Source organism: Eubalaena glacialis, chromosome 7 (genome assembly GCF_028564815.1).
Source record: "Eubalaena glacialis isolate mEubGla1 chromosome 7, mEubGla1.1.hap2.+ XY, whole genome shotgun sequence".
Taxonomy (NCBI): Eukaryota; Metazoa; Chordata; class Mammalia; order Artiodactyla; family Balaenidae; genus Eubalaena; species Eubalaena glacialis.
The window spans coordinates 27,850,685-27,922,773 of NC_083722.1; the positions used below are offsets into that span (position 1 = coordinate 27,850,685).

At 37.4% G+C, this 72,089-nt stretch overlaps 3 protein-coding genes across 5 annotated transcripts; 1 reads left to right on the forward strand and 2 right to left on the reverse strand.

The window, feature by feature from the left end:
• Window positions 1–1,727: 1,727 nt before the first annotated feature.
• GLYATL3 (glycine-N-acyltransferase like 3) lies at window positions 1,728–2,129 on the reverse strand. The gene is given in 3 exon segments (XM_061194989.1): window positions 1,728–1,876; window positions 1,879–2,003; window positions 2,005–2,129. Coding segments are annotated over 3 exon segments (399 nt in total).
• A 5,128-nt stretch (window positions 2,130–7,257) lies between these two features.
• CENPQ (centromere protein Q) lies at window positions 7,258–22,513 on the reverse strand. 2 transcript variants are annotated; one of them, XM_061194990.1, is made up of 9 exons: window positions 22,463–22,513; window positions 18,214–18,356; window positions 17,398–17,452; window positions 16,215–16,335; window positions 15,561–15,629; window positions 14,880–15,009; window positions 9,825–9,944; window positions 9,596–9,670; window positions 7,258–8,074 (listed from the first exon to the last, which is right to left on the reverse strand). In XM_061194990.1, the coding sequence occupies exons 2-9, from the start codon at window positions 18,313–18,315 to the stop codon at window positions 7,943–7,945; spliced, it is 804 nt and encodes a 267-aa protein (XP_061050973.1). In that variant the 5' UTR covers window positions 18,316–18,356; window positions 22,463–22,513; the 3' UTR covers window positions 7,258–7,942. The 2 variants fall into 2 exon arrangements, with proteins under 2 accessions (XP_061050973.1, XP_061050974.1); XM_061194991.1 differs by lacking the exon at window positions 22,463–22,513 and adding an exon at window positions 22,091–22,129.
• Window positions 22,514–22,650: 137 nt separating this feature from the next.
• On the forward strand, window positions 22,651–50,054 carry MMUT (methylmalonyl-CoA mutase). 2 transcript variants are annotated; one of them, XM_061194994.1, is made up of 13 exons: window positions 22,651–22,829; window positions 26,699–27,123; window positions 28,322–28,689; window positions 32,180–32,337; window positions 32,851–33,022; window positions 34,305–34,553; window positions 36,951–37,062; window positions 38,150–38,265; window positions 40,131–40,246; window positions 41,846–41,977; window positions 43,137–43,284; window positions 45,667–45,834; window positions 49,626–50,054. In XM_061194994.1, exons 2-13 carry the CDS (start codon window positions 26,739–26,741, stop codon window positions 49,752–49,754), a joined length of 2,253 nt encoding a protein of 750 aa, XP_061050977.1. In that variant the 5' UTR covers window positions 22,651–22,829; window positions 26,699–26,738; the 3' UTR covers window positions 49,755–50,054. The 2 variants fall into 2 exon arrangements, with proteins under 2 accessions (XP_061050977.1, XP_061050976.1); XM_061194993.1 differs by having other exon boundaries at window positions 22,651–22,805; window positions 49,626–50,053.
• The last annotated feature ends 22,035 nt before the right edge of the window (window positions 50,055–72,089 follow it).

Sequence of the window (72,089 nt, forward strand, 5' to 3'; positions counted from 1 at the left end):
CTAAAGATAATGAGAATCCCTGGGGCAGAAACTAGACCACATTCTCCCAGAGATTTATGGACTCCAGTTACTTAGACCTCTTCCCTCTGGCACCAAGGATAAGTTTCTAGGTAACAACTGGCTCATGGTGACCTAAACATATTGTCACTCCCAAGGAATCATACTTTTTTATTAAAACAAAGCTCTCCTTCAGCCAGTTTGTTTACTTTTCTAAGAATAAACACCTAAAATTTAGATTTCCTCTAATCTTTGTAGTTGGGATTTTTGTGACCTCCATGGGGTAAGAAACCAATATTTTCTATATGGCTAAGTCAACTTTATCCAGACTAGATAAATCCAACCATTGTGTTTGTGTCTGCTTTTATTGCAGATAGAAGAACATAGCTTGTGATGTTTATCTCTTCCTTTATTGTCCTTGAAAGATATGCATACACAATCAATTGGAACCCAAATTAAAACAAAAATTCTGACAAGGATAAAAGACTAATAAGAGTATTGATTTTAATCATTTAATCAATTTAATCATTTAAATTTCCTTTACGAAAAAGATACGTGACTTAGAAAAAAATAGGTTGAAATCAAAATAACACTGTTCTGGCTCGGCCTCTAGCACTGATTATCTATATGATCTCGAAGAAGTCATTTATTTTCTTTGGCCCGCAAATCTTCATATGTAATGAGAGAATTAAAGTTTATCTTATCAAAATTCTCTGAGTATGTACATATGCATACAGAAATATGAAATAAATGTAAATATATGTGTATGTATGTTTACACGTGCATTTGCATATCCAGATTCACACCTACATATGCATCTTAGTTTCCCATGAGAAAGCAGATTATAAACAAGGGGGCTGGAATAGGTGATAGGCAATGTCCAGTCCTATGCCGACATCATCTGTTTCGAGCTTTTTTAAAAAAATTTTTATTGATTTATTTGTTTTTGTTGTTTTTTGTTTGTTTCTAGCTTTTAAAATGCCCATATCTTCATTCCTCCATCCAAGGCAACTGAGAAATGGAAACTTGTTAGCAGTACAAATTCTCAGGCCTGACCTCGGACTTACTGAATCAGGGGCTGTGGGGAGAGGCTCAGCCATCTGTGTTGCAACCTGCCCTCCGGGTGATTCTGAAGGGCACTAAAAGGTGAGAACCACTGCATTCAAACATTCCCAGGGAAGAACTATGGGCTAGAGTCCTAGGCAGAAGTGGAGAGACAGTAATTAAAGGGAAAAAAGCAGGATATTCTACAGAGAACTTGAGTCACAGGTGGTAGGAAGAGAGTTTGGGGAAATAGCAGTGGCAGGCACAGGGGAGCATTATTTTGGGTCGTAGGGAACTGGCGTGGTAGTGGGAAAACCAAGCAGAAGCCCAAGCAGCAATAAGGAAGCAGTAGCCACATGCTCCCGTGTTAAATCACTTGTTCTCATGCAGTCATTTCTGCTCCTTTGCGAAGACCCGCTGACTTTAGAACCTTCTTCCTACAGTGGATCGCAAAGGAGGATAATTATCTTGTTTGTAGCCATAGCTGTCTCTGACCCCTATAGTCATTACTGTAGAAACTTGAGACAGGGAGAGTTAGGCATTCCCAGCCTAACCCTGCTTGTCTTCTGGTCCTTTTCAAAAATTTAAGGTTCTCCTGATTCTAGTTTTAATTTTTCCACTCATTGACAGCTAAGGAGCATGTGTATGTTCAGAAAAAGGAAGAAAATTCCTGGAGTTCTAATGGGCTAGGGGTGAACTTGCCCAGAGAAAGCTGCAGGGGTGAGAATAAGCCTATAGAATCGACAAGGCAAGAACTCGGCTTTGATGCTGTTTAGGAGGCTGATGGAGAACACGTTGTCATCCAGGACATTGCCCTGAGAGGGGAATCCAGCGTGAGGGCCACCAGCCGGCTGTAACCTTTCCTGCGAAGCTCTGGCAGGGTGTAGCCATGGCACATGGTGGCAAACTGGTCTGTGATAGACCAAGACACGGGGTTCCCCTTGTCATCATGGACACACACTCGGGAAGCAGGAGAGGAGGTTGGCAATATACCAATGACACTGTTCATTGCCGCCCCAAGACCAAGTCTGGTTGAGTAGATGAGCATCAGCAACTCTCAGGTAGGTTAGTCGTGGGGAAAAACTCATTCTCGAAGAAAATGACATGAGAAGAAATATGAACTTGGTATCACGGGACCACAAACAACTACTCTTTCTATACCGACTCAAACTGAGAAATCATCCTCGAGATAGTGCCTTGCAAATACCAGAATATTTTCAATGAATTAGAATCAGTCACTCACCACTTATAAACATCTTTTAGGGTTTCATTTCTGATAAGACACAACACTCATTATATTAGATTTAAGTCTTTCCTTCGAATTTTATGCCTCTTTGTTATTGTCCTCAGAATAGATGAAGGTAAGTATTTCATTTTTCTGTAAAACAGATCTCAGACTTGATCTTATTAACTCCTGAAACTGCTGACACCCTCTCTGAGGGCCTTAAACAAGTCCAGATTCTTGGGCCCCTAATCGTTTCCTTGGTAAAAATAAACGTTTTAGGATAGAATTTCTATCTTTATGCATCCGTGACCAGAAAAAGAAATACAAATTTCTTAATATTCTAGGCATACGTAGATGCTCAAGAAATGCTAGCTCTTCCAGACCTTTCCCTAAAAGGTCTGGAAAAAGGTTTAAAAACCCATGACATTAAGATTAAAAAAAAAAAAAAAAAAGAAAAGATAGAAATTGGTGCAATTTCTGAGAACTGAGATGGATTACTTAGTTGCAAGTCTCTGGGGCTGGTTGTGCTTCCGAATTTGCTTTCATTCTTGAAATTATCAGTATCCTAAGACCATCCCCACTTAAAAGACTGGTAATGTCATTCTCACTATGTCCTTCTTTATAAAGAACACGTTTGTGTTTTCTTTTTATTAGCGGTTCTGCAGTGTTAGCTCACATTCCAGGCATTCCGTGGACTCTGGCACTGGGTCACTCATCTAACAACTAAGCAGGGGGAAAGAATAAATAAATACAAGCAATAACGGGCTCAATAGGCTTTCTCGTTTAATTCTTGAAAATAAACTTCAAAACAAAGTCAAAGAAGCCTCAGGCAGAAATGTCACTGCAAATAAAAACACTAACACATGTGTTTCAGGAGTGACAGTGGAGACTATGACCTTGTATGTGAAGGGCAGATATCCAAAATAAGGTGTCCAAATTTGGGTAATGATGTAGGTGTTAAAGACAAACTGTCAGACTTCCCTGGTGGCGCAGTGAATAAGAATCCGCCTGCCAATGCGGGTTCGAGCCCTGGTCCGGGAAGATCCCACATGCCGCGGAGCAACTAAGCCCGTGCGCCACAGCTACTGAGCCTGCACTCTAGAGCCCGCGAGCCACAACTACTGAGCCCACGTGCCACAACTACTGCAGCCCGCGTGCTGCAACTACTGAAGCCCCTGTGCCTAGAGCCCGTGCTCCACAACAAGAGAAGCCACCACAATGAGAAGCCCGCGCACCACAACAAAAAGTAGCCCCCGCTCGCCGCAACTAGAGAAAGCCCGCATGCAGCAACAAAGACCCAACGCAGCCAAAAATAAATAAAAATAAAATAAATTAATTAAAAAATAAACAGACGAACTGTCTAACTTCCTATGTAGTAATAAATCTGATTTTAAAAAGCCTGACTGGGGATTGAGGAAAATTTAAAACAACATCTCAGGGATAGGACAGTAAACAGACTGTGGGAAACTCTAAAACTCTAAAGGACAAATAGCCTGATCTTTTTTACTTCCTAGCTCTATCACCACTTACTATTTGAGTGATCTTAAAACAAAGTTACTTAGCTTCCTTTGTCTCTGATTATGCAGGATGGGAATAACAGTGATTGCTATGAAGTTTAATCCCCATAGGGTTGTTACTAGGATTAAACATTGGTATAAATGCATGTATACATGTAATGGGCTTAGACTAGTGCCTGGCATATAGCACTTATCAATAAATATCAGCCATTTTAACCATTGTTATTTTTGTTATACAGCACTGTCGTTCCATTTGAAAACTTACCTTAATTTTAAGGACCTCCTTGGAGGTGGAAATGGGTAAAACTGGCTAGGGCACATTTGTTTCTATTAGTTAAAAAAGGAAAAACGTCCATGTAAAAAAAGTACTCTATGGTAGTTTTATTGTATTTGGAAAACGTCCCTCCTTCATCTTCCTCTTTGTCCAATTTTAACAAGTATAACCAGTCTTTGGATATGGTTATAAACAGCTGTCACTTTAATGAGGAGACAAACACCCAAGGCAAGAGAAAGTGGTTGTGTGGTGGTTAAGTGGTGAGAAATACATTCAAGGGTAGCAACTCTTAACGAGAAAACTAGTTAGAACAGAAAAATGTATCAGTCACTTTGGACAGAATAAAGCACAAATGGGAAATTTGAATTTCTCTCTGCTTTTGCTTTCCTTCTTTCCTCTCTCTTCCTTAAAGCTGAATATTTCTTGACAATGAATGACACCTGAGAGGATTTAGGATACTTATGTTTGGAACTAAGCCAACCTAAATGATTCAAATATTAATGCTGACAGGTGCACCTACATTTATTTCTGGTAAATAGAGAATGCCAAGAAATTCTGTCCAAATGAAAGAAAGTAAATCCCTTAATTTTAGGTTGCTGGGCAGGTGTCTCATATTTAAGCAAAACCTGTTTGTTAAACATATGCCCAACTGAAAGTTGGAGAATGGTAGAACCCATATAAAATAATGATTTTAAATGACTGACAGTAAACTGTGTTTCTGTAACATCTGTACAGGCTGCCTTCCCCCCTCAAAATTACACCATTTTCCCTCCTTCCTTCAGCAGCATTACTGGGGACCCATTTTCATGTATGTTCAGCGACTTTCCCTTTCAGCCTTTTTCAATCTTTTCCAATCTGATAGGTGAAAAAGTTTTGCTGTTTTAATTTGTATTTACATGATCATTTTAAGGTTGAAAATCTTTCAAGTACTTACTGGCCATTTATGTATTTTCTTCTGAGAATTGCCCATTTTCCTATTGGTATTTAATCTATTTTTTACTGGTATTTTAGAGCTCTTTATGAATAAAGATATTATTTTTGTTTTATATATACTATAGATATTTTTCAGTCTGTGCTGTGTCTTTGGCCTGGTTTTTTAATTTTTATTTTAAAAAGTTCAGTTTTATGTAATGATCTATTAATTTTTTTTCTTTATGGTTTTGTCTCTGTTTATATGAGACAAAACCATGTGTGTCTCTGTTTATATGAATAATACAGGCATACCTCAGAGATACTGCAGGTTCAGTTCCAGACCACCACAATAAAGCAAATCTCGCAACAATTTTTTGGCTTCACAGTGAATATGAAAGTTTAGTATATGACTACTACTACAGTCACACTGTAGTCTACTAAGTGTACAACAGTATTATATCTTAAAAAATGTATATACCTTAATTAAAAAATAATGGTGTTGGAAAAATGGCATCAATAGACTTGCTCAAAACAGGGTGGCCACAAACCTTCAATATGTAAAAAACACAGCATCTGCGAAATGCAATAAAGTGAAGTACTACAAAACAAGTATGTCTGTCGGGCTTTATCTACACTGACATCAGTTATTTATTCATAAATTCTGTTCAGTTTCTATTTTTCTATTTAATTTTATTTATTTTGAATATATTCTATCATAAAGTAGGAATATATACCACCACCCTCCACCAACATCCCCAGTGCGGTTGGTTCGCTAGCTTTCTCAAGACCATTTATTGAATAATTTATTTTCTCTACATTTTATTTGATATTCTATCTTTATCACAAGCTACATTTTTACACCATATAGGCTCCATTCCAAAATATTTATCTTTTAGAATTTAAAGTTTCTGGCATGGGCACTTACCAGTCACTGGAGAGAAGGTGTATGATAGTTGGCATGGCCTGTGTATGTGAGAATTTAGACAGATGAGGATACTACATAAGATGACCATCTGAATTACTAGGACCTTGTGCAGTTGAATTTCAATTTTATTTGGGTCTGTAATTAACTCTTAAATTCTTCACAAAGAGTATACCACAATTCAACCTTTGAAGAAAATATTGTGTATGTTGCCTGCTACCTGCCAGAAGATACTGTACGTCTCTCAAAATTAGATCATGTACTTTTCAAAGCTACAAGAGGGTAGTATGACCAGTTTATGCGTGGTAGAGAACTACCCCTCAGCAACAATGGTAAGTCAAAATTCCTGTTGACTTTCAATCATCTGTTAAACAGATGTTCTGAGGGAAACAGCAGACTTAATGTAACTCCTTCATCCCCACCAAAAGCAATTATAAACATCATGGTTAATGACAAAAGTCATTTGGGGCTCTACTTGCCACTCTAAAAACACAAGGGTTGGGCTTCCCTGGTGGCACAGTGGTTGAGAATCTGCCCGTCAATGCAGGGGACACGGGTTCGAGCCCTGGTCTGGGAAGATCCCACATGCCGCGGAGCGACTAGGCCCGTGAGCCACAACTACTGAGCCTGCGCGTCTGAAGCCTGTGCTCCGCAACAAGAGAGACCGCGATAGTGAGAGGTCCACACACCGCGATGAAGAGTGGCCCCCACTTGCCGCAACTAGAGAAAGCCCTCGCACAGAAACAAAGACCCAACACAGCCATACATAAATAAATAAATAAATAAAATTTAAAAAAAGAAAAAGAAAAACACAAGGGTTTTTAAGTTTTAAGACATTTTGTGAAATCTTTTTCCTTTAGTTGCTTTGCCTGGCATGTAGCAGACAGTCCAAAGTACATACTGTAATGTTCTCTTTAAATGTTGCACTATAGGTTTCCTTTCTCGAAGACTTTCTTTCCCTTAAGATCCATTAATGTCCTTTTTGACCATTATTTCCTGAGACCTTTTTTTTGACCCTTTTGCTGAGCTGCCCAGGGTTCCCCATGACGTGTAGTCTCCCTCACTGCAGTGAGCACTAAACCCAACTTATTTAACCGAAGCTGTCTTCCTGGTGGTCTCAGCCTGGAGGGCATTAACAGAATTATAGCACCCTCTAAATTAACTGACAAAACATTCTAGGTTAGACAGAAAAGTAATTAAATTACAGTTATTTTATTTTATAAACAGATAAAAGCAACCCAGACAATATACTGTGGTTGGTTAAAAATGATTTTTAATATATTTAAGTGATAATTTCTTCACGTGTATATGCTTATTATTGCAATGAGAAGATTTAGAAAGGGAGTTTTTTTGGTTTGGTGTTTATTTTAAGGGAATAAATGAACTTGGGTTCGTTTTTAACAATTTTATGAAATAAAGGTATGCTCTGATGAGAGTAGAAAACAAATATTCAACATCTATTCACTAACCTAACCAAAGAAATAAAATGTTCATGCTACCTCTAAAGTTAAAGACACCTAGCAAATCTTAATTATGCCACAAAAAGTCTAGGGAGTTATGTAAAAGAGCAAAGGCATTTGGGGACTTCTAGAGTTCCACATGACTGGACAGAAAATGCAAGTCATCAGCAAAAAACAATATCGATACCAAACACTTACATTTTTATGTGCTAGGCACTATAAACACTTTACGTATGTTAAGTCACAGTATCATATTTCCTCTGCACTAACCAATAAATGAACTCTATTCAGCCATTATAAACCATCAGATTGTGGCTGTTCTCATTTTACGGTTTTAGGCAAATAACTGGAAATACAGCAACATAAATGGGAGTTCCTAGAGGTGGGAATTGATAAAAACAGTTTTCAAGGCCTACGTTAGATGTATAGAGGTTAATGGTAGATTTATAGAGGTTAATTTTAAAGTGCGTATTAGGAGAATCCTGAAGAAGCCTCAGCCCCGGCAATATCACGTAGAATAACATTTCTACAAATTCATAAACATTAAACTCATATGGAACAATCTACAAACAAAACAAAACAATAAACTCTTTAAGAGGCATCCAGTCTTTTATAGACTTCTTCAATGAAAGTTAACATGTTCTTCATCTGGGGTGAATTATGGAGAACATCTAAGTCTTTCAGAAGAGCGTTCTGGTTTGGAATTAGCATCAAAATTTCTTTCTGTGGGCATGACAATAATTCATTTTTTAAATTTTATTTTTATTTTTTTTGATATATAATTGACATTAACATTATATTAGCTTCAGGCACACGGCATAATGATTTGACATTTGTATACACTGCAAAATGATCACCACAGTAAGTCTAGTTAACATCCATCACCAAACACAGTTACAAACTTTTTCTTCCTTGTGATGAGAACTTTTAGATCTACTCTCTTAGCAACTTCCAAATATACAATACAGTATTAACTCTAGTCACCATTCTGTCCATTACATCCCCATGACTTATTTATAAATAACTGGAAGTGTGTACCTTTTGACCACCTTTATCCATATAATTAGTTTTTAATCTTTCATTATGAAAAATGTTATATGTATGTTATTTAGAGAGAATGGTATAATAAACCTCATATAATCTTCACTCAGTTTCAATTATCATCAACTCACTGCCATTCTGCTTTTAAATCTATGGTATTCTGTTTTCCCTCTGCCCATTCCCATTCCTCTCACCCTAGGTAGATTTAAGACAGGAAAATTTTGTTACTTTCTGGGGAAACGTAAAGGCTTTCTACCACTGTGAACACTTACACTATAATACCTATGGGGGCCCTTTGCAAAGGTAAGTTAGCAGTGTGCTCTGTACGCCCAAATGGGACACAGTACTGTCTTAGGAAAAGTTGCACGCGCCATTATCAGAAGCACAAACAAAAGCAGCTGTCAGGATTTGCTTCCAGAAATCCCTCCTACAGCCATGACTGCACAAATGTGGACACAGCACTGTCTTAGGAAAAGCTGCACACGCCATTATCAGAAGCATAAACAAAAGCAGCTGTCAGGATCTGCTTCCAGAAACCCATCCTACAGCCATGACTGCACAAATGTGGACACAGCACTGTCTTAGGAAAAGTTGCACACGCCATTATCAGAAGCATAAACAAAAGCAGCTGTCAGGATCTGCTTCCAGAAACCCGTCCTACAGCCATGACTGCACAAATGTGGACACAGCACTGTCTTAGGAAAAGCTGCACACGCCATTTTCAGAAGCACAAACAAAAGCAGCCGTCAGGATCTGCTTCCAGAAACCCGTCCTACAGCCATGACTGCACAAATGTGGACACAGCACTGTCTTAGGAAAAGCTGCACACACCAGTATCAGAAGCACAAACAAAAGCAGCCGTCAGGATTTGCTTCCAGAAACCCGCCCTACAGCCATGACTGCACAAATGTGTAAAGATATATGCGCAAGGGTGTTCCTAGCATTACCTGTACTAGCAAAAATTATATGTTTCCATCATTTTCACAAATTATTACATTATGGCACATCCATACAATGGAATGCTATACAGCTATTGACAAGAATGAGATGTTCAAGTTATACTGTCAAATGAGAAAAATAATTTTGCCTTACAGTTTATATCATGGATTTCGTTTAAAAAAAAAAAAGGAATAGCATATAATGTTTTTACATATATACAATTCGTAACTGGTGATGCAGTTAATATGGTAAATTGGTACTTACCTGAAGTATGGGTGCTTTGAGACTCTTCTGAGAAAGTTCGGGAAGAGAGAGTACCTCACTATCTATTTGAAACATCTAAAGTAGAAAAAGAAAGCTACAGATTATTTCATAAAGCTAGATTATTTCAAAAGGCTGACTTCTCTTATTACACTCAAAAGCTGTCTGGGTAGAATCTAATCATGAAAAATTATATCCAGATTCTAGCGATACTTTTTTTAAAAAAAATTACCTGTTTTACCTTCCTTTCCTCTTCTTCTACCTCACTTCTCAGAACATGAACTTTGTTCTTTAAGCTGTGAATATCCCCAGTCATTGACTCTATGGTCTCCACTATTTTATCTGTTTCTTCCTGCATCAGAGAGAGAAAGCTAATGTTTTAAATTAAATATATTATTAAATGAAACCCAAACAGCTATTAATATATACATACATATTTTAAAAACACCTTATATATTGAAACACTTCTGGAAGAAACTGATAATTTTCATTTTTCTTTCAGAAAACAGACTCCCTAGAAATTGATTTACCAACGGAACAAAGATGTATGTGAAGCTTTCCTCAAAAACTTACGAAAACTGCAGGCATCAGATATCCTGGAAGACCTGTGTGAATCTAGCAGAGCCCAAGGACTGATGGCAGCAGGTACAGGAGCATTCCTTAAGCGGTATGTAACAGCAGAGAAACTCTAACTTTAATTTAGGAACATCTGAGTGCTATTTTCATTTGCCAAAAGAAAGAAATGCTGAACATTAGGGCAGAGATAGTAATAGAAAATGAGTGGCAGTTTCCCACCTAAAAAGAAAATATAACTTACGGGGGAAAACAAAGAGAAAATAAGAAATGAATGAAATGAGTAGAATGATATCAGGGGTGTACTGATTGCAGGCCACACACAGAGTTAGCCAGCTTCCAGGTTTCTAAATGGTATTAAGTACTGTACTGCTTTCAAATCTAGTCCTAGCAACAGCCAAGGATAGCACTGCCCCTGGGGATCACAGAACAAGTAAAGAAGCCACACAGAAGTCATACAGAAATAATAACTCTTAAATCCTGAGGAGTGATATGGTTGATACTTACATCTACATCATTCTCCAAATACTGGAAGCTGAATTTTTACCGTCAACTACAGTAATTTTCCTCAACAAATATATTATGGCTTCTAGTAACCATTAAAAAGGGTACCTGCAGAGGTCTGCAACTGCCCATAGGCTGTTTTTGATCAGTCCAAGAGCTATGAATGGTTTTTACATTTCTAAAGGATGGTTAAAAAACAAAACAAGACTATGCAACAAAGACCATACATGGCTCACAAAGAGTAAAATGTTTATCACCTGGCCCTTACAGGAATAGTGTGCTAATCCCTGAGTACCCATGACTTTGGGTCTGTGAGCTACACTTATTAGACCAAATAAGGTCACATTCATGGGTTCCAGGCATTAGGACTTAGACATATCTTTTGGTGGGCCACCATTCAACACACTACAAAAGGGAATGAATAATAGCACTGAATGAAGGAAAGGGTTAATGTAATAAGAACTAAAATTTTTCAGTATAATTTAAAAAATTAATTTTGTTCCATTGCTTTGGTTATCTTCTTTGGGTATTCATACCATATCCATGCTGTATCTTTTTTGCCAAACTTTTATATTTGTCACTTTTCCTCAATACCTTAAAAAAATGTCATTCTTTCTTTTTGAGTCTTAAAATTTTCTCCTTACTTTACCTTTTATTTAAGTATTATTTGTTCTGTTCATTTGCTTATTGCTCCTTCTAACTTAGTCTGCATTACTAAAAGCTTTTTTTCTTTTAGCTCTAATTCTTTCGTGAATTCCATAACTTCATTTTTTAGTATTTCTAATATTTATGACTTTTTTCATACCTTCTATTCTTTTTCTAAATTTCTTTCCGCTCGCTTGGGAAATTAGGTTAGCATTCATCTGTTTTGTGAACACATATTTTTGGCATGCTTTTGTTGTCTGTAGAAATGTTACTTTTTGTCCTTCTTCTAATATTTTCTTATGCTAACTCTGGTTGTAAGGTCCAGAGAGATTAAAAACTATGCCCCAGGGCTTCCCTGGTGGTGCAGTGGTTAAGAATCCGCCTGCCAATGCAGGGGACACGGGTTCCAGCCCTGGTCCGGGAAGATCCCACATGCCGCGGAGCAACTAAGCCCGTGCGCCACAACTACTGAGCCTGTGCTCTAGAGCCTGCGAGCCACAACTACTGAAGCCTGCACGCCTAGAGTCCATGCTCTGCAACAAAAGAAGCCACCACAATGAGAAGCCCGCTCACTGCAACGAAGAGTAGCCCCCGCTCACTGCAACTAGAGAAAGACGGCATGCAGCAACGAAGACCCAACGCAGCCAAAAGTAAAAAATTAATTAATTAATTAAACGAATGAAAAAAAAAAAACAAAAAAAACTATGCCCCAGCAGGTCCTATACCATCTTCTCGGTATCTCTGAAAGACTTTGTTCACCACTGCCTTTCCCTAGCAGCAGCAGCGAGAGTTCAATGAATGTGTCCTTATTGCATGAACACAACTTCTCTTACTGGTAACTGATACAGGTTTTGGAAAGTCATCACCAGCAGTAACTCTAGGCTGCAGTGGGAAAAAGCCATTCTAAGTAAGGCACATTGGAGAAAACTAATAGACACAGATAAAACCTACAAACTCCTAGTTCAAAGACTCTTATGCCAATGAAGAACTCTTATGCCCAAAATGCCAACAGTGCTTCAACTGAGTAACTAACTGACTGTGAAGCAGACATTAGGCTGTTGTGATGTTATTAAATATACATTTGATTTTCATCCCTGATTCCTGGCACAGAGCTTCCAAATCCTTGGCATTTTCTGAATGATTGAAGTGAGAGGAGCACTTTTTGTGATTCATAATCAGCCCCTTTCAACCATACCTGAATTTATGCTAATGAATAACTCATAGAGGATGGAGGCTGGTTGCCAGAGCAACCAAAATCCTGTGATCAGAGGGGTGGAACTTTCAGCCTGGATCCTTGATCTCTGAGAAGGGGAGAGGGCCTGGAGATTTAGTTAATAATAGATATGCCTACATGCTGAGGCTTCCATAAAAGCTCTAAATTACTGGATTCAGACAGCTTCTAGGTTGGTGAACACATGGAGGTGCTTGAACAGGCATGGGAGTTCCGTGCCCCTTCCCATATACCTTGCCCTATGCATCTCTTCCCTCTGGCTGTTCCTGAGTTGTATCCTTGATAATAAACCTGTAATAGTAAATAAAGTGCTTTCCTGAGTTCTGCGAGCTGTTCTAGCAAATTATCAAACCGGAGGAGGAGGTCATGGGAAGCCCCGATTGATACTTGGTTGGTCAGAAGTACAGGAGGCTTGGCCTTGCATTGGCATCTGAAGTGGGGGGCAGTTCTGTGGGACTAAGCCCTTAACCTGTGGGGTCTGTGCTAACTCCACGTAGTTAGTGGTAGAATTGAATTAAATTGTAGGACACCCAGTTGGTTTCCACAGAGAAGTGGAGAATTGCTTGGTATGAAAACCCCACAAATTTGGTGTCAGAAGTGTTGCGAGTATAGAAAAACAGTTTTTTCCATGTAATTCTATTTATGCTTTTGGCACACGGAGATCCAGTTTTAGGTGTAAAAGAGAAATGCCTCCCAGTGTTACAAAAATCACACTATCATTTACTGTCTCTGATCAAAGACTATTTACTATCTCTGATTTAGTACTTTATGCAAATATTAAATGTTAAAATAACATTTACCATTATTATACTTTAAAACCTTTTAAAATAACCTTTAAAAAAAAGTCAAACTCATAGAATCAGAGAGTACAAAAGTGGTTGCCAGGTGCTGGGGCGGGTGGGGGAAATAGGGAGAAGTTGGTAAAGGATACAAACTTGCAGCTAAAATGAATCAGGTTTGTGGATCTAATGTAAAACATGGTAACTATAACTGATATTACATAATTGAAATCTGTATTATATAATTGAAAGAGAGTAGAACTTAAATGGTCAAAAAAAAAAAAGTGAGATGACAAGGGAAATTAACTAGATGGGGGGAATCCTTTCACAATGTATAGTTATATTAAATAACCATGATGTACACTTTAAATATCTTACAATTTTGTCAATTATATCTCAGACAAAGCTGAAATTTAAAAAAAACCTATATTAATGTTATCCAACTGTTCATTAAGTGGGGGAGCTAGTGTCAATACTGAGAATATACTCTTGCAAAGTAGTAACATTGGGATGAAAGTTAAATACAATCTCATACAATGAAGAAAGTGAGGCAACCACTAAAAAATACCACTCTATAAATTTACAATATATGTAGAGCTGTTGCTCACAAATAAATCCTTCCATTGCTATTCTCAATCATATGGAAAATCTGGAATGACCTATTTGTGAATGGTGAGTTATTAGAAATCGTTAGGGATGCATTCCTTGCTTAAACTACCACCACCTTGTATTTACTAACAAAGGTTAACAAACTTATTGATTTACAAAGTTGAATTGCTAACAAAGACCGTATCTACAAACTACTTCAAAATGGCAAACGGATATATGGTCCAATCTGTTTTAGTTTTAATAATTATTTAATAAGCCCCCTGAGGTTGCTTTTCTTAATTGTTCAAGTATCCACTAATTAAAAGCCTGCAGTTTATCATGACAGCTAATATTATCTCCCACTGTCTTCTACAGAATAATGATTAAGAATCACTTGCCCTGAAATCGGACTAATAGGTTTGCATCATAACTGTGAGCAGTTTGTCTAAGGTTCAGCTAGAAATGCCCATATGTCTCTTTTTCACACTTGTAAAATGTGAAATATAGCACAGGTCTCTTTAAATCATTAAGGGCTATAACTGTAAAGTGCTTAGAACAGTGACTAGAACACAGAAGGCCCTCATTACATGTTATCTATAATGATTATAACAACAGTAATGATGATGTGTTCTTCTTGCCAATAAAGTAGCATATACAGGACAGAAAAACTAATAATAATGTGTTTTGAAATGCTACAGCATTTAGTGATGAATTCCTATAATCTGATATTTAAAGTCCGATGAAAAAAATAAGACTGCTACTTAATTACAAATATATTAGAAATAGTCTTAACTTTAGAGGCCCAAAGTTCAGGCAAAGTTTTTGCTTTGTTAAAAAAAAAAGTTAACGAAAAACCTGGTCCAAGATCTAGTATTTGTTATTAGAAGAATATCATGGCAATTTTAAAAACTTTTTGGTCTTTTCCCCCTTCCCCTCTGAAGATGAACTCCCTGTTCAAACTTCATACCTGCAATAATGCCAGACCCTCTTCATTAGCTCTGTGCTGTGCCCTTTCCATTTTCAGTAGACTTGACACATGAGTTAAATCTTGCTGCTTTTTGGGAGGGACTTTCAGGGTTTCACACAGCTGCAGCAATCTTATGGATAGAATAAAAACATAACTTTATTTTTGAGTACCATTAGTATCATTTTTGTTTTTTGTTTTGAAATACTGTCATCCTCTTTTTTCTTCCCTCATACTCCCAAGGGCTGTAATGTTCTTTTTTTTTTTAAAATAAATTTATTTATTTTATTTATTTATTTTTGGCTGCGTTGGGTCTTCGTTGCTGCACGCCAGCTTTCTCTAGTTGTGGTGAGCAGGGGCTTCTTTTGTTGCGGAGCATGGGCTCTAGGCACGCGGGCTTCAGTAGTTGCGGCACGTGGGCTCTAGAGCGCAGGCTCAGTAGTTGTGGTGCACGGGCTTAGTTGCTCCGCAGCATGTGGGATCTTCCCGGACCAGGGATTGAACCCGTGTCCCCTGCATTGGCAGGCGGATTCTTAACCACTGCGCCACCAGGGAAGCCCTGTAATGTTCTTTTATTAACAGTGGCTAATCTTAGCAATAAGTCGCCCCCCCAAATCCCTGACAAATCATCATTTAACCTTTCAATTATATTTCAACCATTTTTTAATTGCATAACTGTATTACCTTTTCTTTAGGAAGTTCAGATGATATTGAATTTTTTCATTTTCTCTAACACTGTTACTCAAAATTGCTCTAGAAGAGAAAAAATAGGGATTGAATAAATATTAGTTTGAAACATAACTAGTATAATCTGTTTACTTTTTCTCTCTGATTTCTTTCAAGTACCCCTTTTTACTAGTCAGGCAGAATCAATCACTTTTTCTTTTATGTTAAATACATTTAAAGCAGAGGAATAATCTAAGTTCCTTTTATCACATTATATTGTTGTAATTAATTTATAGGCCTGACTCCTCTGATAGATTTCAGCTCCTTGATGGCAGAATCCTGTCTCTGTATTCCTTTTAGCATGTTAGCTTCCACATAAAGTGTCAATTTGAGCTAACTTCTTCCTAAAGTATCCCTCACCAGAAAAAGTTGTAGATAGCAGATCAAGCAAAGATTTCAATTTTATTCCACTGATGAAATTCCAAGTTTCTGAAATTAATAAAGACATTTTTGCTGAATGCTAAGGCCATCAAAAGACATTAAATAAATCTTGCAAAAGAGAAAAACACCCTATCACCATAAAGTACATAATAACATTTAAAAGGATACTGTCTACAGGAAACATATAAGCAGAAATAAAAAGAGTGAAATGGAAAAAAATTTCATACTCACATTATTACTGATTCCATCATAGTTTGCAAATGTTCTCTGCTACTCTTCGAAAGAGGTTGCCAGGTTTTTCTCTTGTGGGTTGCGATCTTTACCTGTTTTAGATTAGTATGCTTTGCTTGTCCTGTCACCAGTGAAAGAAGAGGCTCTGGTTTTTCTAGAAGTTTGTATGTTTTTACTTAAAAAGTGATTCAAATATAAATTTATCTAAAAGAGCTAATGGAATTATGAGAACCAATATTATGAAGCTGTATAAACTACTTAACTTCCTTTTTATTGCACAGCCATAACAGGCCAGGTGTTGAATATCAATATGCTATTGTTATATTAACTAAAACACTATTAAGTGATATTGCAGATACAAACTCAAGACAATCTTAAATAAAGAACCAAGCTACAACTCTTAGGATTCAACATAAAAGTCTGGTTCTCAGAAATGACCTGAATTAAAGGGCTTCATTGAGAAGACTAGAAAATGATTTCTGCCAAATGTTGGATGGCAACTGAAACAAAGGAGATTAACCAAACCACAAACAGATAATCAGTGTCTACTAGGCTGTTGATATTATTCTACTTATAAGAAATAAACAAAGGAGATACACTATTGGCTCACATGAAGATTAGTTTTGTAGAGAAGGGAGATTAAATAATTACATTTCAGGTATGCAAAGCATTACAAAAGAAAAAGTACAGTGCACTATGGAAGTATAAAACCGGAGGACCTAACTTGGTCTTGGGTGACAAGAGGCAGAAAATTCTTCCATGCCGAAGTGATGTTTAAGTAAAGATGACTACTCCAAACTAATTTACTCCAGACAAACTTAGTGGTTCCAATCTAATCTAAATAGTGGTGGCGAAACAGAAGCATATTTGTCTCAAAGAGAAATCAGTAGGTGTGTCTGTATATCACAAATCAGTAACAATTCAGACTGTGGTACACTTTGAATTTCTCTTGCTCCTTTCAACTTAGGACCCTACACAGTATTTTGCTACAGGTGGTAAGTAAAATTTCAGTTGACCAAAAGAACTGACCAACCAGTACTACTTATTCTTGCAAAAATAAGAATGTAACTGTTTATTACTGTCTTTTGCTTATGCAGAACTCATAAACAAGATGCTGAGAATTTTTTCATAAATATAGATAGCTTGGGAAAGACAGGTTAAACAAGACATAGAAAGGGAATACCTTCAGAAGACAGATGTTTTGGATGACTTTTATTTTTTTTCGCTGTGTTTCTAACCTAGAGGGAAAAACACATGTGTATGCACAAAGAATTAAACATTAGATAAAAAGATACTGCTATTGCAATAGATTTGTCATGTATGTTGGAGAGAATTCATATACCTTCTGGCAAGACAGAAAAAAAGTATATTGCTACTTCTACAGAAAAAGGATGTGTATTTATCACAAGCAGAGGATATACTAAAGCAACTCCTGAACAATGGTGATAAAGTATAATAGAATTTCATATGATGTCAAAGAATGTTTTAAAGAAATCATACTCATCTTGCCTGTGAAATAGTGTTATATACTTTCCTGAAAAACAAATATAGGCATTGTCTAATACAGGGTAAATAGAGAAAAATTGTTGATTATTTCTTTTATGGTAGGAAGAAGCTAATTCCTCCCAAACTAATTTTTCTCTATGTTAATAAAAATCTCCTCCACCAATTGACAGATTCTCTTGTTTTTTAACATATGAATGCCATAGAATCTGTATACTATATTCCCAGTCTTCCTATTTAAACACCTTAGCAATGCCCCATAGCACTTCTTCCCTAAAGAATTCTCTGATCAATATCTTTAGAAATTGAGGTAAACAATTTTTATGTGAGAACTTTTACAAACCATATTGCAACAGCTCCCATATAACAATATATGTGGAATATGAATTACTATAATTTGTAGTAAAGCTGACCTTTAGTCTTCACATACTCCTTTACATAGAACAGATGATATTTCTAATCAGAGTCCTGAATGATAAACTTGATATTTCATTACCTCTTTCTCTGATAACTCCGCTTCTTCATTATCAATTTTTCTTTTCGGATTTCTTTTTAAATGTTGAGACCTTTTCTTAGAAGGATTTGCTTTGCTAGACATCTTGATGTAAACAGAACAACTATAACAGTGTTTCAAAATGTCTGTAAAGATGAAAAGAACACTAAAGACTTATTTTATTTAAAACATTTTGTTAAAAAGACTGCCTATAAATGTTCCAAATTTGCCTTTAAAAAAAAAATCATAAAGAAAGCTTTGGGATAGTATTGTGTGTTTTTAAAACATTTAAATATATTTTAAAACAAATAACATTGGTTCTCATTAGAGTAAAGATATCGAATTCAATTTCATTCCTAAAAATTTCTTCCATTTGTATGGCATTAAAAAATCTTATATAAAAACACTTTTACACCTCTTACTTTATACTCCCCCAGACAATAACGTTATCTCTATATTTAAATCCAAGAAAATGGAAATATATAGTGCTAAATTGTTTTACTCTAGTCACAGATAATGTCAACTCAAAGAATAACATTCAGGCCTTCTTATTTTAGGCTTAGTGGATTTATCATTCAACTTAACGTCAAAGATGGGAGACGATAATTTTTAGGATTATACCATGAATCTACGTTGTAGATATTCATGTGGTAAATTCACTCATAAGGAATTAAGAATTAAAAAGTTAAAAAGTTAAGCTTTAACTTTTTCTGGGTTATGTGCATTTTAACAAAAGCACAGAAGTATACTGATTACTCTGTCTTCTCACACATTACAAAACAGGCACCGGAGTGGAGATGAGAATGTCAATGACAAAATTTAGAATAATTCCTTTTCCCCATTTAATAGTTCTTTATCACCAAACTCATTTCTGCTAAAAGAAACAGAGGGATACAATATATATTCCTGCATTAGATCATAAAGAGCAGATAGCTAAGAAGTTACGTACACGTTTGGTACAGTACACGTGAACACAAACCCACATATACACACACACACACAAGTATGTGTGGTGTGTACATTATATATACATATTTTTCTAGACATATATAGTTAGATATATAGATAAACCAGTCACCATTCCTTTTCTAAAAATTCAGAGTTTATCACATTACTACAATTTAAACATACACGCAGATTTAGAGACAGACAATAAAGTGGGTACTCTGGATAAATCTATTCTCTCAAATTTTAAAAGGAAAAGTTCAAGCTTTTCTTTTTCCCGTAAGACAAAAATAGTGGGAAAGAAAGAATTAACTGAAAGATCACAAACCATACTTGGAGACTACATGTCAGATCAGTTACAAAAAGCAGTGGAAGCTAAAATACACTTTACCCTGCTTTTGAACAATGTGGCACCTTATTCTACACCCAGTCTCCTCTGTTGCATTCCTGAAATGTCAAATTCTCTCAACTTGACATCCACGCCATATATTTCTCCTACTTAAAAACCAATCCATATGAGAGTTTTGCTTGTGGACCTCTCCTGGAAGGACTGCCATGTACAGTACAGTTGTTCACTGAAGAAGAGCATCCAGGTGAGAGAACAATTGAAGGCTGAGATTTAGTCCTCATTCCATTTAGGAGACTAAAAATGGTGCAAATTCCTTCTCACTCTTGTTATTGAGAGGTGAAGTATATGTCCCCTTGTCTTAAATCTTACAGACTGTGCAGCGGTTTGAGCAGTAGAATATGGTGGAAATGATTCTGTACCAGTTTCCTGGCCCAAATATGAAGAGACTAGCAGCTGCAACTTCCCCTTGCTTGGAATATTTGCTCTTGAAACCCAGCTAGCACTCTATGAGGAAGGCCAACACGGAGAGGAACTGAAGACCCAGGCAAAAGCCCCAGCTGAACTCCCAACCAATAGCTAACACCAACGATTGCCAGCCTCGAGCACGTACCTGAGCCAATACACTGCAGCTGACACTGCGTGGAAAAATTATAAGTCAACCCTACCAAGTTGTTTCCTATCCCAAATTTTGGAACAAGATAGGTAATTTTTTTTCATTAAAAAAGAAAAATCCTTCCGTAATACCTACCTTATAACATCCAAACTCTTTACCATGACATTTATAGTCCTTAACAATCTAGACCTGCCAAGCTTTCCATACTTCTCTCCCACTACTCCTCAACTGCATTTCCCTCTCCAGATAGACTGGATTTCCGGAACACACTTTGAGTAGTGCAAATACTCTACCCGAGCTGCTCTCTCCTGTCTGTGCCCAATCTCCTCTCAGATCATGAGCCGCCTGCTTCTGAAAGCCTTCCTAACCACTCCACCTCAACGCTCTCTAAAAGTCTGTGGGCTCTTACGGTCTCTTTCATTTGGCACTTATTTATAGTTTGGTTTTGTTCATCGTTTTTCTTGATATTCTTTATTCAGTAACATGTAATTCAGTGCTACTCCAAATTTGATTCACAAACTGTTTGTTACAGTCTTTTAAAGTATAGACATTAAAAGTATTCATTTAGAAACTTTTATGGCAATTTGACAACAATTTTATGTATGTTAGATCTGGCCAAAAAATAACTGGCTTTGTTTTTTCTTTTTAAGTTTAATTTTTCTAATAATTCATAAAAAAAGACTTTCTTTTTTAGAGAAGTTTTACATTTACAGAAAAATTCAGCAGAAAGTACAAAATTCGAGCATACCCCCCCTTCCCTACTATCAACATCCCATACCAGAGCAGTGCATTTGCCACAGTCCGTGAACCAACACTGACACATCCTATCACCCAAAGTCTATGGTTTACATTAGGGCTCATTCTTGGTGTTGTATGTTCCATGGGTTTGGCTAGTATTCAGTTTTTTAAAAATTGTATTTTACAAAAGTATCAGTTGTGACTGATTAAAAATTTTTAAAAAACCCAAAATTGGTCCTTTACCACAGACAGTCTGAAAAGCTCTGTTTTCATTGATACCTACTTGAGGCAATTAGCCATAGTGCAGAAAGTTCCTCCACCTCAGCACTATTAACATTTTGCATGGGACAGACCAAAATTGTCTCCAGAGGTTATCAAATGTCCGCTGGTGCAAAACTGCCCGAGGTTGAGAACCACTGCCAAGAGCCAGCCAGGGGTGAGGACAAATTGCCCAGGTTCCAAATCCCAGCTCTGTCATTTAACTAGCTGTATAGCCTTGGGGAACTAAATTTGCTCACTTTCCCCACGGCTAAAAGTATCAACATCAAAGGCTTTTGTAAAGCTAAAATTTTGTACAGAATACATAAAGTGCCTAGAACTTGGGACATAGTAAGAACTCAATAAATAAAATAATCTACTGTTACTGTTGGGCTAGTTGTAGCATATACAAAAAGGAAGAGTAAACTTTGGCCTGTTTTGGATCCGCAGGAAACCACAGGCTAGTGGTAGTAGCTACAGACACGTGAAAACAATTCCTATGTATATTCAGTTATACACAATGCGACAAATATTACGAGACAAATGAGTGAATATCTCAAACTGGTGTGGGTATGGAGGGGGGACATACAGAATTCAGAGAAAAAAGTAATATTTGAATTACATTTTGAAATATTTAGCCAGAAGGAAGGGGAGTAAAGCATTTGAGAGAAAAAAAGCCCGTTGGCAAGACACTTCAAAAGAAACTGGTCTGTTCAGGGGCAGAAAAAATTCAGAGAGGCTTTGACGTGTAAGGGAGGAATGGACAGAAAAAAAGACTGGGACTGTAGTTTGCAGCCAGACTATATACTGCAGTAAAGAATGTATTCTTTACTCTGTAGGAAACAGGGAAGTATTCTAGGTTGTCTTGTTTTCTTTGCCAGCGTGCTGAAACTCGTGGAAGCCACCAAGCTAGACCTCTGTATGGGCACAACAGGTGAGCACGACGTCTGGCAAAACTGCAAATACACAATGTTTACCTCTTGACAAATGAGGCCTAGGTGTAGCGACGCTGCCGACCGCAGCTTCCTTAAGGCTCAAAGGCACTCATCACTAAGGCCGCACTTCGCCCCACGACTGACTGCGGGAGAGGTTAAGGAGGGAGAACAAGGATTACGATGATTCGGGGAAAGGAGGGAGGAGCCATGCGTGGCTTCACTCACTCCTTGCGAATCAAATACCACTTTTTCAATCACTGGCTCCGAAGGGCACACCTGTTCGGATCTCCCTGCTCTTTGAAAACCACCTCAAGCTCCTCAAACACGAGTCGCCGAGTTTGCCACCAACGCGCCGCACACAAAACTCATCCCCAAACTGGAGCCAGCGTCAGGGAAAGCGCTTTCACTACTCACCAAAGACGCCTCTTGAATCCTTCCAGGTGCCGCGCTCAGAGCAATTCGCGCCCAAACCTTCCAAAGCCGCGGAGACCCGGAAGTGAACCAGTAGAAACCGGAAACACTTGTGGAGAGAGGCGGGAATCTAGCCACGCCCCCAACGTCATCGGGAGCGCTCCCGCGAGAGCGCAATGAGATTGGCTGGAAAGAGGGTGGTGTCGGCCTACGCCCCCGTCCCGTCCCGCTGGCCTTTGCGTTGCTTGGTCGCAGGCCCAGCTTTGGGGACCTTTTACTTGTAGGGCTGGGGGCGCCGAGGTCCAGCCGTCCTCTCCCGCATCCGCGGTCCGAGATAGGCCGACCCGTGAGTAAGACCGTGCACCTTGAGGCACGTCAGCCTTTCAAATCCCTCCATTCTTCAGACTCCTCTCTCCCCCCTTGCCTGTCCTCTGAGCCTCGGTCCTTTCCCTCCTCCCAACCTCCCAACTTTCTCCTTCTTTACTTTACGACCGGGAAGGGATCCCACTCTCCTCTACTTGCTTCTTAGGTTTAGATTCTCCACCGACCGCTCTCTTTCAGCGAGGGGGAGTCCGGAGGTACTGCAGGATAGAAGGTGCCTTTAATGTCCCAGAGGCCATGTCGCCATCTTCCTTGGCCCCCCCAGGCACCCCGAAGTTTCTCTAGGCCGAGGGCGATTGTAGATTTCAGAGGGATGTGCTGGCTTCACAGCTGCCTCCCGTCTAGGCCGCGGTGATTGTGAGGGTTTTTTGTAAGAGGTGGCGGGAGTGGAAGTGTCTTTCTGTGTACAGGTGAAGGTAAGGTTGAGAGGGGGAAAGACAGGTCTAAGTTGACATGAAAGTGTAAATTACTAACTTGTTCTCATTTTTATCTTGAAAGAGCAATCCTTCATAAGCTCGAAACTCAATAATCTGTGAATTTGTGTCACATTTAAAATCATTTGATGATTTTCTCCCAGTATTTTCTTATGTTTAATGATTTGTTTATGCTAATAGTACATTTAACTGGCATGCTGTATGCTGTCCTCTCCAAGCTAGCTTTTCTTGAAGTATTAGTGCGGAACCACATGTAAACAAACATGGAAGTTATTTGATTCAGAGCTGTATGTAGGTGTTTTATCCACATTTTTTGAGGGTGTGGGGTCAGGCTTGCTTCATCGTTGCTCTTTAATACATTCTAACCATCAATAACTTATTATATTTGCTTTGCATGTTGCTTCTTTGGATGCTGAAGCCTCTCTTGATGGATATGAGAAGAATGCAGAAATCCTGTTGCCATCAGCAGAAGTTGTGTTCTTATCTAAAAGTGATGTCTATTTCCAACCGTTACCAATTTGCCATGCGATTTTAGGAAGTCACTTATATAGGGCTCTTTCCTATCATTTATCCAGGTTTGGAAAAGCCCTACCTGTATTTTGTGTGAAATGAGTTTGATATTATCTGTCTGCAATCTAGTCTCAGGCAGTTTTCAGATTACTTTTTATATCATTACTACCCTAATGGTTCAGTTATAAATTAATTATTTTTCTCACCCACCTTTTAAGCTGGTACCTGTAGTTTATGGCTCACAAGAACTTGGATGACAAGGACCCCATGGATTTAATAGAATAAAAATCATTATAGTTAAAAAAAAAATAGGAATTGTTTTTGTTGTATTTCTGTTTCGACTTTGTTCTATGCACTTTTTAACTAGTTGAACACATTGCATGTACAGTTTTTTATCTTTCACTTAATACTTTTTGAGCCTATCTCCTTTTTTAAGAAACCGTGCATAACATATTTTAAATTTTAACTTACGTATAATATACTTACAGATAAGTGCACATATCATAATTGTAAAATTTGAGGAATTTCCACAAACTGAACACATCTTTGTAATAGGAATTCAGATCAAGACCATCACCCCAAAGCTCCTTTCTTGCTCCCTTTCTCTCCTAGTCACCATACGTAACCACTCTTCTGACTTCTGACATCAAAGATTAGTTTTGCTGAAGTCCTAAACATATTTTAATAGCTATATAAAATTCTGTAATTTGTATATACTGTAATTCACTTATTTCTTCATTGTTAGACATTGATGATTCTAAGTTTTCTTTACTACAAGTAAAACTATAGGGAACATGTATTTTATCTAGTAACTTTCCCAGGACTGATGGCCCTCAGTGGAATGGCATAATCATTTCAGAGACTTTTTGTGCGTATTGCCAGTTTGCTTTTGGAAATAGTTAAATCAGTTAATACTCCCACCAGTGGACTGTCTTTTGTTTCACAACTCCCTAACACATGTTGGGTATTCTTATTTTCTTTTAAGCTCCACTAAATTGATAGGTAAGAAATAGTACGGAAAATAGAATTTTAGGCTCACTTTGCTGTTGCCTTATCTACTACATGGCATGATGACTATATTGATAAAATTTGCAACTCAAAATCTTTTAAAATACTAGGCTCTACATATTGAGACTATATGACTCTGACAAGGATTTAGTAATTCAGGTGAACAGATACTGCTTTTCTGTGTGGAATTTTGATCAAGCCACTTTATTTCTGTATTTCTCTGGACTTTAATTTCTACATCTGTAAAATGATGAAATCGGACTTAGTTACCTAAAATGATGAAAAAGACTCTGCTAATTATCAGGAATATACAGCTCTGATGTTGGATCAGTTTATAGAATAGAGGAGAATATATACAGTATATGAAATTTTATATACGTGTGTTTTGTATAAACATAAAACATATCTTATATAAAGAAATATATTTAATATGAACATTAAAACAACGTTCTAATGTATTGTAGTGTGGGAGATGATAGATGTATAAAGAGGGAAACAGAGCTCTGTGGTATGGATTACTGAAGAGGCCATTTAGCTGAGCTTGTAGTTTCAGGGACAGGCTGTGAGTATATTAGTTAAATGCTTCCTAGGTTTAAATGCTAGCTCTTCCGTGCCTCAGTTTCCTCATCTGTAAAATGGGGATAATATTAGTACCTATTTCTTGGTGCTGTTACGAGGATTAAAATTGCTGCTCTACATAAAGCCCTTAAGGAGGGCCTGTCACATAGAAAGCCCCGCATACTGGAGGTGATGCCTTAGCCAAAGAAGAGCATCTAGGTCGGTGGAAGAGCAAGAGCATGTCACGGAACTTTGACGTATGCAGGGAACTGTAGGTAATCCAGTATTTCTAGAACACAAAATGTGTAGAGGTCAAAGGCAGAGGTGATTCTGAGAGATAAGCAGGGATCAGGTCATGGGGGCCTTGAATACCTGGTTCGTTCACCACTTTTTTCTCCAGCGTCCAACGCTGCCTGTCATAAAGTAGGTGTTAAATAAAAACCTTTTGAATGGGGCTTCCCTGGTGGCGCAGTGGTTGAGAATCTGCCTGCCAATGCAGGGGACTCGGGTTCGAGCCCTGGTCTGGGAGGATCCCACATGCCGCGGAGCAACTAGGCCCGTGAGCCACAACTACTGAGCCTGCGCGTCTGGAGCTTGTGCTCCGCAGTAAGAGAGGCCGCGATAGTGAGAGGCCCGCGCACCGCGATGAAGAATGGCCCCCGCTTGCCACAACTAGAGAAAGCCCTTGCACAGAAACGAAGACCCAACACAGCCAAAAATAAAAATGAATAAATAAATAAATAATAAAAATAAAGGAATTCCTTTAAAAAAAAAACCTTTTGAATGAAAAAGTTAGTTAGGAGGCTATGCTCGATCCTCTACATGATGCAGAGCCTTTGAAAAATTTTAAGAGAAGTGTGATACATGATCATGTTTTCATTGGTGTCAGTGGGGGGCCTTGAATACCTGGTTCGTTCACCACTTTTTTCTCCAGCGTCCAACGCTGCCTGTCATAAAGTAGATGTTAAATAAAAACCTTTTGAATGAAAAAGCTGGTTAGGAGGCTATGCTCGATCCTCTGCGTGATGCAGAGCCTTTGAAAAATTTTAAGAGAAGTGTGATACATGATCATGTTTTCATTGGTGTCTGTGTGGAGTGGATGAGATGTGGTAAGACTGGTCAGTAAAACCAACTAAGAGTCTCTTGAGGAAGAGGACTAGAACTAGAACAATGATAGCAGTTGTGGAAAAGAGGGACCAGAGTTATAAAATATCAGGTGGAGGGAGCAGCAGAGGAGAAGAGATGAAATCATACTAATATACCCTTTCTTTCTCTTTTCCCTTTTCACCAAAAGCTCCTATTTTGCTGCTCTCTTATAAATACATATACACTGTGTTTCTTTTTCTAGGTCAGTTCTTGTTCCTGTTGGGTGTTTTCCATGCTCCATCATGTTGAGGGCTAAGAGTCGGCTTTTTTTGCTTTCACCTCATCACCTGAAGCAGCTGAAAGAGTCATCAGGCTCCAGGCTTCTATGGCAGCGACTTCTGCATCAGCAACAACCGCTTCACCCAGAATGGGCTGCCCTGGCTAAAAAGCAGCTGAAAGGCAAAAACCCGGAAGAACTAATATGGCACACCCCAGAGGGGATCTCCATAAAGCCTCTATATTCCAGCAGGGATACCAAGGACTTACCTGAAGAACTTCCAGGAGTAAAGCCATTCACGCGTGGGCCGTATCCCACCATGTACACCTTTAGGCCCTGGACCATCCGCCAGTATGCTGGTTTTAGTACTGTGGAAGAGAGCAATAAGTTCTATAAAGACAATATTAAGGGTGAGATTTTAGTGAGATATAATATTTATGATCAAACATACACTTCCTCATCTTGGTTTTTTTGAAGGGAGGCTGGTTAATCTCTATAAAGGTAATAGTCACTTTATAATTTTGTAGTTAAGGCTATACTCTGAAAAAAAATGGATGTTTTTCAACTTCCATGGTCAAAAAGATAGATGACCCAGAATAAAGCGCTAAATTCTTGAGAGTAAACAATACTTACATGCACATTGTGTTAAAGGAATTAGGTGAAGTGAAGTTGTATGAAGAAAAGAGACCTTGGCTTTGCCTTTGAGAAGCTTTTACTTAAAACCATCAGGATAGGAATTGGAGGGGAAAATGGTTTAAGTGATGGCCAAAGAAAGGAACAAACAAATGATCATGTACAAATTTTAGTTTTTTGCATGGTTTTCATAATTCTATTTCCCATAATATTTGAATGGTCAAGACAAGAACAAAAATAGATAAGCGAGCATACAAATACTAAATTATGTTAACTATATACAAACAGCCATATCTTTTCATGAATCTTAAATATATTTCTATCAAAAATTGTTAAGATAGGGCTTCACTGGTAGCACAGTGGTTAAGAATCCACCTGCCATTGCAGGGGACACGGGTTCGAGCCCTGGTCTGGGAAGATCCCACATACCACGCAGAGCACAACTAGGCCCGTGCACCACAACTACTGAGCCTGCGCTCTAGAGCCCGCGAGCTACAACTGCTGAGCCTGCGTGCCACAACTGAAGCCCATGTGCCTAGAGCCCGTGCTCCACAACAAGAGAAGCCACCGCAATGAGAAGCCCGCGCACCGCAACGAAGAGTAGCCCCCACTCGCGGCAACTAGAGAAAGCCCGCGGGCAGCAACGAAGACCCAACGCAGCCAAAAATAAATTAAAAATTAAAAAAAAATCGTTAAGATAAAAAAATCTTGAGATGGACATGAGATATATGACATGTTTGGTTCCATCTATCCTTTATTATAGTGAAGTCTGGAATTCACTTTGTGCATTTTAGCACGTGGGAAACAGCAGACTTTTAGTAGGAAATAAAGTATTTAAGTTTGTTTTGAGCATAAAAAATGTTTATTATAAAAGTATAATGTGATGAGATGAATCAACACTAAGTAGTGTTAACGAAAATCAGTTTACTTTGATGCCAGACTCTAATCCTACATTATTTTTCTTTATATATTTAGCCGGTCAACAGGGATTATCAGTTGCCTTTGATCTGGCAACTCATCGTGGCTATGATTCAGACAACCCTCGAGTTCGTGGTGATGTTGGAATGGCTGGAGTTGCTATTGACACTGTGGAAGATACCAAAATTCTTTTCAATGGGATTCCTTTAGAAAAAATGTCAGTTTCCATGACCATGAATGGAGCAGTTATTCCAGTTCTTGCAACTTTTATAGTAACTGGGGAAGAACAAGGTGTACCTAAAGAGAAACTTACTGGTACAATCCAAAATGATATACTAAAGGAGTTTATGGTCAGAAATACTTACATTTTTCCTCCAGAACCATCCATGAAAATTATTGCTGACATCTTCCAATATACAGCAAAGGTATCCTTTGTGGTTCTTATAGATTTTGCTGTGGTTCTTTGAATGTAGGAATTTTTATAAAATGCCATAGCCTAATTTGAATTTGGTAATTGAGTCAGAGTAATAGTTGTAGTATAGAGTCAGGGTATGGGTCTTGTGTTTATGTGGGTGTATTGTTCTTATTTTTTGGTCTTTAATGTACTAGTTTTATGGTCTGTCATTACCTACGGGAATCTGGGCAGTAGACATTTACTGTATTTTCTTTATTGTTAAAATTTTTATTCTCTGATATTTGTTAGAATCAGGGAGGGCTCATAATTTACACTTCTTTTATTTCTCTCCAAAGTTCAGATTCAGTTGTGAATAGGCACTGGTGTCAGACAGATGGGGATGAAAATATTAGCTTTATTTCTGCAAAAAACTGGATTAGAAGATAACACTTATATCTGCAACCACAATGAGGTCCCTAATATTTCACCCCTGAACTAGGTTCATTTTCCCAAGATTGGTGGGAAAATAAGATTCTCGTAGTATTCCTATATTAGCAGCAATCCTTCTACAGGGAAACATAAAGCTTCTTCATTTCCTCTGAGTAATTCATTTATATTTTCCCCCATCATTCCCACTTTACTTTTTGCTGGCAATGCTCTCTTCTTAGCTACCTTAAAATTAGACCATTATTTCATAGCAAAGGGCAAATCTCTCCTCCATCATCAAACCTTTTTTTTAATCTCTTTACCGCTTGTAATTGCTGTTATCTCACGACTCTTGCTAGCATTGCCTGCTCTCCTCATTTGATAAACTTTATACTTTTCAATTTTATTGCTTTTCATAGATTCCGTCTGCTCACGTGAATTGTATAGAATACACGCCTCTCACCTTTTTCGATTTCAAGAACACATGCACAGGAGGATTGATTTGAGCGGTATATGACAAACACACACACGTACACAAATAGCAGTAGCTTTAACTAAATAGGAGTCAATTCTGTTTCAACTGAAAAAAGTTGGAAGGTAGACTCAGGGCCTTTGTTGTATGGAAACACCGCAGTCGTGAGGATTCCAGCCTCCTTTCATTTGGCTTCTCTATTGTTTGTGTGCCAGCTCATGATTAAGGAAGTAGGTGGGCCGGCTGTGTTTGTGCGGGGAGAGGGACCTAGCCCCTCTGATTAAAGGTGAACTTCCAGAAGGAACAAACCAAACTTCCACTTATATCTCAGTGGACACAAAGAGAGAAGATTGGAAATGTAGAACACTTTGGCACTGAATGAATGGTTCAGGTACAAGAGGAGAGTGGAGAATGGCTATTGGAGTGGATAGTACCAGTCTGCTGTTATGTACTTGGGCATTTAACCTTGTGAAACACTAATGTCATCTGCAAGTTCAAAATTGCTTTATATAATCTTTCATGTAAGTGATAAAAGTGCCAGTTTCAGATATTGATCAAGTATGTTATTTGAAGTAACAACTTTTATGTTGTTCCTCTAAAAAATATTTAATTGTGACAAAATACACATAGCATAAAAATTACCATCTTAATCATTTCCAAGTATGCAGTTCAGTGGCTTTAAGTACATTCACATTGTTGTGCAACCATCACCACCATCCATCTCCAGAATTCTTTACATCTTGCAAAACTGAAACTCTGTACCTATTAAATAATAACTTTCCATTCTCCCCTTCCTTCAGCCCCTGGCAACCACCATTCTACCTTGTGTTTCTATGAATATGACTACTCTAAGTACCTCATATAAGTGGAATCATACAGTATTTGTCTTTTTGTGTCTGGCTTATTTCACTTAGCGTAATGCCCTTAAGTTGCATCCATATTATAGCCTGTTTCAGAATTTACTTCCTTTTTTTTTTTTTAATTTATTTATTTTATTTATTTATTTTTGGCTGCGTTGGGTCTTTGTTGCTGTACACGGGCTTTCTCTAGTTGCGGTGAGCGGGGGCTACTCTACGTTGGGGTGCGCGGGCTTCTCATTGCAGTGGCTTCTCTTGTTGCTGAGCACGGGCTCTAGGCACGCAGGCTTCAGTAGTTGTGGCTCGTGGGCTCAGTAGTTGTGGCTCGTGGGCGCTAGAGTGCAGGCTCGGTAGTTGTGGCTCACGGGCTTAGTTGCTCCGCAGCAAGTGGGATCTTCCCGGACCAGGGCTTGAACCCGTGTCCCCTGCATTGGCAGGCGGATTCTTAACCACTGCACCACCAGGGAAGCCCAGAATTTACTTCCTTTTAAAGGCTGAATAATATTCCAATGTTCCCAGTGTTTCTACTATTCTTAAAAAAAATTCTGCTATTAAACTCCTCTCAGTAGAGAAGCACATGTTTGTTTCCTTCTCGTTTGTAACTCCAAATATATTCAAGTAGTCTCTCAATTCCATGTAATTCAATCCCCTTATTGTTTTTGTGATGAACATTTTTCAAGAACTCTTGGTTAGTTATAAATAAAATATTTGCAAATGTAAAAATACAGATAATCCATACCATACACTAACAACAGCTAACTTTTTTTGAATACTTATTGTGTACTGGCATAATACTGTACTAAGTTGTTTAGATGAATCGTTTCTTTTAATCCAGAACAATTCCATGAGGAAGGTAGAGTTATTATCTCTATTTTATAGTTTAGGAAACCAAGGGATAACAAGGTTGAGAAACTTGCCTGCAGTCTTCTGGCTAGTTAAGTGACATGACTAGAATTTGAGTACTCTGACTTGAGTCCATGTTCTGAACCAACTGTAATGAGTGTCTGATTTAGTTTTTATTATTTTATCTTTGGTTAATTCTAGGAAGGATAATAGTTTTTTGGTTCTGCAGGTTCTGTGTGATATGTACCCCACCTAACGTGAGATTTTAGGGGGATAGTGGATTAGTGGTTGTGGTAGAAGGAACCTGTCTGAATTATCCTTAGCATTAAATGTCACAGTAAATCAAACTGAAATCTTTGATTTTTAAGCCATGCATTTTTTCCTGTTTTGATATATAGTACTAGCACTGAATCATTTTCTTTTTTTACCCACTGTGTACTTATGCATATTCAATGAGTTCATTCAAATATGATAATTAATGACTAGTTAATAATAATTAAATTTATACATCTTCAGCAGATTCTCCCAAAGGTTTGAGGTCTTAGGACCTCTTATGAGGTCGAAGTCATGAGTTTGGAATTAAAGATGTCATCATTCAGTTCTTGGGCCAAAGGTTACATTCCTAACCTCAGCCAGCTAATTTCAGAGTTTAACTTTTGGTGCTAAATGATGGTTGGTGATTCTTTTTCACTAGAAAAATAAAACAGGTACAATCCTTACAGTGGTTCATTGGATCAGCCATTTTAATTGGAAAGTGAATTGAATGTAACTAAACATTAAATATTTTCAGTTAATATTATGAACTAATTAGTATAACTGAATCGAATATCATTTTAAAATAATATTGTCTTTTAGAAGACAGATTTAATAGAACCTTTCTTATACTTTTATTTACAGTTGTATTTTTTTATTATTTTATATAGCACATGCCAAAATTTAATTCAATTTCAATTAGTGGATACCATATGCAGGAAGCAGGGGCTGATGCCATTCTGGAACTGGCCTATACTGTAGCGGATGGGTTGGAGTACTGTAGAACTGGACTCCAAGCTGGCCTGACAATTGATGAATTTGCACCAAGGTAAGTAAATTAAACTCAAATATTGCCTCAACATTAAGAAAGTTCACAGGACCATTTTATGTGTGTATAGCAAAATATACTGATAAAAATGAATTTGTATATATAAATATACCAGATTTTTTTTTATGTTTTATCTGAGTGATAAAGAGGGAATAAGCCAATACTGTTTATAATTAAAATTCAGAATTAAATTTGACTGTACTTCTTGGTAAATTAGAGGAATTTTGGCCTCTGCTGTTTGGAGAACACAATTAACCGGCACATTTGACAAATAATATTAAAATGTAAATATGGTTTTTAAGACAGATTTGCTTTTGTTCTTTTAATAGTTCCATTTTAAAATACAGAAGTCATCTATTATTACAGGTTTAAGGTTACTGAAGTACATATGCTTTGATTTTAAATCAAACTAAGTTGCTTGAAATTAAAATTTGAGCTGTGTGTGTATGTGTGTGTGTGTGTGATACAATTAATTTCCATTTTATAATCAAATTCTGCACTTTACTATTTTAGGTTGTCTTTCTTCTGGGGAATTGGGATGAACTTTTATATGGAAATAGCAAAAATGAGAGCTGGGAGAAGACTCTGGGCTCACTTAATAGAGAAAATGTTTAAGCCTAAAAACTCTAAATCTCTTCTTCTAAGAGCACATTGCCAGACATCAGGATGGTCACTTACTGAGCAAGTATGTATAACATTTAAAGTGTAGAATTTTAGTAAAGTCATATATTTTCTTCTAAGCAACTTGGCATAGTCAAGAAACAGATTTAAGAACTTATGTGCTAATATTTGAAAATCATAATTATTCTGAAGCGTAATGCATACTTATATTTGTTTTTACACAAATTATAATAAATAAATAAAATTGGCCCCCTCTAGTGGTTAACAATATAAAATCATTTAAATCTTAGCTTACATGTAGGGCTGTGTATTTTACTTTTTTAAAAGTAAAAAAATGTGATGATGAGGAAGAAGTACAAATTATAATTTACGTAATATTGTCTTAAATAATTTTAATGGTTAAAATTCTTAACACATAACTTCCTCATTAAAATTTGATTTTATACATACAAATTTTTTTTATTATAGTTGTGTTTAAATAAGCATGCATGCAAACAAACCATTTAAAAACTATTATCACTTGGGTAATCTATTTAAATTTCATTTCGTTAAAAAATTATGTGGTGGTCTTTTTTAACATGCATTTTCTTTACATATTAAATTATTTTGATACATTAAAATAATATATAACTTTAAAGTTACATTGCTTTTATAAATTTAAAACAAATAAAAACTAGTAGTCTACATATTAAATATGATTTCAGGTACTTATAAATGGAGAAATATCGATTTCAGAGTTGGAAAGAACTTTAATAATTGTTTTTGACTTAGCCTCCTCATTTTTACAACTAAGGAAGCTGAAGTTCAGAAAGGTCCAGTGACTTGCCCAAATCACAATTAGGAACAGAATGAACTAGAAGTCATAGTTCTTGTCTTATAGTCCATTGTTCATCTGTTTTATTAATCATTTATTAATAAATCATTGCCAGTTTTGTGTACTTCATTAGGGTAGATACTTCAAGGTATACAATAATTAGGAGATAGTGAATTATGAAATGAAGTATGTTAATAATCTAAGTAGACAAAGTATACATTCATCATGCACTTATAGAAGACTATTTAGGCAATAGAAAAATAAGCACAACAAATACTTCATATTTCAGATGATTATAAGAGGCAATGTTTTAGTGCCTAAGCACAGACTAGATCCTTTGGCTCTTAATCCTAAGTCTGGTTTGTTTACTAATTTGTCTAAATTTATTAGATATTCTGAAGACTAATACAGACTTTGGCAAAGAAAGTATGCATCAGCCACTGCTTAATCATTGTCATCTTTTACGGCTGCAATATATATCAATTGTTGCCTTGTTTTGTTTTGGTTTTTTGCCTTTTACTAAATGTTTTAGGATCCTTACAATAACATCATTCGTACCACAGTAGAAGCAATGGCAGCAGTGTTTGGAGGGACTCAGTCTTTGCACACAAATTCTTTTGATGAAGCCCTGGGTTTGCCAACTGTGAAAAGTGCTCGAATTGCCAGGAACACGCAAATCATTATTCAAGAAGAATCTGGGATTCCTAAAGTGGCTGATCCTTGGGGAGGTTCATATATGATGGAATCTCTCACAAATGATGTTTATGACGCTGCCTTGAAGGTCAGTTTCTCCTCTCTGAAACTTTGTTTATAAGATTTACAGATTTATAAAGATTTATAGATTTTTGATTTATAAATCAAATCATTTATAGATTTATATCAAGATTTATAAAGTGTTTCAGAGAAAAGGGAATTTTATATTTGATTTTATAGTATTTGAAACTTAATTTAAAAATACATTTGTATTTGTATTAAAGTATTTTATTTCAAAGAGTTAAAAAGACAACTAATGTTAAAAGACTATAACAAAAAAGCAGTCCTTTCTCCTCCACTTGCTTGTTTTCCTGCTTCCTTGAGTCAGCTACATCTTTTTGTTTGTTTTTATCTCCATGTTTTAAAATTACATGTATATACTGTTTGTTCTAATTCAATCAATTTTAGACCTTATCTACTGCTTTGCTAGTATGGTAGCTTTGTATTTTAGCTCGATCTTGTCCCTTCTTTCCTTTGTCCCATATTACCAATATAATTATATTTCAATGTAAATCCTTCCTGAAGTCCTCTATATTCTCATTTGATTTAGACTGGTTTCTCTCTAGACCACTGCTGTCCTTGACCTTCCCTTTGTCATTATTGTCAGAATCCTTTTCACCTCTGCTATGTTGAATCTGTGTCCTGAATCCTGTCTCTTTCTTGATTATCCCTTGTTATTTTGAAGCACATCTTTTGGGAACCTCCTAAAAATGGTGCATGGGAGATGAATTAGTTGAAACTTTGGATGTTTGAAACTGTCTTTATTCTACTTTCATATTTAATTGATAGTCTGGGTTTGAAATTTTTCATTTGGGAGTTTGTAAGCAAATTTGTAAGCATTCACCTACTTTTTATTCTAGCTTTCAATATTTCTGTTCAGAAATCTGATGCTATTTTCACTCAGGATGTTTCTTTCTGAAAGTTTCAGGATCTCTTCTTTATTTTTGTGTTGCTGTACCTTGGTGTGTGTATTTTTTCCTGCACTGTCCCCTTTGGTGGACAATTTTCATCTGGCCCCTTTTTCATGTTCTCATAGCTCTGGGAAATTTGTCGTGTATTATTTCTTTGATAATTTCTCTCCACTCATTTTCCTTTGGTTTCTCTTTTTAGAACTTATGGTTATCAGGTAAGGACCTCCTTAAATGATTTCTGACATTTTTATCTGTTCTAGAGTGCATCTTTGAGTTTTTGTTCTGGTTTTTTGGAGAGTCATCAACTTTATCTTTCTACTTAAATACTTTAAAATTTATATATCGTATTTTTAATTTCTGAGAGCTCATTTTTGTTTTCTAATTTTTCCTCTTGCATTCATACTAGTTGTTTCATTATTACAGAATCTCTTCTTCTTTTTCTGAGGATCATTATATTTTTTGAAGTTTTCTTTTATATCCTGTATTGTCACTATTTCCTCTGTGTGCCTTTTTGTTTGCAGTCTTATCATTCAGAATGTAGGTTTTTGTTTCAGTAAGACATCTTATCCTTGCCTCTCCCTGTACTTGATGTTTCATAGTCCATTGCTTCTCTAGGTCAGTAAATTTTGGTTTTCCTGACAGAATGGGAGAGAGGTAGTTGCAAATTCTCAAGTAGTCCCCTTCTTTTTAGCTTCCTAGAAGATTGTTGGCTTCTGTTGAATCCAGTACAGGTTCTTCTTTCTTGAGTCCATCAGCAGAAAGCCAGTTTGACCTTGCTCCTATCTACGAAATCGTATTCCATTCCACCATCCATTTTCCATTGTCTCATGTATATATGAGGCTGTGATTGAAAGTTTAGGTGTTTCTTGATGTCAGTAATGCTAGAGTTATATCATTACTCTGCTGCTCAAATCGAAAAATAAAATGGCATTTTGAGATGTACTTTTTAGAGTATTTATGTAACCATGAAAACTTTATTTATGTAATTAAAAATAAAAATCACAGAATTAGTGTTATCATTAGTTGGCTTCTAAGGCTTAAGCGAGAGATTTTGTGTTTTCCAAAATATACTTGTTAGTTTTTCTGTTGTCTTTTTAAATAATTTTAAGCACAGAATGTCTTTTTTCTTATTGGTATAATTGGCATATTAACATTGTATTAGTTTGTGTACAACGTAAGGATTTAATATATGTATATATTGTGAAAGGATTATCAGAATAAGTTTAGTTAACATCCATTACTACACATAGTTACAGATATCTTTTCTTGTGATGAGAACTTTCAAGATCTATCTCTTAGCAACTTTCAAATATATAATACAGCATTATTAACTCTGCAGAATTTCTAATTAATGCTCTGTTGTTAATTCTTTTCTTATGAAACATTAAATTTACCACTAAAATAGTTTATAATTTTATTAACATTAGTAATTATATAACATAACACATTTGTATTGTTTATTAAAATATTTTCATATTCTCTTCTAGTTTTATTAATCTGTTTTTCCTTGTTAGCTCATTAATGAAATTGAAGAGATGGGTGGAATGGCCAAAGCTGTAGCAGAGGGAATACCTAAACTTCGAATCGAAGAATGTGCTGCCCGAAGACAAGCTAGAATAGATTCTGGTAAGATAAAGTAGAAAAGTTTATATGTGAAATCCAGTATTTAAAAAGAAATATTAATTTCTGTTTGAAGATAACATATAAAGTTAGTAAAACAAAAATTATAGAAAAATGAAACTTGGATAAAATGTTTCTCATGAATCTGTATGTATCTATCTCTGTGTTTGTATTTTTGCATGCCTGGATGCACATGAGCAAACACATGTACAAAGTATGTGTGGAGCTTTGCCCATTTATTATGTGTATATATGTGGGTAGATATCTCCACCATTTTGAAGATGACATTATTATTGGTCATTGTGCTCTGCATTGGACTATTCATTTATTTATTCATTCAATCAGCCAGTACTTTTTTAGTCTTTAGTATTTGAGACACTGTGCTATGTCTGGGCATACAACTGTGAATGGGACAGACATGGTCTCTACACCCATAGAGCTTACATTTTGGTAAGAGAGAGAGAGAAAATGAACAAGTAAACAAATAAATAGACAAAATAATTATGGATTATGGTAAGTTTTATGAAGAAAATAAGAAAAGAGGTATATCCTGAGGTAGGATATACCTCTTTTCTTGGCGGGATGTCTTTAGCTAGAGTAATAATCTGGTAGTTTGAGGCAAAATATATTTATAGAGTTAAAGAAGTATAATTTGTAATTCTGGTTTATCACTTATAGATTTTAAAGGTATTTTTTGTTTAAAAGTGATTGGCTGTAAGAGGATTCAAGAAAATATTAGAAAAGCCATTGCATGTTTGTCTTCTACCTTATAAATCTTAGTTGGTAGCTGCTACTACAGTTTTAATTTCGTAGTGTTAGAAGAGAGTTTATCAGAAACTCTGGGAAAGCATATAGTTTGGGTGAATAATCAAAGCCCTCCCTTACAGAGATTCTGATATATACCTGTCTTTTCCCCTCCTATCCCCATTCCATATTGGTATTCACTGATCTATATTGAAATTTCATTAAGAGTAAGAATACTACTTAAAAATATCAAACTTATAAGGAAAATATGTGTGGTGATCAGAACATTACTGTTAGACAGTTATTTGTGAATAGAATCTACATATTATTTTCCTCTGGAGATTAACAGGTTCTGAAGTAATTGTTGGAGTAAATAAGTACCAGTTGGAAAAAGAAGAATCTGTGGATGTTCTGGCAATTGATAATACTTCAGTGCGTAACAAGCAGATTGAAAAACTTAAGAAGGTAATAACAGCTATCATATTTTGAGCATTTTCTGTGTGCTGGGCACTGTCCAAGCCCTCACGCTGTCCTGCTGCATTGTTAGAACCACCATATGAAGTGTGTATTATTTCCCAACATTTTAAAGGTGAGGAAACTAAAGATAAGGGAGATGGAGAAACTTGCCCAGGATAAATAATTAAGCATCCAAGACTCAAATCTCTAAGTCTGTTGACACCAAACACTCATGTTTTTAATCATGATATCTGCCTCTGTGACACTTATACGTTCTTATTAAAAACCACACCATAATAATAATGCCTCCTATAATTTACACATTTGAAGTAAGGCTTAGATGATTATATAACTCACTCAAAGTTAGAAACAAAATTAAGTTCAGAGTCCATATTTGAACCCAGGTCTTCTCACTGTAATTTATTTCCATGTTCCTGATACTACTATGAAAGAATCATTTGCTTTCAATTAAAAAAAAAAAAAAAATCAAATATATTTGAATAGTGCTTTAGTAAGATACAGTTTAAAATGAAAGATATTTAGATTGAAACTAGAGAACTGTTTTAACTTTTAATTTCCAGTTTCTCACTGAGATGAACCAAAGTATATAAAATACTAAAATAGATAAAACATATTAATTCTTACTCCTGTAACCTATATATTTCTATTGTATGAAGCTACTTTGGTCTCTTAATCTCTGGCTTTAGTAATTACTGCTATTTCTAAGGCAGGGAAGTTGAAATTCCTTAATGGTTTTCTCTGTTAACTTTCCCTATGATTGTTTAAGATAGGACTTTTTTCCCCTCAGTTCAGATGTTCTTTAAGAATCCAGTAGACTTTGTCCAGTTAGACTGTATGTGTAACTTTCAACTTCCATTTGTTTTTTCTATTAGAGTTAATGGCAGATGTTTAATGATATTATTTCCTTTTTCACCCTCAATCAGAAGATAATGACTCCTCTCCCACATTTTTGTCATTTTTTAAAGGGTCCTATTTAGGATGTAGCATTATATTTCCAGTGGTCACAAAAGTCTCAATATTTATTATATTTGGAAAACTGCTTTTTTCCTCTCTTGTACTTAAACTCTCTTAAACGCACAGCTTGAGGGCATCCACTTACCATAAATGATGATCTACCTTATTTTGGGTAAGAGTGAGAAATTCAATAATGATAATGGATTTGGGTTCCTCCTTGCCTTTAATATAAATTTTCTAACCCACCTCTGCTTATAGATATGATATAATTTTAGTGACATCTTAGGCAATATCATATTTTAGACTTTTTTACAGGTGGTGAAAACTTGTAAAAAATTGGATTTTAGGTAACTTTGTTGAGGCAGGTTGTTGGCAGAGCAGAATAGAGCTAAGACCCAAGGGAAAATGTTTTTGACTACACTTTTCATTGTCTTTCTCTCTCTTTTGCAGTATTTCTCATTGTCTCTGTCTCTCTTTTTCTCTCGGGATTATTTTTAAGTAGAATAGCGATATACATACATATTATTACCAACAGACTATTAATTAGCTAAGGGAAACTTAAAATATAACTAAAATATTCCCTAAGTTGTAATCTATTAAGTAGCATGTACTACTTGGGAGGGTCAGCACTATTATTTATTATTGCCCTGCTTGTTTCTGAATTATCAGTGTTATACAGAATTTAGTATTATTTTAGGAAGTCCTTAAATGTTGAGGGAATGAATATATGTAATGAATATCAATGCTAGGATACATATTATTCTCTTCTATTTTCTTCTTTTGTTTTTAAAGTTAGGATTATGGAACAATTTCCATATGATATAAATAAGAGTATAATCTGATCTCTGTTTTATTCTCTAATCACATAAATGGTCCCTTTCCTTACCCTTTTCTGTAAGGTCAAATCCAGCAGGGATCAAGCTTTGGCTGAGCGGTGTCTCACTGCCCTGACTGCATGTGCTGCCAGTGGAGATGGGAATATTCTCGCTCTTGCAGTAGATGCAACTCGTGCAAGGTAAGAATATGTAAGTTTGGAGATTTCCAAATCCTAAAAGTTGACCAGTTTAGTTTTTCAGGGTGTACTTAAATAAAAGGCTGATTCTATAAACCATGTGAGCCTAAAAGAAAATATTGGAAACCAAAAAAAAAAAATTCTTGTTTTTCTTAAACATCTGTGCATTTAAAACATTCATACATTTTGAATGGAGTGTATTAATATTCGTGTATTTCCCTGTGGCTCAGGACATTCAAAGCTATTATGATAAACCTGTGTCACTGATTTGCAGGTTGAAGTTTGATGTACTTTCAAGGATAGGGAGACATTATTATGTTGGACAGTAAGCAAACCTGCCCTTTGTCCAAGCTGGACAGTATCTCTGTCTTCCAAGGCTGTGTACTGTGTAGACATCTCTGAAAAGATAGTCCAGCATAAAGGCAGTCAGTGCTTTGCCTTACAGAACATGCAGAAAAGCAAGTGACACAAAAACTTTTCTCCCAATATACGATAATGTCACTAAATAAATTATTTTTGCTTTTATTGTTTATTGCTTAATATAATGAACTTTTAAGTTGTTTCAAGTGCTTAAGGGATGGAGTGAATAGTATATCGGTTGTTTTTTTGTTTGTTTTTCAGTTTTAATTTTTTTTTTTTTTTTTTAGTTTTAATTTCTTAAAAGAAATAAGGTGACTTCTCCGCTTAAAATCCTTCAGTGGTCTCCCAGTCCTTTTAAATTAAAACCTAATCTTACCATGGCCTGCAAGACTGCTGGATATGATCCTTGCCTACCTCTCTGACCTTGTTTTATCCTACTTCCTTTGTTATGCTGTGTACCAATGTCCTTCTTTCTATTTTTAGAACATAAAACATGTTTTCCTACTTCTCAGAGCCTCTGCCTTTAGCATTTCCTTTTCAAACACTTTTCCCTCTTAAGTTCCCTTGCGTGTCTCTTTCTCATCATTTAGGTCTTAGTTCAGAAGCTGTATCTTCATATCTTCAATATCCCTAAAACATTTTTCCCAAACAATTCATTCCATTTTGCCTATTTTAGTGTCTTTATAGTACTTATTACCATATGAAATTATCTTATTAATTTATTTGTTTGTTAGTGCATTATCTGTATCCCCTGACTGGATGATAAATTCTGCAAGAGCGGGTACTTTTTTTTTTTTTTTGGTCTTATTTATCACTGTATCTCTAGCACTTAGCAGTGCTTGGCCCATATTAGGCACTCAAGACATGTTGAATGAATTAATAACCAAATGGAATATGCTAAAAGATTTACTTTTTATCAAAAAATATCAGTAGGAATATTGCTCTTTGCCCATTTGTATTGTTAAGCAGTGAATTATTCAGTAACCTTTAGATGCTTGTCTATTAGTAGTTTTTAGGTCATTCGGTCATTTTTCAGTAAAGGCATTGAGAATCATTTTTTTTCATAAGTATTCCGAGGAAAGATCCTATCATGAATGCAGTAGAAAGCATACGGATTTAGATTTTTGACAGCCTATTTTTGACTTAGGTAAGAAAATATGTCTAATTATATTGAATGTTAAGTTAAATAAATATTTTTGTCCCAAATAATGATGTTAACAGAACTTCCATTTAATATTTTAGATGTACAGTTGGAGAAATCACAGATGCCATGAAAAAGGTATTTGGTGAGCATAAAGCTAGTGATCGTATGGTGAGTGGAGCCTATCGCCAGGAATTTGGAGAAAGTAAAGAGATATCATTTGCTATCAAGAGGTAATATGTGAGATTTCTTAAACCAGAATGTCATCTTTTCTGTTGACACAATCCCCATGAATCTACGGTGGGCTTAATTTTTTCACATACCAGTGGAAAATATTTGACTTGTACTTTCCTCTTAATCTGTAGCTTTACTAAAATAATATTTTGAACTTTCACCACAGTCCCCTTTAGGAGTTTCTCATTTCAAGCAAATGTTTGTTTAACTAACATTGATATTGCTTCATATCCTCCAGGTACTTAGATTTCAGTCTCCTTACGACGGTACATTTTCATATTTTCTTAAGTTTTATTTACATTGTTTAATTGCTCAAATAATTATAAAATCTTACTTTTCCTGTTTGAAAGTAAATATTTGGTTGCCATCTATGCATAAATTAAAATCACTCGTCGCTGGACTGACAGTAAATAACTGTCAAACATGATTTGGAAATATGAATTAATATAAATTGATCATGCTTCTGAAGTGTGAGTAGTAGCTGCCTGATGATTGGTTTTCTCAACCACTGTAATAAATTTTCCATGAAAAATATTATGTCGCTACTCATATATGAGATAAATATCAAAACAGCCAAGTCTTTCGATGAAAGTCATTGAAATGGAACATTTTTTTTTTCTTTTAACAAAAATAAATTTGTTTCTTCGTGCTTTTTCATCTGGGGCATAAATTTATTGATTTAAGCAAGCAAGTATTTTGATTATACATTAAGATACCACATTGAGGTCACCTTGGGGGAGTTCACACTTGTGAAGGGTAAGTGAGATATGGACAGTTCAAAACAGCTAGTGAGTCACGTATATGTACAAATACTTCTGAAGGCATTTTTTAGTTTATATTTAACTATTTCTGCATATTGTACTCTGGGGACTGTCTTAAGTTGTAAAGTTGTTATTTCCTTATCTTGCTTCACTGTGATGTTCTCAGTGTTACAGGCTTACAGTCTGTGCCATCTTTCAAATTTTCTTCTAAGGGGGGAGATGGTAAACATACTCAGGCTTTAATGGAGTTCTTAATGTGAAACAGAGATATTAACAAAATATGAGTAAATAGATTAGATGTTTTAAATAAACTTGATTTACTGCAAATAAATTAGAGTCTTATATCTTACCTTTGGACAATTAATATATAACTGTTGTATTTTAAAATGTTCCTTAGGGTTCAGAAATTCATGGAATGTGAAGGTCGTAGACCTCGTCTTCTTGTGGCAAAAATGGGACAAGATGGACATGACAGAGGAGCAAAAGTTATTGCTACAGGATTTGCTGATCTTGGTTTTGATGTGGATATTGGTCCTCTTTTTCAGGTATTGAAAATGTTGGGAGGAATTTCAAGTACTATTGCTACATACTGCGGATAGGTCAACTGGAATGAAGACTAAAGAGTATTCATTGCATTTTCACCAGGAAAGAAGTAAATCTTCCTGAAGAGGCCCAGCCTTTATAGAGTCTCCCATAAGAGTTTTCCCATTTGGGATTTTAAAATATTACTCTAGAGAGGCTAGAAGAAATTGTTACTATAAAGAGGTAGCACAGACTTCTGGAGATATGTCCTGAACTGTGTTGGTAGATAAATTTGTAAATGTGTTTAGAGTCTTAGGCATTTAAGGTGGGTTTTGTTAAGAATCTCAAATATGTTTCAGATTAAACAAATAGTATACACTGTATTTAGATTGCTTTTAATCTTCCTCTAAGTTGAATACTTTCCCATTCTACTTTTTTACTTACGTTTTGCTGTCCTTTTGCTTTAGTTTGTTTGTTTGTTTTAAATAGAGATCAAATATAATGCATTTTCAATATTTAGTGGTTAGCTTTTGGGAAATAATTTTTCCTAAAAGAAAAGAATTTTAAAAAATTGTTGTCAGCCATTGGCATCTAAAGGAATTTTTCAAATAACCAAAAGTTCATTTCCCCATTATATACCATCTGCAAAAATATAATTTGTCTTTTAGTACCACCAACTTTGTTACCATAATTCTGCATCATTAAAAAACAAACTTATCTGTGGCTGAAGGTATAATCATGCAGTTCTCTGATGACTGATTTAATTAAAATTAGATTTGATGTTTTTAAAATTGCAACATTTGATCATTTAAAATACAGTTTAACTTATTTAAACATAAGGCATGGAACTGAATTGTTTAAATGGAATTTTTTAATATAAATTTATTTACTTATTTACTTATTTATGGCTACTTTGGGTCTTTGTTGCTGCATGCGGGCTTTCTCTAGTTGCAACAAGCGGGGGCTACTCTTCGTTGCGGTGCACAAGCTTCTCACTGCAGCGGCTTCTCTTGTTGCAGAGCACGGGCTCTAGGCGCGCGGGCTTCAGTAGTTGCAGCACGCGGGCTCAGTAGTTGTGGATCTTGGGCTGTAGAGCACAGGCTCAGTAGTTGTGGCGTACGGGCTTAGCTGTTCCTCGGCATGTGAGATCTTCCCGGACCAGGGCTCAAACCCATGTCCCCTGCATTGGCAGGCAGATTCTTAACCACTGTGCCACCAGGGAAGTCCCTAAATGGAATTTTAATCTAATCAATTTTGGTAGCATGGATGATATGAATAACAAATCATGCTTAAATTAAATGTCTTACCTCTAAGAAATCAATAGCAGGAATATGCACATTTTTAAAGGTTTTAATTTCGTGTGTTAATATTTTTCACAGACTCAAGGTTTTACCAATATGTTGTGTGACTTACCTAGAGATCTTCTTGAATGTGGCTCCATTACTGAGTATAGAATCTTTTGTTTCTGCACTAAAATTATGAGCCTTAAAATATTGCCAACTCAGAAAATTCACAGATTTTGATAGTATTTTTAGTGCTTATAATTGTGCAGTGGTTTCTCAGGTGGCCTTATCCTTCCCAGTTGTCTCAATTTACATTATATTTACAATGAGAAACTTGTAGGTACTTTTTATATGAAATGATTTAAATACATGTGTATAGTATCAAAGCAATGTCACGGACTCATTACAGAGCAGATATTATCTTTGGTAATTCAATTCATAATTGAATGTTTGAAAACATCCTTTATGATTCTATATCCCAATGGTTAAATTAGTTAATAAATGAGAGGCATGCCCTGCTTGGCACCGTCCTTTCTCTTGTTTATGCACTTTCCTGGGTGCTGTAGCCCCATACCTAGTTTCTATAGTTCTCACCTTATTTTGCTCCATATATCACTGTTAATTCCGTGTTTCCATGGGAGAATGAGGTCCTGGAACTTCCTAGTCCACCGTCTTGTTCTTTCCCATTCTATTTTAAAACCTAAGGCTCACTTTTTCATGTTGCATTTTATGTTCAGTCTTTTACTTCTTTATAAACCCTATGCCATGTTGCCTCTCAGTAAATGTTGATAGTGAAGACAACAGATGTATTTTTTAAAAATTATAATGAAGAGATAATATATATTTTGCCTATATTCCTACTTTATCTTGAACATTTTGGGGGGACTATATTTTGGTGTAACTTAAATCTAATTGATAGTTTGTAGTGCTAGAAGCAGATATAGCCCTGGTGTTTATTATAATAATTGGATGAGTTAGTATTTGATGATGAAGTATGAAGTGATAGTCACTTCAAGATTTTTAATGAGGAAAATCTTGGAATGTTGATTGAAGTAGTATAACACTTTAGAAACACATTTCGGGATAAATAATGGTTTGTCTCTTTACTTTTGAATTGTTCAGACTCCCCGGGAAGTGGCCCAGCAGGCTGTGGATGCAGATGTTCATGCTGTGGGTGTGAGCACGCTCGCTGCTGGGCATAAGACCCTGGTTCCTGAGCTCATCAAGGAACTCAGTGCCCTTGGACGGCCAGATATTCTCGTCATGTGTGGGGGGGTGATACCACCACAGGTATTGTTCATCTCCTACATTTTCTAGTACCATGATGGGAAACCTGAGTAGCTTATTCATAGTTCTTTAATTTTCTATATACTTTCTCTAAAAATTTGTTGCAGATTTAGAGCCAAATCATTTCCTAGGTCATTTACTAAGTAAGTTCTATAAAAGTGGTCCATGTTGTTTTCTATTCAGACTATATTATAATTCAATATGCATAATTTGATTTAATAATATATAATGCTATATGAGAGAGTTGCCTCCCTACAAACTAGTCACCTAGTTAGAGATCTATCTTCTTTATATTCAATAAGCAATGATGGAGAAGGAACAGGATAAAAGTAATAAAATCTCACAACTGGAGTAGCGAAAAATGGTGAACACACAGTGACTATATCAGCCCCTCCCAAGAGATAGAGTGAGCACCCCTTGTCCTAGCAGTGGAGCCAGTCCTTTAGTCAGTCAGTCGGTAGCACTTACTTCTGTTGTTTTAGAGTCACTGCCTTGTCCATTTCCTGCCTGTTCCCATCCCTAAATGTTGCCTTAACTCAGCACTGTATAAATTACATGGTCCTGTAAGAGCCCCTTTTTCATGAAGCTAATTTGATTGGGGTATAGTTTTCTTAGAGACAAAAATACCTAATTCAGACATAAATGGAGTCAGCCTGTCCTAAAAATTATTGGCTGAATGGGGCAGAGGTGGATTCTTGAACAAAAAGGTAGATCCTCTCAGGAAAGGAGAAATGGATGCTAGGTAACAATAATGTCAATTAATTTATTAAGGGGGCAGGGACACCTTCCTGATAAGTTAAAATAGTTAAGATATAAATTGAGTCTATTTCCAATTTAATTTTTAATTATATCAAATTTTCTTTTTTTTACTAAGAATGGAAAAAGTATTGAGTTACAAGAACTTTACATGAAACTGCTCCTAAGTAAATGATTCATACATACTATAAAGGCCTCACCACTATATAGCAGGAATCTGTCAGTGACATGTGACCTTGTGCCCATGTCTACAATTGTTTTCCCTCCATTACAACTCAGAATATAAAATAATGAATTTATACACTACTTAGGAAATGAGAAAATACACATATGTATGAGGTTGTGAGATTGGTGACAATGTGGGGCTGACGACCAAGCTGTGTATTACTTATTCTTTCTAACAACACAATACTTAATGTGGTACAGTCAACACAAAACTGCTTTTGTTAGCACATTTGCTCTTATCTTCATAAATATAGTTTACTATTTGGGAATATAAAGGGCTTTTAGTCCTTATTGCTGTCTGTCTGTGGAATACTTCTATCTATATTGCAGTTTTAGAGTCTACAATCCCTAAGCTCTTGGGCATGATATTAAAATTTAAGAACCAAAATAATTAGGCAGCACAAAATACTGGCATTGAAATATTAATTGAGAAGAAATGCAGGCCTGTTATGTAAGTGAGCTGACATTTTCAAGACATATATTTCATATAAGTCTCTGGATATTTAAATTACCTAGAACATCTGTAGGTGTTTGCCATACTTTTTTCCCCATGAGTTTAAAGACTAAGGATCATATTCTATAATGACACACTTGTGTGTTAACATGGGTATCCTTTATAATATAATTATATATCAGTTAACACCCATGCATTTTTCTCATTATTTGTTTTCAGTAAATATATAAAATGTTGCTATTATTCAACTGAAAGTCTCTTAGATTTTAGATTAGAAAGCACTAATATATGGCGGTTAATCAAAATGATTGAGCCATTGCCATTGTGGAGCTTATAGCAATAAGATGTTAAGTGCCATTGCAGAATTATGGTATTACAAGAATATTATAAGGAAATAATAGAGATAGAAAAGAAGTAGCTGGGGGATAATTAGCATGACCATGTAATTAATCATCCAATGTGATCACTTTTAAGAATGAAAATGAGTACTACTAAAAAGGGTGCTGCAAAAATAATCCAGTTAAAAAATGGACAGAAGATCTAAATAGATGTCGACAGGTACATGAAAAGATGCTCAACATCACTAATTATCAAGGAAGTGCAAATCAAAACCGTGAGATATCACCTCATATCTATTAGAATGGCTATCATCAAAAAGACAAGAAATAACAAGCATCGTCAAGGATGTGTAGAAAAGGGAACCCTTGTGCACTGTTGGTAGGAATGTAAATTGGTGCAGCCACTATGGAAAACAATACAGAGACTTTTCAAAAAGTTAAAAATAGAAGTACATATGATCCAGCAATTCCAATACTGGATATTTATCTGAAGAAAACAAAAACAGTGACTTGAAAGATATATGCACCCCCATGTTCATAGCAGCATTATTTACAATAACCAAGACATGGAAATAACCTAAGTGTCCATCAGTGGGTGAATGGACAAAGAAAATGTGATACACACACACACACACACACACACACACAGAGGAATATTATTCAGCCATTAAAAAAAATGAAATCTTGCCATATACGACAACATGGGTGGATCATGAGGGCATTATGCTAAGTGAAATAAGTCAGACAGAGAAACAACAAATACCACATGATCTTACTTATATGGAGAGGAACAGATTGGTGGTTTGCCAGAGGCAGTGGTAGAGGGTGGGTGAAATGGGTGAAGGGGGCCAAAAGGTACAAACTGTCAATTATAAAATAAATAAGTCTTGGGTATATGTGTACAGTATGGTGACCATAGTTAATAGTACCATACTGCATATTTGAAAGTTACTAAGAGAGAAGTATGTAAGTAAGTAGTACCTTAGAGACTAAGGACATAGCACTAAGTAACTAAGAGAGTTACCAAGAGTAACCACAGTTACTAACCACAGTTAGTTAGTAACCACAGTTACTCAGTGTGTTACAGAGTTTTAAGTATAAATCTTAAAAGTTCTAAACTCAAAAGTGCACACACAAAAAATTGTGTAACTAGGGTGACAGATGTTAACTAGACCTACTGGTGATCATCTTGCAGTATATACACATATTGAATCATTAAGTTGTATACCTGAAACTAATATTATGTGTCAATTATACCTCAATAATAAAAAAAAAAGACTCATGGGAAAAAAAAAAAAAAGCTGTTGCAACAATAAGTACAAACCAGAATGTCCTGGAAATATGATCACCCTAGTGGATGAGGATCAGGACTTTAAAGCACGTCCTAAACTTGATACAGCTACAAATATTCTGATGTTAAAACAGTCTAAAGCCTGGAGCAGTATTTGTGCCCTGGGAATCTTTTCACTCAAACTTTGTGTAAAACTAACAAACAGCAGCAGCAACAACAGGGAATTTTTTTAAATGAGTTAATTTTCATTTCTAGAAAATCGAATTCCATCATGAAGCCAAATTCAAAGTACTACACCATTCACTAGCTGTAGACAAAATTACCTTGGAGGAAATAAATAGCCTTGTAAATTTAAAGCTATAATGTGTTGCTAAATTTAACACAAATAATGACAAGTAGTAAAAATTTAGGTGAGAGAAAATTATGGTTTAGGGCTCAGAAGTTCTCAGTTGGTGGACCATACAGCTTCCCACCACAAACAACACACTGGGGTGTTTGGAAAATGGGCGGGATGTCTTTTGTTCTTTTAATGTCTTGGAGTACTAACGGTGGTGCTAGTGGCAGTCCCAATCAAGGAAGAAGTTTTCAGCCCCAAATGCCAAGAGTGTACCAGATGAGAAAGCTTGGGGCGTTGGGGATAAAGAAGAAAGGACAGCATTCATTGTCCTTTTGTTTCATTTTCTTGAAATTAGAAATATTGTCTGTTCTACTAATTAAATTCTTTCAACAGGATTATGAATTTCTGTTTAAAGTTGGTGTTTCCAATGTATTTGGTCCTGGGACTCGAATTCCAAAGGCTGCCGTTCAAGTGCTTGATGATATTGAGAAGTGTTTGGAAAAGAAGCAACAATCTATATAACATCCTGTTTTTGTTTTAGCTTTCTAAACTATTCTTTCACTAATGATCAAAGAAGCCACGTATTCAAATTATTCAACACCTAATATGTGCTTTCCTGAAAGCCTTACATTCAAGTACCTGACTTATAAAAATGTTGTTATGCTATAAGTGTGTATGTATAGTTTCACTTTAATTTTAATTTTAAAAATTAAAAAAAATCCTTAAAAACTCTCTATAAAATTATCCTTAAAAACTCGCTCTAACATATGCTCAGTACTTTGTCAGAAACTCTAGACAAAGGTATTATTTTTTTAAATTGTGATATTTATTTGAAAGATTTCTTATAAACCTATTTACTTTCTATTTTAAGAATTAAACAATGCCTAAAAAAAAATCTGACTACTCCCATTCTTTAATTTAGTTTTGCATTGACTTGAACACCAGAAGATGTAATCCATATATATAAAATAATTATACCTATCTTGGAAAAAATAATGGGAGTGTTTATGTAGGGACTATATTGTGATTGTAGTCCTCAGCCAAATTCTACCAGAATTACTTCTATAAGTGTATTAAATCAGACTCAAAGTTGGAATGGGGAGGCGGGGGGAAATGGCAGAATATTCCTTCAGGTCTGACTTTACTTTCTTCCTGAACATGAACACGTGACCCTGTTATTGCTAGGCTTGGCTTAAGACTCAGGAGAGTGGATCTTTATGAATAGTCCCTAAAATGGAAGTGCTCAGGCTGTTACCATGGCTTCCTCCAGAATGATGATGTGAACCGGGAGTGTAAAAGGGCTATGGTGTCTGTATCTGAAAAGACAGTGGTGTGATTCAGTCTGAGTCTGAAGGCTTGAGAACCAGGGGAGCCTATGGTGTAAATCCCAGTCCAAGGGCCAGAGAAGAGATGTCCCAGCTCAATTAGTGAGATGGAAAAAAGTGGTGAATTCCTTCTTCCTCCAATTTCCTTCCTCCTCCAGGCCCTCAACAGACTGGATGGTGCCCACTCACATTGGGGAGGGCAGTCTACTTTGCCAAGTCCACTGATTCACATGCTAATCTCAGCCAGAAACACCTTCACAGACACACCTAGAAATAATGTTTAATCTGGGTACCCCATGGCCAGTCAACATATAAAATTAACTATCACAGAGCCCTTTGACATTGCTGATGGGAATGTACAATTATACAACTGCTGTGGAAGGTGATATTATTCCTCAAAAAAATTAAACAATTACCATATGGCCCAGCAATTCCACTTCTGGGTATACGTGCACAAGAATTGAAAGCAGGGAGTTACACAGATATTTGTACATTAATCTATGTATATTAATGTTAATGGCAGCATCATTTACAATAGCCAAAAGGTAGAAGCAACCCAGGTGTCCACTGACAGATGAATGGATAAACAAAATGTGGTATATACATACAACAGAACGCTATTCAGCTTATTTCTAAAAAGGAAGGAAATTCTGACACACGTAATAATGGATGAATCTTGAAAACATTATGCTAAGTGAAATACGCCAGTTACAAAAGGACAAATACTGAATGATTCCACTTATATGAGGTACCTGGAAGAGTCAAATTCATAGAGTCAGAAAGTAGAATGGTGCTTGCCAGGGCCTGGGGAGCGCAGGGGACAGGGAATTAATATTTAGTGGATATAGAGTTTCAGGTGGGGAAGATAAAGTTCCAGAGATGGATGGTGGTGATGGTTGCACAACAATGTAATTGTACTTAAAGCCACAGAACTGTACACTTAAAAATGGTTAACATGGTAAATTTTATGTTTTGTATGTTTTACCACAACAAAAAAGTATTTAGGACAGCCCTGGCATATGGTACATGTTTTATAAATGTTAGTTGCTATTATTTAAAAAGAATGAATGTTAAGTCATGAAACTGGGAAGGTAGGCAGGGACCTATTTTGTACAGAGGCTTGTACAGTTCAGGGATTTGGACTTTATCCTGAAGATAAAGATAGAGATTCATATAAGGGTTTTAACCAGGGAAATAATCTGATGAGATTTGTTTCAGCATAACAGCTGTGTGGAAGATGCCTTTTAATGGAGTCGAGACTGGAGATAAGAATTGAGAGACTATTAATATAATACAGAAATTCTAAGTATCTAAGCTTATCTGCTTAGGTGCTGCTCAGAGATGGCAAAGATGGAGAGACTATGATCTTATTTTTGGAAGACTGAATCGACAGAATCTGGCTTTTGTCTTAAAAAAAAAAAAAGGCTCTTGATCCTTAGGTATTTGCTGTGTGGAATCTGCTCTCCCCTCACCCATTTTAGTTGTTCTTTTGTGGACCTTTTTTGATGTGCAGTGATTTCACGACTGGATACACTGACATAACGTCAACATTAGGAAAAGGCAGAATTACAGGATTTGTTTTCTAATGATTTTTTGGTCAATACCAGAGCTTTAGAAGCTTTTCTGGCTTTGGAAGTATACTAGAATGATGTCTCTAGGCATCTGAAGATGTCAAATCCTTTCCTTTAATGGAAATATAAGCGTTATATAAATATGAATATTATAATAGTAATATAGGCAGTGGAGGAGAGCTTCGAAGACGCAGCCTTTCTGAGCAAAACCTGCATAGAAGTAGGAGGGATAAGCAACAAAAGAAAACCGGATGAATTCTTCTTCTGATTTCCATTTCAGGGAGTGGGGATTCATTTAATGGGGTGGGGATGGGGGGCTGTTAAACAGCTCTAGGTCTATATTCACAGACAAGATTATGCTATTCGTCAGCATCACTCTCCACTAGTATCTGTATATTCCTATGCACTTCATACTACTCAAAATTCTTTTCTTTAAAAAAGAACCTAATAAGGGCTTCCCTGGTGGCGCAGTGGTTGAGAGTCTGCCTGCCAATGCAGGGGACATGGGTTCGAGCCCTGGTCTGGGAAGATCCCACATGCCGCGGAGCAACTGGGCCCGTGAGCCACAATTACTGAGCCTACACGTCTGGAGCCTGTGCTCCGCAACAAGTGAGGCCGCGATAGTGAGAGGCCTGCGCACCGCGATGAAGAGTGGCCCCCGCTTGCCGCAACTGGAGAAAGCCCTCGCACAGAAACGAAGACCCAACACAGCCATAAATAAATAAATTAAAAAAAAAAAAAAAAAGAACCTAATAAAATCATCTACGTTAAGGCATAAAAGTCTGCTAGCATTGACCATGTTTGTTCTATCAGAAGTATTTTTATTTTTATTTTTTTAAATTAATTTATTTTATTATTTTTGGCTGCGTTGGGTCTTCGTCGCTGCGCGCGGGATTTCTCTGTTGCGGTGAGCGGGATTTCTCTGTTGCGGTGAGCGGGGGCTACTCTGTTGCGGTGTCTGGGCTTCTTATTGCGGTGGCTTCTCTTGTTGCGGAGCACAGGCTCTAGGCGCGTGGGCTTCAGTAGTTGTGGCTCACGGGCTCTAGAGCGCAGGCTCAGTACTTGTGGCGCACAGGCTTAGTTGCTCTGCAGCATGTGGGATCTTCCCAGACCAGGGCTCGAACCCGTGTCCCCTGCATTGGCAGGTGGATTCTTAACCACTGTGCCAGCAGGGAAGTCCAACCAGGAGTATTTTTATTTTAAATGAGGAAAAAAAACTTACTGAAGCGATGAATATCTAAATATACTTGTTGCTATTTGGTAGATACTCGGTAAAAATGATGATGATGATAATAGTAATGGTGATAGCAACTAATGTTATTTCTACCAATAGATAAATCCTGACCCATTTCCAACAATTATGGACCATGCTTTAGACCATTTGATGAAGTTTGATTTTTATAAGTACCTTAAAGTTGAGACATAAAATTAAAAAAAATACATATATATATTTGCTACTAAGATATTCTTATCTAATTTGTGCTTATCATTATGAAAAATGCTCTCAGCATTCAAAACTATTTTCAAAGAAAATTATTTTGCTTTTCCTGATTAAACATAATATTGTTGTTTTCTGGTTCTCAGATCCTCCTTTTATTTTATTTGATTTTTCTACTCTACCTGTAGGTGTCTCCCTAAGTTCAGGATTATTCTATTTCCCTGAAAATATTCGAAATGATGCCCATTCTGGCGACCCATAGGTGCTATAAACACTCTCAGAAAATTTCTTTAATAATCTACTTAGATGCACCTAATGTCATCCTTTGTGATTGTGATCTATGGTTGATAAAACAAAATGTTGATAATTGTTCATGAACTGTACTGCATTTGTGCTAAAATGAGCAGTTCATTAGCAGTGAAGCTAGAATATGACCTTGGATATGAGATTGTTATTGAATTCTATTCAGTAAATCCATCCCTAATTCACACTCATTTTAAGTTACTAATTCTTCATGGCGTGTTTCCTCCCTCTGCACGTGAACCTCTTATTGTTATACTGATCTTCTCTTTCCATTTACCATGAGATCAGAGAATGATATTAGGAATATTTATACACAACGCAATATACAGATTCCGTTAAAGTCCTTTAAAAAAGAGAAATGCAGAATTTAATAACTTCTTTCAGGATTACTTGAATATTCTTTTGATTCTGAGACCATGGACAAAATATCAATTCAGATAAATGCCATGAATTCATGTAATGTGTACTATTGGTTGACTCTCAGGTGTTAAATTCTAATATGCTATTACTTTTTATTTTTATTTTTTATTTTTGGCTGTGTTGGGTCTTCGTTGCTGCGCGCAGGCTTTCTCTAGTTTCGGCAAACAGGCTACTCTTCGTTGTGGTGTGCAGGCTTCTCATTGCGGTGGCTTCTCTTGTTGTGGAGCACGGTCTCTAGGTGCGCAGGCTTCAGTAGTTGTGACTCGCGGACTCTAGAGCGCAGGCTCAGTAGTTGTGGCGCACAGGCTTGGTTGCTCCGCGGCATGTGGGATCTTCCCAGAACAGGGCTCGAACCCGTGTCCCCTGCATTGGCAGCCGGATTCTTAACCACTGCGCCACCAGGGAAGCCCTAATATGCTATTACTTTTAGAAAATAAAGACATACAAGATTTTATTATGTTTTAGCAGAGCTCCACATGGCCAGTACGCATTACATATGTCTATAGAAAAGAGACATTTTCATGTTAAATTATTACCAAAATAGCCTAAAACTTGTAGTAGAGTAACATTGATGATATTCTCAGATTTTCTAGACTATCTTTACTTCAAACAGTCTGTCCTATTCTCTCCTTTAGTTTTCTCATTCTCGTTAGACCATATGGTCATCAGAGCAATGTTAGTGACAATTTTCTGTCAGACTAAATGGTTATCTGGACAATAAGTTTTGAAGGACACTAGGCAGATGGCTTTCTTTACCTCTAACATGTTCTTTGGTTTAAGGCATTAAGACCTCTAAAATTATTCTTCAGAATTGCAAATATATCTGATAAAAGCCTATTATTCAATTGAAAATTTAAATTTGATTCTAAAAGCACTGACTGAGAGGGCTGTTGCTAGTTCTGCATGGTTGTGCACTGCCCACCTCCAGGGAGAGCCATTTACTTTGTAGTCTTGCACTGTCACAGCCCTGCATACTTTGTGCTGCTGTTTTCCACCTTGAAGCGGGCATAACGGCAGAGCCCATGTCAAATGTTTGTCTTAAGGATTAAATGAGATAGTGCATGGAACCCACTTTGAACTGTGCAGCCTGCAGTGAAAGACCAATCAATGTTTTCTATAGTAATTGTTACACTTTATGCTAGCCTCACTTCTAGCCCTTGGAAATAAAAATAATGTATACATATGACATGGTTCCTCTCAAGGAGATGGTAGCCAGTTTGCAGGAGATGAACTCACAGGAAGATTGTGACTACATGATGTGAAGGAAGTCTCCACATGATGCTGTGAGAACACAAAATTTCTGACTCTCATCAAAGTCACTGCTCAGTTGGACAATAAATTTGTAGACCAAGAGAAGAAATAATCAACTAGTATGATTTCAAAGATGCCACCCCCAAATATACTTTCTCGCATGCTTAGTTGTGCTGGAAATTCCTTTAACAGTAGACCACATCTTTAATTCTAGTTAGGACTGAGAGTAAACTCTAAATAACTCTGGGAGAAGTGTTGACAATTCATATTAGATCTTTTTACGCACATACATTTTGATCTGGGAGAGAGTATAAAGGAGCTAAGAGAATAAAAAGGGTATTTGTGTGAGTAATAGAATGGGGGCAGGGGCAGAGAAGAAGGGAAAATTGAGGCACATTCTTGCGATGGGTTTTCCTGAACAATGGGAAATTGGCAACAAAGTTTTTTTTGGTTGTTTGTTCTTTAAATTACCTGTGTACGATTTACGCTCTCATCCACCCTACTATCCCACCATTCCCAATGAAAATATGGGTTTGCTGAGGCCAAATTTGGTTCAAGAACCAGGAGAGCCCAACATTTGTCTGATAGGACACTTCCGTAAAGAGAATGTCAACAAGAACTACGCGCTCCATAGAGAACCAAGGATGGAAAGAAAATAGTATGTATGCTAGAGAATGCTGCACGTACACCTCTTCTATACAGACATATTTCCTCTGTCAAACTATTTTCATTAAATAATTTGAGTATTTTTCACAGGTATGTATGTGTGTATTTGTGTGCATGCATGCATGTGTGTGCGTATGCATGCACAGGAAAACAATTTTTACTTCATATTTTTGCTGAGGGTCCACTTACTGGTACTGAAGATATGCGGGTGACGTGGAAGCAAACTATTGTGGGTATTGATGGGTATAATGCTTTCTATTTCTAAAATTTTTTTTTTTTTTATTCAATACACATTTATTGGGCAGCTTGGGTATGCCCGCAACCATTCCAGGGTCCCGGGGAAACGGAAAGTAATAAGAGACGAGAATCTAAGTCCCCTTGGCCTGTGTGCCCTGGGAGGGTAGGTCGGGGCTGTCTGGGTCCCCGCTGGGCCCCGAGGAGGGCGCAGGGCACACGATAGGGCTCAACAATCGGTCCCGGAAAAAACGCGAGAATTGATGTGCCACGCCCTCCAGGCGGAAACAGACCCAACATTGCCGAGGCGTCCCGGGGCTTCTGGGAACTCCACCTGCGGCCCGGGAGGCCTAAGAAGGGTCGGACCCGCGTGCCTAGCGCCCTCTCCGGGGCCCTCGCAGCTCAGAAGACCGACTGAGGTGAGTGAGCCGCGTTTCGGTCCAGGCCAGTAGCTCCAAAGCACCCTCCGTCCCCGCGCCTTCCACCCTTTTGGCTCCGAGGCCCTGTTTCTTCAAGATTCCACCCGCGAGGCCTCCCCTCTTCTCCATCCTCTACTCCTGCTACCTTTTGGAACCCTCGGCGCTCCCCCTGGACACGTCCTCCTGCCCGGTGACCGTCCTCCTCGTCAGGGCGCCCCCAGGGCGCACGGAGACCCCTCCCCAGCCTGGCCGGGCGCCGGGGATATGGTAGCGAATCCCTTTAGCTTTTCCCTCTAACCTGGAGCATCCCTTGATGTGCTGGTTCACGGCCCTTTCCAGATTTTTGGACAGCAATACTGTAGAAATGAATACCGCTTCCTCAAGACTCTTAGACAAGCAAAGCTTTTTATTAGAAGAGATAGAATGTGCACAACGGAGAAAGCAGAGGGGGAAAAAGGGCCAGCTCCCAGGGGCAAGTTGCTTTTATAACAAAAGGTAGGGTTTGTCTCATAATCACTGATAATTTCTTTGATCAGCAGCAGGGGGCTCCAGGGTGGCTGTCAGGAATGGGGAGTGCTTCTCTGAGAGCAAAGAAATGCAGGAGAATTTTCTGCAAGAAAGCACAGGAACGGATAAGGTGCAAATGTATAGTTGAGTTTTTTGTGTTATGGCAGCTAGGTATACTCGTCAGTGTAACAGAGATAAAGTTAATCTTTTAAGCCTGTTTTTTTCCCCTTCTGGGACTCAGGCCCCCAGGGCCTTTGTTCTTTAGCTTGCAAGGCCTGTTTTGCCCAAGGCGTTCCCTGGTCGTTTTCCAAAATGGCTGTGCTCTTGTCTTCCTGTCTCAGATGCAGTCAGGGGGCTCCAGCAGAGCCTGGGAAGGAAACCCTCAACCCCACCCCGGGGACTAGGGCTGGGGAGGGAGCGGTGCCAGTGTGTTGAGGTCACTGTCTGGGGGCCTCTAGTTCTAAGATTCTGATTCCAATATAAAAATACATTTCCTTTTTCTTCTTTTCATTCTGTTGATCAAGTGGCTTCTCTAGGCATGTGTTTTTAAAATTTATTTATTTTGAAGTATAGTTGATATACAGTGTACAATGTGTACAGCTGGTGTACAGTGTATATATATATATATTCTTTTTCAGATTTTTTCTGTTATAGGTTATTACAAGATATTGAATATCTGTGTTATATAGTAGGTCCTTGTTGTTTATTTGCTTTATATCGATATGTAGTACTGTGTGTATGTTAATCCCAAACTCCTAATTTATCCACCCCCCATCCCCTTTGGTAACCATAAGTTCGTTTTCTATGTCTTTGAGTCTATTTCTGTTTTGTAAATAAGTTCATTTGTATGATTTTTTTTAGATTCCACATATAAGTGATATCATTAGATATTTGTCTGACTTACTTCACTTAGTATGATAATCTCTAGGTTCATCCATGTTGCTGCAAATGGCATTATTTCATTCCTTTTTATGGCTGAGTAATATTCCATTGCATATACATATATATATCTCCTCTCTAGGTTTTTTTGGTTGTGCATCAGCTCAGCCTCTGTGAATCATATCCAGTTGTGGAAAGAGCATGGACTTGGGCATTAGATTGACCCAAGTTCTAGTTCAGCCTTTTTCCAGATGTTGGATTGTGGGCAACTTCATTTGCTTGTCCTGCTGAGCCTCAGTTTTCTGTCACCCTCCTTGAATGTTATGTATATGAATATATGTCTCAGACGGAGTAAACACTGAAGAATGTTAGTTTTACTTCCCTCAGGGAGAGAGAAAAATGTGTGGGTTATCCAAGAAGACAAATGACACAATTTTTCACTCAGTTAAGACTGGAAGGGAAAAAAAAATCAGATTTTCTGCTTTGACTACTAAAGATATCAGAGGACGCTAGTACATAGGATATGTTATTTATTTAGTCTGTTTCCAAGGTGTGGATTTGTGATATATAGAAATCTACAACAGCAAAGCCAAAGTAAGTTCTAAAAATGGATTTGATTTGAGTCACCTTGTCAGCTTAGAAACAATATTATGAATACAAGTGACAAAGTCCTAAGGAAAGGCAACAGCATGCCACTTTGCTGGCTTTCACAAAACTTAATTTTCCATGCAATCTCTAGTGCATTAAAAAATGAAATGTAACATCAGTGTTGAAGGGTGTCTCCAGATGGCCTTTTATTAGCTGCTGAGAAGGCTGCTATTATTCTCCATCAACTGTACACATCACAACAACAATTCTCACCTTTATATGCAATAAGCTATCACTGTTGCATGAGATACTAAATGACTCTTCGAGGACTGAAATATTTTTTGAAAGGCCATGTGCATGGCAGAGTTCACATGACCACAAATCTGAATTTGTTCTATTTACTTGAAGGCCAGACAGTGTTGGTTTGCAACCTTGGGAACTCAGTGGGTGAAATCTGAAATTGGCCTCCATACGCGGAGGGCAAAGAGAGAACGAGGAAAGAGGTAGATCACTCCAGATTGGTAGGTGGCAGTTTTAATAGGCAAGGGAACTTACATCTGAGTCTTGTCTTGGATGACTGCAAGATGAGTAGATCTCCACACCCATCCATCAGAATCTTAAAAGTTTATGTAGAGGCCTTGACTGGGTTCAGTCACGTATTCAGTCCAGATGGTCTCAACAAAACAGTGCTGTCTCAAGAATTGTCCTTGAAATGTCTCCGGCTATGGGGAAGGTGGGTGGGACGTACATTCCAAGGACAGGGAAGGTGGTGAGGCACCTCCGATTGCCTGGGTTCAGCTCTTGGGTCAGCTGGTGGTTATGTCCTCTTGATGACCTCCCCCAACAGACAATGCCAGTGAATACTTTCTGCTTGTTTTTTGTACTTTTAATAATTTCTGCTTTCTACCTCTCTTATGAGAGTTCCATTGAATGGAATAATCTCAGAAAAATTTTAAAGTGGAAAAGATAAATTATTATTTGAGACTTTATTCAACTGAGCACATCCCAACAGCTCAAGACTAGAAGTTCCTTTGTAAGGCCAGGTCAACTTAGTTTTTTAAAGAATACTGAGGGTAAGGAAAATGTTTAACTCCACTTTACATTAGTGTACAGAAAATTTTTGTCTACCTTCTGAGCTTCCTGCCGCTTTCCAGCACCTCTCCCTGTTTCTAATTGCATCATTTTCATAAGGATCTGCATAGAGCAAATTCATTCAAAGTTCCCTAGTGGTACAGATTGAAGGAAAAAAAAAAAAACCTAGAAAGATGTAGAAAAGTTAGGGCTAAATAATTGTGTTTTAGGCGAAATTTTGGATGGAACCTAGGTTTTGACAGTGTGTTGATTTACATGGTTATTAAGGATATGAGAGCCAGGTCATGATAAGCCCTTGATCTGAATAGGAGAAATTAAGGGTCACCAGGAACAAAGTGTCTAGTGAAATGGAGGCCAAGGACTCTTGTGACCAGCTCGTTACCGTCCTCCAAGGGGTCTACACGAACCATGGGATGTGGCTCTCTCCACTCACACTCTCACCAGCAGCATGTAGGGCATTAAGAATATGGCACCCTGGCCTACATCCATCCTGGCTGGTTGATGTTCACGTCAAATGATCTGGGAACCAAAAATAGTTGCGTAGGAAGAAAATAAACTCTCATTAACAATGAACATCACATGTGAAGGGAGAAGAGAGCCGAATAAAAGACTGTGGTGTCCTACTCTCTAAAATCTGCCTACATTCTTTTTTCTTCCCTCAACTATTCATGAGATACTGAGTTCCATGTTTCTATCAGAGCATTTACTAATTGGTGCTACATTAGACTCTGCTCTTAGAGCACAGAGCCTAAGTCTAATTCACATTGATTTTCTCCACAGTCTAAACTTTGCACCAACAGTAAGTGCCCAATAAATACTGTAGAATTAAACTTCTCAGTAGGGCTTGCATTCATGACCCCTGTCTTAGATTTACCTATTCACTGGGTATTCATTTTTTCTTGTCTGCTCGTTTCCTCTTCTCCTAGACTATTGGCTGATTTTTGGTGGCGATCTGCCTACCTGGTTCCAATTCCAGTTGATCCCTGTGATTTCTAAGTTTGTATACTACTAGACTTACAAGGTTGAGGAAACTTAATTTGTACTATATTACTAGCCTTTTTCCATACTGAGATTCAATTCCCTCCTTAAAAATATGGAAAGGGTTATTTAATCTATTTTGCAGGGTAATGTGAAGATTAAGTGAGATAATTTATTCAAAAGGACTTTGTGAACTGTCAATCACCATGCAAAATGATGTTATTATTAATAGTTAATTGTAAGCTCTTTGAGAGTAAAATGTACCTTGTACCGTGGCGGATTGTGTTGACTGCCGAAGCATCCTACATGCCCCTTTGTGTTTCCTTGCTGGCAGAATCCTCCTCCTGCCGTAGAGGCTGAAGATGCCTAAATACTCTCTTTGCTGCATCTCCGGCAGCTAGGACTTGGGCAGGGGACCCAATTCTAGCCAATAAGACCTAAATGAAAAGCAGCTCTGTGGTTTCTGGGAAATGTTTAACTCTCTGATTTGAAAAATGCATGAAAATAAAATATCCTGTTTTCTGCCTCGCTGTGGTTGTCTGGAACTCTGATGGTGGTCATGCCACTCCAAGGAGAAGAGGCAAAAGTGAGAGTCAGTAATTTAAGAGTGGCAGAGTGGAAAGCTGTATGGAACATGGGTCTCTGATTCTATTGAGCGACTACTGATAAATGGAATATTTATAAATGGAGTATTTCCTGCCATATCAATAAACAAAGGATGTCGCAGTCACCCATGATTGCAGCCCTCCAACATGAGCTGGTGAGCCCTGAGGAAACTCAGGATGTGAAAACACAGGCTACTGGCCCCAGATAGCTGAGGTGCATATCACAGGAATGATTTCAGTGAGCCCAGACTCTTGCATCTTCCCATACATAGAAAAGCGCTAAATTCCTTAACTTGAGATGTCTGGTTTTCTTTATTTAACAATAATCTTTTGACTTCCCAATTACCTGCTCTTTGTTGAAAAACCTCCTGTGTAACCTGGCTCCTCCCCTCGCCTCCTCAAAGGAGCAGTTTCTCAGAGTTATCTGAAATAACTGTCTCCCGGGCTGCAGTCCTCATTTAGTCCCAGATAAAACTTAACTCGCAACTCTCACATTGTGCATACATTTTTTTTAAGTCAACACTACACAGACCCTGGAACTGCCTGGCCTCCAGCATTTTTGTTATGGGGGAAAATAACTGTTCTTACCAGTTAAACCCGTTTTAGCTGCGTATTCAGTTGCTTGCACTGAACGCATTCTAGCTAATATATATTTCTAATATATCCTTCACAATGTCAAGACCAAGTTTATATTCTTTTTTCAAAACACTTTTTTTATTGAGGTGTAATTGGTGTAGAATATTATATAAATTTCAGGTGTACAACATAGTGATTCACAGTTTTTAAAGGTTATACTCCATTTGTAGCTATTATAAAATATTGGCTGTATTCCCTGTGCTGTATAATATATCCTTGGTGGCTTATTTTATACACTGTAGTTTGTACCTCTGAATCCTCTATCCCTATCTTGCCCCTCCAGGTCCCCCCTGGTAACCACTAGTTTGTTGTCTATATCTGTGTAAGTTTAGGTTCTTAAATACTCCCTGTTTGATTATAATTATTTTTCTCTTCATCACATGTTTGTGTAAAATGGGTACTCATGGTCCCAGGCTCCTTGCAAAGGCAAAGAAATTGCACCCTAGGAAAACAAAGACAGATTGTTCAGATTATACGACATTGTCCACAGGCCCAAGGCCTGAAATAAACTTGACTTAAATTGAAAGCACACAGGCTGTAGGCAAGATACAAAGATTCACTGGAAATGGAGACCATGATTGAGGACAGTGCTTCCAGCTGACTCTGCAGACTGGAAATGCAAAGCTTCACAGCCTCTTGCTTAAACAGCCCCACACTTGCTTCATTGTGGTGAGTGCTGTTTCTTCTCCACTTCTTCCTACTCCTCTTTCTCATTCCTGGCGTGAAATTTGTGTGATTTAATGGGCCCTATAACAGTTTAAATTCAGAAAGACTGGTCACAGATATGCTCAGAAACACTCAAAATCGTGTGTATGCTTTCTAAGGGAACGGCCCTTAGAAAATCCCAAGGCTATCATTGAAAATCTGTATCATCTAAAATAATCCATCTAACATTGTTTGACAGGCTATGACCATAATATAAATGGTGTCGGACGCATTTTACCAGTTGGATAGTCTTCATTGTTAAAGCTTTGCTTTCTAATTCTATCCTAGCCAGCCATTAACTCTCGGCATGAAGAGAAAATATTGCTTGAAAGACTGACAAATGCCCTCATCAAGTGATTGTGTTGGGCTGGTTATGTTGTCGGCAAGAGAACCGACTGGTCATTAGTGGCTACAACAGTTTTATGACCCATTAGTTTGCTTGGTAGTGGAGTGATGACCATAACGACTGACCACAATGAGGCTGTGTTTTCCACCACAGCTGGAGCCTGTGGAGCCTCCTTTTAGATGTCAGGACACAGCTCCTAACATTGAGACTTCCCCAGAGTGACAGATGGAATTTCAGTCATCCAAGGGCCCAGTCTTCGTTCTCTCATAAGTGATATTGCTGCCAAATTCAGCGGTTTTATCGGCTGCTGTGGAGACTCTTAATGATCAAAGCCAGTCATACTGTTCAATTAGGCAGAAAGAGGACACAGATGTGAGCAGAAAGGCACAAAACCAGGGAACACAAATGAGAGTGAGAAAATTCAAATCAGTGATGGAAACCCTGTCTGGAAAAACTCGCTGAGTCTAAAAGTGTCCACAACAGAGAAGTCTCCAGTGCCCAGGGCTAGGTGGTGAGAGAGCTCTTAAGAATGCCCACCCAGGGTGAACTTGGATTTGGATAATGGCAAGACTGACACCAAGGAGGATTATTGGCAGTGGGTCTCCAGCAGCATTAGCCTCTTAGGCACCTCTGGTCATTTTAGCTCATCTGCAACAGGTGAAGAGAACAACAGGTTGACAGCTGCCTCAATTGGAAGAAGTGCAGTATCAGAAATGGCCAGGAGAGGTCAGCATTCAGGAAGCTATGGGAGGACTTGGCTGTTTGGGGAAGCTGTGAGAGCCACAAGCAATCCAAAAGTGATGGGAATCTCCGACACAGAAAGGAAAGGTGTGGCTTTCTCAGGGACTTGAGCACGCAATAGGTTTTTGGTGAGTATAGCATGATAGGATTGCATGGGCCCAATCTTTTCAAGGCCCAAGACTAGAGCTATTTATTGTCTTTATAATTGCCTGTCTCCTGCTATTTCTCCTCAAATACACAATATACTCTTTTCTTTCCTTATCTTTCTGTTATTAATGCTTAGCACTTTTTGTAATATTTATGTCTGTCTAATACATGTACACACATATATAAGACAGGCAAACACACATATGTCTGCATATCACATAATTGGATTTGTTTCTGACAGTATTTATCCTAAAATTTGCAACTAATATCGTCATGTCATTAAATACTTTTGAAAGCATAACTGTTAATGACTGTTTCCTGTTCCATTGACTGCATATAAGTAATTCATGTAACTATTTCTTTATTGTTGAGTTTTTAATGTTGTTTAGTGTGGGGGTCTACTTAAACTCAATGCCATCCTCCTTAGGGAGAGGCCAGCTAACATGCTTTTTGTGCTTTGAGGACAGAAAATTAAGGAAGCAGCTTATTATAGTAGAAATTGCTCGGGATTTAGACTCAGCAGATCTAGATTTCCATCTGAGGTCTACCCTCTCTTAGACAATCATGTAACCTCTTTTAACTTTAGTTTTCTCACCTATAAAAATAGGATTAATCATATGTGCTTTATGAGGTTATTATTATTAAGTTAGAATGTTTTTGTGAAAATGAGTTAAACATTGGGAAAACAATGGCACTTAGGGCTAAAAATATGTATATATTTTAGGAATTATAAGGGCTTTTCCTTTCTAAGCGAAATCTTTAGGAGAGGAGGAAAATTAAGCAGCAGTAATACCCGTACCAGTCAGGGTTCTTGGTTACAAAAAAATAGAAACCAATTCTGGCTAAATGGAATTTATTGAAAGGGTAATACACAGATCTCTGAATTTAAGGGAGGGCCGAAGAAATAGACTAAGAAAGCGGACCAAAATTTGAAGTCATGTCACAACCAAAATTTCATCTTGCAGATAGGAGCATCCCTTTCTATATTATCACTGGACTGGCCTCCAGGAAGTCAGTCCCTGTTGTCAGAAGCATCTTCATCCTTAGATGCTCTGCTAGTGCTTAACTCTTAACTTCACCACAGCTGCTCTGAGTAAACACATTCTTTTTTAAAGTTTTTTTAGACAAATGAAAACATGTTTTATTTACAAGAAAAAAAGTCTGTACACTGTGTACACATAAAAATATACAAAACCAAATTAGAAAATATCAAAGTGTTAAAATGTGTACAGACACTTTTAAAAGGTGACTCCTGGAAAACCTCAAGGCTTAATTCATTTGAAGAGTACACATTTCAATTTTAAAAATTATCATACAAAAAAATTCCCAAAGCTGTTAAAAAAGTTCACTGGTTTCCACCGGAAAAACTTCATAAGGATTTTATCTAGAGTAAAACAGGATGTGTGGTATCATAAATGTTAGGTTTTAACACATTTGTTCTTTAATCGCTTTCAACGTTTCTATAGTTTTTATAGTGTATGTTCTATCCCTCTTCTGTTAAATTTATTAAGAATTTGATCTTTAGGATGCTATTTTAAACGAATTTTTCAAAATTTTATTTTCGGATAGCTCACTGGTAACGTATAGAAACACAGTTGGTTTCTGTATATTGATCTTGTACCTTGAAAATTTGCTGAATGCATTTTATTCAGTTAGCTTTTTAGTGGATTCTTTAGGATTTTCTATATGCAATATCATGTTATCTGAAAATGGAATAGTTTTACTTGTTTCTTTCCAATCTAGTTGCCTTTTATTTCATTTTCTTGCCTAATTACCATGGCTAGAACCTCAGTACGATGTTGAATAGAAGTGGCAAGAGTGCATATCCTCATCTTGTTCCTGATCCTTAGGGAAAAAGCATTAAGTCTTTCACTATTACGTATGATATTAGGTCAGTTTTTCCATGATGCCATTTATCAGCTTGAGAAAGTTTCCTTCTATTCCTACTTTGTTGAGTTTTTTGGTTTTTGTTTTTGATTTTTTATCATGAAGTGGTATTGGATTTTGTGAAATGCTTTTATTTTGCACCTGTTGGGATGATCATGTGGCTTTTGTCCTTTATTCTACTGATATGGTGTATTACATTGGTTGATTTTCAGACGTTAGACTACTTGGTCATGTTGTACAATTCTTATATATTATAAATTCTGTTTTCTAGTGTTTTATTGAGGTCTTAATTTTCTCTGAAATTTTTTGTATTATTTTCTCAAGGTTCAAAAATTCAGTTGGGACATCTGCTGGCTAATGTTATGTCTGACAGCCATGCCCCAACTGCCAGAGGGCTGGGAAAGACACTTTTTTTCCTTTTCTTCTTAGGTAGTAAGAGATGGAACCCCACCTCTACTCCCTCAAACAGAAAAAATGTTTGCATACTAGACATCCCAAAATGACAAATATTCATTTTAACATTCCATACAAACAGCCACATTTTGGAAGTCATTATTTTGTGTTGTGTATTCATATTCATATTTATAAGCATATACAGAATTATACCGTGAAAGGGGCAAGTTTTTTTGATTTCATAAGGTGAACTGAATCACACCCTGTTTTGCATTTTCACTTTGATGTGCAGCCTCTTTGGTGCCTCTGGGGTAACAATTTAGGCAGAGGAGTGGTTTACTACCTAAATTACAGGATGCCAGTGTTAGTGCTGAGGGTGACTTTTGGTGGCATGAATATATTTCAAGTGCTAAAGAGTTTCTCTTTCTACTTTTCAAAGCCATTGCCTGCTGCTGGTTGAGGATAGTAACAGTCCATCTCAGAAAAGTCAGAGGTCCCCTTTTATCCTCACTGAGTTCCAGACTTCTGTATTAATTCTTCCTTTTTACAGCACCCTTCCACTCTCAACACACATACCCACCGTGGACTGGGAAAGCGAGTGTGGAGATCCTCCCCAGCCCCAGGGTGGGATTTGGAAGGTGAGTCAGAGGGAGGTACAAATTTAAGCTCTTCTAGCACAGGGAGGTATTCAGTGCATGCTTGTGAATGGATTACCTTAAGCTCCATGATTTAGCACAGTGAAGCCTTCCCAGAACACTAGGGAGAGAGCTGGACATCTCATATTGTGCTGATCAGAATTCGCTTTTGAGTTTAGGTCACGAAACCCTGGCCCCAGAGCTGAGGAGCTCTCCTCTGTTACTTTTCAGGTTATACTCTACTGAGGGCAAGGTGCTGCTGATAATTGGACACATTCATCTTTCGGTGACAGGATGATACTCCTTAACATCCAGGCTGTCTCCCAGTGTGCTGTTCAGAGTGAATGAGCTCATTCTGTGATTCCAGAGGAATGCAGGATAATCGTTCTCTCACATTTTAAATCAAACCCTGCATTTTTTTTTTCTTGGAAATTTAAAATGGTTGGATACGTGTTTATTTGAGAGAGGAAATGCTTCTGAATCTTGCTGGAGGGGCATTAAATGAGGATTCCATTATTAAGATGGAACAAGGGGATCCTGAACTGAACCAGGAAGCTGCTAGTGAGAGCTGGGTGATGCTGATCAAGACACCCTCTGAGGATAGATGCTGCATTTATGGGCACCATCACATTCTGAAATGAAGAACAGGGAAGTGGGAGACTGTGGGGGAAAAAAAAAACCTTCTAAGGTTATTTACAGTGTTTTTTTTTTTACAAACAGAGCCAAGTTCATGTTCAGGCCAATAGGAGAAGACTATTTATGGAATGGGATTTGAAAAAAGAGAAAAATGGTCTCTGAACTCCATGAAACCCCATTAGCTTATCAGGCATAACTCTTCAGTGATGCTCTTTTCAGTTCAAATATTCCTGGGGAAGGAAACATGTGAAACCATAGTTAGCTTTTCTCCACTTATCTTGAGACACTTACTTTTTTCCCCCCCTCATTTATGTAAGACACTATTATTTGGTATCTACCACATAGGATGTTCTTGGGGTGTGTGTGTGCGCACGCATGTGTGTGTGTGTGTGAGCGAGAGAGAGAAGGCAGGTGGGGGGGATACATAGAGAAATTGTAGAATTTTTCCTCTTTAGAGCTTACAGCCTAGTTAAAAAAATAACGCATGTGAATAAATAACTTTAATATAACACACACAGTGACATATACCTTGAACAAAGTAAAGGTAGATTTCAGAAAGGAGAAAATTTCCTTTATTCTTTTATCCATTTACTAATTTAAAAATTTTATCCAGTCGATGTGTCTTGAGCCATACTCTGTGCCAGGCACTATGCTAGGCGCATGTGAAAAAAATAAGGACAGTCTTTTTCTTCATGGAGCTTAAAGTTCAGCTAGGGGACAGAATTTAGAGACATGAGCCCATCACTGCACACATAGTTACACTGCGTGTGTTAACTCTAGCCAAATAAAACAGACTGCAACAAATAGGGGTGGGTACTAAGGTGGTCTCATTTAATTTGGGATGTTGGGAAAGGCCTGTCTGTCAAAGTGACATGTAAGTGAAGATCCGAAATTGAGGAGGAATTAGCTGGACGAGGACCAGGAGAAGAGCCAAGGCAGCAGGACTTCCTAAAGCTCAGAGTGGAGGAGAAAACAAAAAGAGACAAACAAAACTCCCGTGGCACATTGGAAACTGGAAACTGGAAAGTTGGCCGGTGGAGTATAGGAGAGATGAGAGTAAGATGAAGCACAGGATAGGGCGAGTACTGATGGGGTGAGCAAGATAGGATAGAATGTCGTGGAAAGTGATCGACAGGAGGAACCCTTCCCTTAATGACAGTGAGGTAAAAGCATGAGCTTAAAAATGGAGATTATGTTCCTAAGAGACTTTCATGAGGGCTTAATTAATTAAAGAGGGTCAAGTACCTACCAAGTGTCTTGGTGCATAGTAGCTGCTCAACAAATCTCAGCTCTCTGTCTTTCTCCCTTCCCGTTTCCTTCAGTCCCTCGTTCTCATTTTTCTTTCTGGAGAAAAGAGGTATAGCCAGATGGCTTAGTGGGCATCAGATGTTGTTGGTCACCTAGAGACAGGGAGGTAAACAAAAGTGGGAGCCTGGAGTTTTTGGGGGGCTGTATAAAGTAGACCCCCTAGAATGGAGCCAAATCTGAACAAAGAGAACAAAGTGGTGGATTCTCGAGATGTCTTTTGAATTCTAGATCAAGCTGGTGCCTGAAGTCAGATATCAGACTTGGGCAAGTGAACCGCCCTTTTTGTTTGTTTGTTTGTTTGTTTAAAGGCTGTCACATTCATTCATTCATACCTGAAAGATTCCTAAATGATACAGGCCCCAAATCTGTCTATAACAGAAGGATGAATTATGGGGAAAAGGAGAAAAAAAAACCACCATGAAGGTCACCATAACTGAAATGAATGCCTGGCATGTGCAACACATTCTGCTGTGGAGACTGCTGGGACGAGGCTAGAACTCCCTAACACCTGTATGTGCTTTGCACGTCACCTCCCCTCACCCATGGGGGAAGAAAAGAAGATTGGTGAAACCCACTCAGTAAGAGCTCAAGGAGCTCGAATACCAGGTATTGGTGCAGAGGGACTGCTGCTCGGATTCCATAAGAAAAAAATACACCCACGAGTTACCGTATGTTACAAAGCTACTGGAGCAGAAGAGTTCCCCAGGTTACACATATAAGCATCCCTGAGGTGGCTGAAAATATTTTGGGAATAAAAACCCTAAAAAGGGAAAGAATATATATTTGTTACCAGGGTGGGCATTGGTATTTTTCCCTGAGAGAGCCTGGGATAGTGCAGTCTGGGGCATAATCATGGAGGGTTCCCCAGATATACTCCGTGTTTCATCATTTTCATGCTTCAGAGCATTCAGTCTCCAGAGAAGAAAGACAGTGCATCCTCAATGTTGAAATGTCACTTTCAATCAATGTCAGGAATGCTCTTTGGAGATGTTAAATTTGTAAGTCTGTCAAGGGATTGGATATTTATTTGAGCCCACTGTTGTTGCCAACTCAGGAACTTGAGTTTTATGTTGGGTTCTGCTTGTCATTAGCTGGTCATCTGGGCTCCCTGGGTCCTCCTTTGTCAATAACTATAGATACTTCGATAAATTTTTAAACCTCCTTGGTTTATTTTTATGCAAAGTGTAATAAAAAAATATCACAACAGCAAGATCCTTTTTGACCCACCTCCTAGAGAAATGGAAATAAAAACAAAAATAAATGGGACCTAATGAAACTTAAAAGCTTTTGCACAGCAAAGGAAACCATAAACAAGACGAAAAGACAACCCTCAGAATGGGAGAAAATCTTTGCAAATGAAGCAACTGACAAAGGATTAATCTCCAAAATTTATAAGCAGCTCATGCAGCTCAATATCAAAAAAACAACCCAATCCAAAAATGGGCAGAAGACCTAAACAGACATTTCTCCAAAGAAGATATACAGATTGCCAACAAACACATGAAAGAATGCTTAACATCATTAATCATTAGAGAAATGCAAATCAAAACTACAATGAGAGACAGCGGTCTGAATGGCCATCATCAAAAAATCTACAAACAATAAATGCTGGAGAGGGTGTGGAGAAAAGAGAACCCTCCTACACTGTTGGTGGGAATGTAAATTGATACAGCCACTATGGAGAACAGTATGGAGGTTCCTTAAAAAACTAAAAATAGAACTACCATATGACCCAGCAATCCCACTACTGGGCATATACCCTGAGAAAACCATAATTCAAAAAGAGTCATGTACCAAAATGTTCATTGCAGCTCTATTTACAATAGCCAGGACATGGAAGCAACCTAAGTGTCCATCAACAGATGAATGGATAAAGAAGATGTGGCACATGTATACAATGGAATATTACTCAGCCATAAGAAGAAACAAAATTGAGTTATTTGTAGTGAGGTGGATGGACCTAGAGTCTGTCATACAGAGTGAAGTAAGTCAGAAAGAGAAAAACAAGTACCGTATGCTAACACATATATATGGAATCTAAAAAAAAAAAATGGTCATGAAGAACCTAGGGGCAAGATGGGAATAAAGACACAGACCCACTAGAGAATGGACTTGAGGATATGGGGAGGGGGAAGGGTAAGCTGGGACAAAGTGAGGGAGTGGCATGGACATATATACACTACCAGTGGGAAGCAGCTGCATAGCACAGGGAGATCAGCTTGGTGCTTTGTGACCACCTAGAGGGGTGGGATAGGGAGGGTGGGAGGGAGGGAGATGCAGGAGGGAGGAGATCTGGGGACATATGTATATGTATAGCTGATTCACTTTGTTATAAAGCAGAAACTAACACACCATTGTAAAGCAATTATACTCCAATAAAGATGTTAAAAAAACAATATCACAGAGATGTTGTGAGGGTTGAATGCAGTAACTTAGAACAGTGCCTGGAACACAGAATAAAAAAAAGATCTCAAATGAGTCTACACATACCCCTGAAGTTATGATTTTGGGGTAGGAAAAAATATATGTGAACATTTCTTATTATGATACTTCTTACAAGTGAAGAGTCCAAAATCCAATAATCTTCAGCCTCCCCAGTGTATCCCTAAGGATGAACCGAGTGCCATTGTGAAGTAAGACTTAATCAGGTTATCTTCATAAGAAGGAGGTAACAGTTTTCACAGCACTAGACTCCAAGCGGAGCAGTGAGAGGTTGGGACATCTGTGGAAAGAATGCTTGAATATAGAAATGGTGCATTTCATCATTTCAACATATATGATTTAGCTCCATCTGTATTCTGTGTATCCATTGTAGTGTCCTTGTGCTATCCTTATCTTGTAACTGAATGAAAGTGTGAGGTGTCTGGAGGGATGGAACAGTGCTAGGGATGTAATCATTATTTCTTAAAAAATTAGAGGATGAGAGCAAATGTCAAATCATAATTATTACACCTGAAACTAATGTAATATTATGCATTAACTATATTTCAATAAAAATAAATAAAAGAAATTCGGGTTTGGTAATACCACTTGGTTGCTTTACATCTTTCAGTAACTCCACAAGGATAAACTCTTTCATGTGTGCAAATATCCTCATCTATGATCTGTCCACTGCCTAACTGCATCCCCCCATATCTCTTCTTTCTC

Bases quoted from the DNA above. Each gene is read 5' to 3' on its own strand.
- CENPQ (XM_061194990.1), bottom strand. From the start codon at position 18,315: ATGTCTAGCAAAGCAAATCCTTCTAAGAAAAGGTCTCAACATTTAAAA. The intron at 16,336-17,397 runs GTATTCCCTTTC...CACTGGTGACAG, and splicing joins AAAACATCTGTCTTCTGAAG to GACAAGCAAAGCATACTAAT. The intron at 8,075-9,595 runs GTAAGTACCAAT...TCATGCCCACAG, and splicing joins TCAAAGCACCCATACTTCAG to AAAGAAATTTTGATGCTAAT.
- MMUT (XM_061194994.1), top strand. From the start codon at position 26,739: ATGTTGAGGGCTAAGAGTCGGCTTTTTTTGCTTTCACCTCATCACCTG. The intron at 33,023-34,304 runs GTATGTATAACA...TAAATGTTTTAG, and splicing joins GATGGTCACTTACTGAGCAA to GATCCTTACAATAACATCAT. The intron at 37,063-38,149 runs GTAAGATAAAGT...GGAGATTAACAG, and splicing joins ACAAGCTAGAATAGATTCTG to GTTCTGAAGTAATTGTTGGA.